The 72,089-nt window shown below is 42.0% G+C and overlaps 1 protein-coding gene and 1 pseudogene across 2 annotated transcripts; both read right to left on the bottom strand.

Moving 5' to 3' along the window:
• Positions 1–17,712: 17,712 nt before the first annotated feature.
• On the bottom strand, positions 17,713–22,127 carry LOC146644947 (uncharacterized; the record flags this gene model as incomplete). Its single annotated transcript, XM_085394248.1, has 2 exons — positions 21,830–22,127; positions 17,713–17,955 (listed from the first exon to the last, which is right to left on the bottom strand). Coding segments are annotated over exons 1-2 (417 nt in total), but the record flags the coding sequence as incomplete, so codon positions are not given.
• A 26,382-nt stretch (positions 22,128–48,509) lies between these two features.
• LOC146644946 (uncharacterized) lies at positions 48,510–59,822 on the bottom strand (annotated as a pseudogene). The gene is made up of 2 exons (XR_014909057.1): positions 59,282–59,822; positions 48,510–51,226 (listed from the first exon to the last, which is right to left on the bottom strand). The product of XR_014909057.1 is annotated as an uncharacterized LOC146644946 (transcript).
• Positions 59,823–72,089: the final 12,267 nt, after the last annotated feature.

Genomic DNA, 72,089 nt, shown 5'->3' with positions numbered 1-72,089 from the left:
CTTCTCTCACCCTCTCTCTAGCACTTTTTTTCCGCTTCACTCCGGATGCGAGCCTTGTGCTTTGCGCTGGGCAGAAATGTGTTTTGGAGTTTGGACGTGCTTTTTGGAGTTTGCATGTGTTTTGTCTCTAGGGGCCACCACATATATTTATATATAAACACATAAATAAAACCACTTTTTTTTTACATTAGTAATTCCTTTTGTGCATAATTTTATATTATTGTTAATAATAAATTAATTAAAGTAACAAAACAACCTGAAGAGTCGGTTCAGTAAAAAGAGCGGGAATTCCCATCACTATTTTCTATATTTTGAGTAGAGATTGTGTAAGCTAGCAATAATGCTAGCACAGCACATTTTTCAAGCCTAACGTGGTTAGCATTCTGTAGTTGAGTTAATCCTGTGAACTAGAAGAAAGACACTATTCTTAGTGTGTTTTTCACAAAATTAAGCATATTTCAGTTAAAGCTGCATTTCCTATGTAACTGTATCCTGATCATTTTGCTGTAAGGCCAATTGTTCATTAACAATGTTTGCCCATTACATGATCAGCTGAGTACATTTCCCAATAACCCTTAATCAAAGGTTGTCTTTAACTGATTAGTTAGTTAAAATAGCATTGAAAAGTGAATGTTATTGTTAATGTAAACTCTTATTAATATTCAGAGAAACTATTTCATTAGTAAAAGGAAACTTAGCTGAATTAACATATCATCAGCATGGCACAAGTCTTATGGTGTAATCAGAGTGTATTTACTGAACCAAAGACTCTTGTATTTGCACATCAATAAATCTTTTGTGTTCTATAATTTGAATTTAGATCATCATCTTTTTTTTAAAAAAAAAACATCAATCCTATACATTACACTTTAAATAAATAATTTATCATCTTTTCAGTAAGGAATTATACAAAATATCCTGATCGCTTCTAAAGATGTTCCATACACATTCATATACTTGAAATTGTGCATAAACCACCACAGTGAAAACCCACTTTATTACCAAACTGTGCTGCAATCCTCTTAGTGAAATAACAATAATGCCTTTATGACCATCTCTTGATTAAAAAAAACAATCCTTTACTTTACAATTTAAAGTAATAATGTATCATCTTTGCAGTAAGGAATTATACAAAATCTCCTGATCATTTCTGAAGAAGTTCCATACACATTCATATACTTGAAATTGTGTGTACACTTTTAAACCTTTTTTTTTTTACAACACAGTGAAAACCCTTTGAGTCTTTTTTCATGAAGAATGAAGAGCCAACATTTGAGCCTGTTAGCCTTTTTGACCTAAGCATAAATAGAGCAGAAAGTGGGGAAAAAGAGGACTGAAGTGAAACCGTAATATCACAGTAACTCCCGCCTCCCCCAGGCTGAGCCACATGGTCTCTGCTTAATAGCCCCCCCATATTTTTTTTTTGACAGCTGGGAGTGACACAGAGATACAAGGCCAACTTAACCCACTTTAACCATACAATATATAATATAATGATAATTGTTCTGACCCTAGACAATTCCTCTCATCAAATTATAGAAACTGCAGCACTGAGCTTGGCCATTTTTCCTTATTAACCTACAGATATCAAAAACATTAATTTTACATTGTATCCCACAATGAAAGCGAGAGGCTACTTTGTATAGCAACAATCCTGAACCTTTCTCTTGGTAAGCTCACCTGTTTTTGTCACTTTTAGCTGTTGTTAGACACTTTTAGCTTCTGTGAGCGATTGCTAGTGAAACTGTCTTTGGATATATGGATCTAATGTTGTGTTGATTTAGACACTTAAGAAAAAAGTCTTGTATGATGTGAAAATGTAATCAAAATCAGGGATAGTATAATTTTTAAGACGATCAAACCCAACATTAGCTGACATAATGTTAGCTCATAACAAGCTTCAGTTATTTAGCCACCTCATTGTCAGATGTCTAAAGATGTGAGGGTCACACATCTAATCTGCTGACAATGATTAATTGTGACAATGTTTTGAGAAAACACGCATGTTTGCGCATGTTTTCTTGTGTTAGAGATGATTTTCAATTAGATTCCTTTGCTTAATTTTGGAATGGGAGAGGGATAATGTACAAACTTTCATTGCTTTCAGTTCATTGCTGTTCTAACAATGAATTTGAAATGAAATGAGTGAAATTAGACTGAAGAACATCCAAGGCAATCTCACCTAATTTCTAATGAACCTGCCAGGAATTTTACCAGAACATAACCTAAATTCTAAGAGGCTGTAAGAAGACTTAACTTTCGGAATTCGGTTATTCTTGGTAAAGGTTTTCAAGGCAAACAGAGAGAGCTGCAAAAGAGAGATCTCAGATAGAGATAAGTGAGGAAAAGCTACTGCGTGGGTTTAAAAAAAAAAAAGCATATTCATTGAAAATATTTAGGATTATAGTAATACTTTTGACTAAAGCAGCTAATTAAACTACAAGATCATCAGTCCTGTTTGATCTGAAAGCTTTTCACATAATTATCACTACTGTTACAAATGCAGTCATTGCTTCCATTTCTAAGGGATTTGTATTACTTGTTATAATATTTGTAGATATGATTGCTAATATTGATTTGAAAGTTTCTGATTGCTACCCGTTGACCCACTGTTATTTAAAGGCTGCCACACAAGAACTATTAAGCTATGCATGTAATCTAATTTTCACTCATTTGAAGAAAATGAGCTTGCCCTTTGAGCCTTCATAATTCTCAATAAAAAGAAGAACAAAGGTGCATAGAAAACAAAAAGAATGGCAAAAAAAAAACACACTGTGGTTTCGATGTTGATTAGCAATAGAATTTTTTTTCCAGATTTGCACAAGGTTGAAATCACAAGTAATCACAAATAATGAAAATAGATAAAGGTTCACAGGTTGTACTAGAATGAGACTGTTGTATTAAAAAGCAGCACGAGTCCTGGAAAAGAAAAGCACATCATTTGTCAGTTCTAACGTTTACTTATTCAGACAGTAAAAAAAAATAAAAATCTAGCCTTTACCAGATTTTAAATAGTAAATCCAACTTGATATGAACAACATCTGATGGAAACAGAAACAGTATGTGGAAAACTTAGTGCACCTCATGATTTAATAGCTTGGTTTTCTGTAGAACTTCCTTTGGCATCAATAACTAGAATTAACAACTTTCTTTATGACATTAGTCTCGCACATCATTGGGGAATTTTGGCTGACTCTTCTTTACAATATTGCTTGATTTCATTGGGTTTGTAACTGTTTCTGTTACGATCCAACCACAGCATTTTGATGGGATGAGGTGTGGACTATTACTGGGCCATTGTCCCAACTTGATTTTTCTTTTCAGGCTTTCTGTTGTAGATTTGCTGCTGTGCTTGAGATCATTGCACTGTAGCACGATCCACTTTTGGACAAGCTTAAACTGTTGCATAGATGGCCTTTCATTTGACACTAGTACCCTTTGATATACAGGGGCAGTCAACTCAATGACTGCAAGCTGCCCGGGTCCTGTGGCTGCAAAACCAGCCCAAATCATCACCCCTCCTTCATAGTTGATACAGTGTGTGGTGTTTTTTTTATATGCTGTATTTGCTTTTCACCAAACATGGCACTGTGTATTATTCCAGATATTGCCACTTTGGTTTCATCTGTCCAAAGCACAGAGGCAATTTTACAGAGGCCAAGGCATGCTGCCATGTTCTGTTTAGAGAGAATAGGCTTTCTCATGGCGATGTTTCCAAACAAGCTATACTTGTTCAGTCTTTTTCTAATTACACTGGCATGATCTTTAATGTGCAAGCTGAGGCCTGCGCAACAACAATTACTTCTCAAAGATCACTGCTGATGGGTTTTCTACATTGCATTAAGGTGTTAGCATTACCTGGCTGCTAATTAACCTTTTAATTTCTGTGGAAGCAGTAAGGGCGTACTTACTTTTCGCGCCCTGCTTCTGCATTTCAACTTATTTCTTGTTAAATAAATAATATCATGATATGTTGATGATTGTTGTGAGGTACATTCAACAAATGTGAAGTGCACATTGTATATGTCTTGCATATACACTGTGTGTCTCTTCACTTGAGTCACTGTTATTAACTCTTTCGACAGAAGCATTGCAGGAGAGTATTGCATTGGGGAACCTGTGTATCCAAGCGCTATATGCTTTTAAAAAGTTAAGATTCTTCTGCCCCAATGACTGAATTGTCCATCTCCTTGCATATGATTCAGTCAAACTAGCTGTCCTCCCAGCACATTCCCCGTGCTCCCAATGCTAACTGTGGCTCATTAAACCCCTCCCCACAAATGCCCCCTACAAACAACAAACACACACATTTTGGAAAGAAATTGAGGTTGGTGTGTCAGTGCGCCTGTGGTGAAGAGCCTTGTACCAAGGGAGTAATTGAGATAGCCTGTGAAAAGGAGAGTGAAGCTTAGACAGCCATCCACACAAGTTCCTGGCTGCCGTCCAATTATACCCAGCAGCCTCCACTACCTCCTGAACTCCAATTATAGCAGGCAAAGCTCGGCTGGTCAGAGAACCTGTCACCCCTCCCTCTCTCCCTCCCACAACTACCAGCAAGAAATAGCAAAGTCAAAGAGAATATGTGGTGTCCTCTGATGCCTGTGTGTGCTTGTGTGTGTGTGTGTGTGCGTGCGTGCGTGCGTGTGTGTGTGCGTGTGAGAGAGAGAGAGAGAGAGAGAGAGAGAGAGAGAGAGAGAGAGAGAGAGAGAATATAGTCCCTGATGAATCTTATGCCAATCTATTCAGATGCTCCAACTGTCCAGAATAGTTAAGTTGGGACAGGATTAAGTAAGCATGTTTACTTTATTTTCAATAGGTTGCAATGAAATCTAGAGCCATGAAAGCACTATTCTTGAATGTTTATATGTTACACTTCAACTCATTAGAGCAAGGGTGCTGTGGAAGCTGATACTGCACCCATTCACAATCATCACCACCAACACCCACACCCACACTCTGTGTGCATAAAATAACTAAATGTGAATGTCAGCTTTAAAGTAACTGTGAATGGTCTCCTTTGTGTTGCAAGCAATGTAAATGTCCACAATGTATAGTCACTCATTTAATTTATAATCTGAAATTTAAATTAAGACCACATATATCCGCACTCAAAAGTTTCTGACACAATCGTTGAACAAAAATTCAGAATTTTAAATTCACTAGCTGGGCCCGTGTTCTCATTTTATGTTTGACAGTGTTTTAGTAGGTAAGGGTGAATGCTTGGGCATGAATTTAGCTGCGATTTGGGGAAGGCCTCGAGGGGACTGGCAACGGTTCCCAGGTCTGGCAAGTCCTTATGTACTAAACAGAAGTGAAGAAGTTAAAGAATCGAAAAGGGGAGGAAGGGGGCATGTAAACGAGAATCACAGCTTACAGAACTGGGAGAACCTATATAGATGAGAGCCGGAAGGAGAGTGTTTGGAGGCGTGGTCCTGCTCCTGAAATTCCGATACATAATCTCCAAGAGAATCATAAAAGTTCCTTTGAGACCTACAACATATGAGATAGCCCCACATTGTACAGCAAAACCCAAAAATATATTGCACAGGTTAACTGTAGCAATAACAACCCACGTCACGATTTTCTCACATAAATCAAGGCTCAAATGCAAATTGCTATATGCAGAGCCTTGGGAATTTTGGAGGATGTTAAATCATGTCATTAGCATTTACTACTTTCTAAAAGTTGCTTTATTGCTTAGTTGTTCTTCTTTGCCGACAAGGTTTATTGTTCTATTACCTCCCTCACTTCCTTCCTTCCCTGATTTCTGTTTTCCTGTATTGAACAAGAACTCTTTGTCATGGCCTGAGGAGTCTTTGGAGATTGCCATCTTTATCAAAGGTATCTGATCGTTTGCTGTACACTGTAGTGTTATTGTGTGGTTGTGTGCCTTCTTGTTCTAACTTTCCATTGTGGGTTTCATTTGTCCTTTGGGACTCATAACCAATCCCAACATTTTGATGGATGCATTCATTTCCCAGTTTCCGCTCACCCCTAAAGCAATACTTGCTCTCTCTTTGTACCATACCCTGCCGTCGACACAAACTGCACCGTTTGTGCATTAGTCAGATATTATTCAAAACAGGTTGTAGTAATGATTCCAATCTGGAATGAACTAGCTTGGCCTGAATTTGGCCATGTGAGAGTTTCATGAGGCTGTGACTCTGATCATTACTTTTAAGTATATGGTTTTTAAAGTAGCAGTCAAAATCCCTACTGAACTGAGACCATTTAATGTTATTGTCTATCTAAGCACCACTTTGGGGTACTTTTGAACTCCTTATTTCTATGTGTGTGGCACCAAATGAAAATGTTTATGACTTCCTGTATGATTCTACAAATGTGAACAGCACTTACAGTTTTGCAGTTCAAATATGAACGGGCTAACAATGTGTTGAGCACTTTAGGCAGCTCCATTGCCTTGTGCATTTAGCGCCGTGCCTGTATTGCCCCATTTAGTCTAAAGTACCAAGGACTTTGGATAACTTTTAACTTCCATCATCTTTCGACCACACTGAGTAGCTCAGATTGTCCTAAAGGCCTATGTAGGTGTGAAATCCAACTCATAGCAGCATATAAATACCAAGATAGTTTTGTCATTATGTGGCATAAACAGCAAAAGCCAGGTCATGTGGGGCAACACTTCAGTTGTATTCCAGAAAATGTAACATTTGTGATCATTTGTGAAAGACTTACTTTTGTATGTTTTTATTAAATCTCATTTTCGTCTCATTATTGATAAATTAGCACTTGATGATGGAACTCAAGGGTTTTTTTGAAACTGGATTGATCACAATAGCTATGTAAAGTCATTTATTTAGTAATGCCACACTCTTAAACTACAGCAACAGATGGAACAAATCATTCATTGTGTGTCCTTTCTTCTTAACCTGTGGCAATCTGCCTGTGAAAGTCAAACGCCTTTTATCCTGGTCCAGCTTTTCAACATGTGCTTAACATCAAATTCACAAATGATTTCTTTATAATTACTTTTAAAGCCTAACCCAGCTTAGCTCCAGCATATATGAGTGAACTACTGATGCTCTCAAGTAATCAGAATAAAGCAGTCTTTCTACTGGTCAGGTCACATTGTGTTAATAAAGATTTTTATTAAAAGAGATTAACAGTTTTAATTGATTGATCAATCCAGATATTTTGATCTTTGCTGTTATTCTTTTGATAGCCCCGTTTTTTGACATGTAGTATACTGCACTACACATATGTAACAATGTAGAACTGATTTAACCTGGTTTCATGTATAAATAATAGTCTGCTGAGCTTTTCTCTTATGTTGACATAATAATAATGTGCTTTGAGCAGAAATAAACACAGTAATAGCTTCAGAAACAAGCTGTAAAAGATGTTCCCGATTTCCATTAAAAACAGAATGACCGGTACAGCTGCTGAGGCTGACAGATGTCTTAGCCTTTATTATATTGCTGTATTTACAGCAGTGCTCAGCAGTGGGGGTACACTGCTGAATCAACATCTGTTTACTGTCAAAATATTTGCTGGGAAGCTTTTGTGGGTACTTGGAGGTGAGGTGAAGTTATGAAGTTATATCTACAAATCAGGTTATAGTGCAGCGTTTTCAGGAAATGTCACCACAGTGCCTGTTGTTTCTGGTCTTTGCAGACCCAGCTTCCCTGCTAGACATCCCAGCAGGAGCCTAAGTGCCTAGTTTGCCAACTGGCATATTCCTGCTCACAGCCTGGACTGCAGCCTAATTATGCATCTTAGGTTCTTTGTTTTTGTCAGAGTGACTGAGTAAATTTCTCTCTCGCTTCCCATTTTCATTTGCTTTTTGCTGATCGAGACTGACTGGCCAACTGGCGAGATTCCGGATTCATTGGTCTGATGGCATATGCATATAGATGATTTTCTCTTTCCACCCACAAAGTGACCTTTCCAACATGTATACAGGAAATGCAGTACCTCTCTTTCCTGCATGCAAGTTATCCAAGTTGCAGCTTGAAATCTGCATTATAGTAGGACTTGTTCCTTATTTATCTGTACATATAGCACAGAAATGCCGAGATGATCCACCTCATGTCCAACTTTCTTAGAAACTTGTCTAAACTTTACAAAACTCCTGTCTAAACTTTACCAAAGACATCTCGCTGTTGGGCCATTTCTCACAATTCCACTTGTATGGCTCTAATATCAGTATAACATTACTAAGGAGAGTCTGTAGTGTCATCCAGGGTGTTTGTTTTCTGTAAAGTCAGGACTTGCTTACTGTGACCTTTTACCATGCCCTTATGCTATCCATCTTCTCCCATTAATGTGTCGGAGTTCTAGTGTCAACATAGGTCATTCTTCTCCAATAAATGGGGACAGTTTATGTGTCTGAATTAGCACTATCTGATACTGTCTGCAAGTTAGATCACCAAGTTTGGAGTGAAACTATTTAGACTGTTTGGCTATTGGTGCAATTCTTTACATATATATGGATAAATGACTTTGCTGATAGAATTGCCTTATAGAAATTATGTATAACTAAATAGTTTTACCACTTACACAAAAGCATTGTGTTGACAAACACAGCTTTCGCTGGAGTTTTCAAAGCAAGTGAACTGATGAATTCACATTCTGTTTTTGTGTGCTAAAAGATCCCCTTTCTCTTGAAAGAAAACATCCTTTTAATTATTTGGTGGCGCAATAAAAATTCTAGAGGGCAGACTGACTCGTTTGGGGTCAATCCATAAATGAATATGTAAATACATTTGCAACAGAAAATAAAAAAATGTTCATGATCATATATTTTTTAATGGTCTACCAGTTAAAGTAAAAGAAAAAGAGTTAAAACAGTGAAACATCAGGTTTTAATAAGACATATTAAGCTTTCCTTTGCAAAAATCTAACTTTGTTATGAGAAAAAAAATAGACACAAATGTAACTAAAAGATTACAACTGTTATTAAAGCAAAGACCAAAAAAAATAACAAATTCAGCTCTTTAAAACAGGGGTCATCATTAACACATATTTTAAATGAAAGATTTTGCTTTCAGTGAGATTATTCATTTTTAGTAAATCAATAAATGAATTTCCCGAATAATCCCACATTGCTGAAATGACATAATATAATGGTCTACTGCATTCACTCACTGGTTCCACACAGCGTTCTTCCAGTAGTCTTGATGGTGCTATATAGCAGCGGTCCCCAACATTTTTTGCGCCACAGACCGGTTTGTGCCCAACAATATTTTCACGGACCGGCCTTTAAGGTGTCGCGGATAAATACAACAAAATAAAACTAGTACCGGTACCGAAAAAAAGAAGATTTATTCATAACACACGTGAAAAGACCCAGGAAAACAGAGTTAACGAAAAAAACGATAACAAAATAACGCTGAAAACCGATAAAAACCCTGAAAACCATACATTTCACAACCGAGTCTCAACTCTCGCGGCCCGGTACCAAATGACTCACGGGTCCGTGGCACGGAGCACACCTCGCTATTACAGAAAGGAGCTGGGTAGTAGGGGTGCAACGATACACAAAATTCACGGTTCGGTTCGGTTCGATACTTTGGTGTCACGGTTCGATATTTTTTCGATACAAAAAAATGTTCATGCCTTTTTAATTTGTCATTTATTAAAATTATAAATATATATTTTAACTCAAAAGTACAGTTTTTAAATTTAACCCTAACCCTTGTGCGCGTTTTTTATTTTGACAGCGAATGCGCACCTGCAGACCACTTATGTGCAGCCCTGGTTATTTAGCTCGTCATATTGCAGCCACAGAAATTCTTTTGTCCATGAAACCATAAAGCTGCACTTTCTTTTTGCCTTATAGTCTCATTTGTCATAACTTCTCCGTTTTGTGGTAAGCTTTTCTTTGGCTGTCACTTCTTCACCCTGACCTGTCTTATTTGGCTCAGCAGAACTGAAATGCTTTTACACACTCACTCACATAAGCTCAGCGATTCTCTGCGCGATCAACCTCTCACATGTTTAAGCTTGCTGCGGGAGATGTCACTTGTCATGTTTGCATAGTAAGCTAACGATTAATAAGACGATGTCAGAGGAATTGGTGCACAAATTATCATCACTCACAGATCAGTGCTGTCGCTCTCTATACACAGTTCGCACGATTGCAAAGTGAAAGCAAAAAAACAAGCGCAAATTCAAACGCGATTTCAATATGTCACATATTGACAGTGGCTCACCGATGCCAATGACATAATTACCCAGCTACATTTCTGAAAGAATGCAAAAGCACTGACATATATTTTTCCTACAATAGCCCGACGGGCAGGGCAGAGAGATTTTTGTAGCCCGACTGGAAAGATCGCTAGCTCCAGGACGTCGGGCTAGCGATTTTGCAAGCCCTGTATCTGATTGAGGAATCACTCATCTTTGGAAAAGAGAGTTTATTACAGAGAAATGTCTCTTTCCAAAATAAAAGCTATACTATCCGCTTCTTCTGGGCTATATTCTCAGCAGCATAAGGAGAATCACGTGCTAACAGCTGTCTAAATGACTCGGCTAAAGTTAGTAGCATGCTTGTTGTTTTTGTCTTTGCACTAGGATGATGTCGGCGTAAATGTGCAGTCATATTCGTTGTGTTCCCACTAGTGCTTTCAGGTTAATCTCGTTGAAATGACCTTAACGCCACAACACGGCAAATCTCCGTTAACGAGCTACCGCCGATCGCCCCGTGCATGGGGCTAGACGGCCAACACCATTAACGAGCTAACTGCGCTAACACACTAGTTCACACCAATGTAATTAAGCATTGCATGGCACATCCAACATACTGTTTTACTTTAGTCCATGACTCGCTTACCTTCAGGGTCATACGTCACATGAAAACCAAAATAATTCCAAACGCCAGATCTGAATGAGGGTGGGGGAGGTCCATCTTGCAAGGAGAGCTTAACTTCTGTCTCGCTAGCTTGCCCTACGCTCTTCCTCCTGACTATGCTGTCTGTGTTGAGCGCTCAGTGGATCTGCGCTCGACAGTGCAGCCTAGGCGGAGTAGTCGAACACAGATTCACTGAGCGCTCAACACAGACAGCATCGTCAGAAGGAAAGTTGATAAAATAAATTACAAATGTTGTATTGTTCGATACATATGCGTACCGAACCGAAAGCACTGTATCGAACGGTTCAATATCGATACGAATATCGTTGCACCCCTACTAGGTAGAGTTCAGCAGCCACAACACTATAAACTGCATCTTTAATTGCAACAAAAATATAATTCACTATAAACACAATGGCTTAAAATACCCAAAGGAAAAGGATTTGTTTTTTCAGCCAGTTATGGTAGAGTGGGCTCATATCAGATCAGACTATGTGGTGATCAATTGGCAGCTCACCCCCTTCCTCTCTTCCACTGGGTGTCCAAGACCAGAGCGTTCTCACTCCCGAGGCGTAACATGTCGACGTTTTGTCACGTCCCGCGGCGTTCCTGAGGAACGCGAAAGGAGACCTTCGGCGTTCTTATGGTACGCGGCGGGTTATGGCTGGAATCCAGTGCAATGACGCTCCCGCGGGAGTAGACGTTCCAGCCCTGTATTCCAGCCCTAAACCTAACCTTATCCCTAGCCCTGACCATAACCTTATTCCTGACCTTAACCAGGACTTTAATGATGTTAAATAGCGTGTTTCTAAGCGATTTGAAGAAAAAGAGCGAACATGTGTAGGTTCAGTCCAGACGGTTCTCATATTTCCTCTTTTTCCGAGGTCGTCATTTAGGAACGTGGTGGGTAGCCGAAAACGTAATATGGTGACGATTTGTCACCTAGCGTAAAATGTTACGCTTTGGGAGTGAGAACGGGTTGCCAAGACATACAACTGCAGCTGATCATTGACCTTTTGCCTAAGGGGCTCTGGTACCAAATGCACTTATCGATCTTCTGCTCAGACATCGCTATGGACAATCCATGACCAGCATGTCCATGTGCAATGACAAAATCAACAACAACTCTGGCTCAGTTGAAGTGGGCAGTTCCTCCCAATCAACAACTATTTTATTCCCCACATGAGCCTTAAAGTCTCTGAGAAGAATTATGGAATTCTCATTCGGCATCATTTCAAACATTCCACCATAAAGAAGGTTTGGTATTTTCTGCAGTAACTCTATGCATAAGCACAGATAGTGGTCACAGCTGTCACAGCCTTAGCTTCTTCGAGTTACACAAAGGTGACCCTTTCACTCTGGGGAAAACTTCAAAATGACCCTGATGAAGGCCACAAGCCATGACACGTTGGTCACCTAATAAAGTTGTTCCCTAATACTTTAAGTGTCACTGGAATCTTTGCATCATTAAAACTTCAAAAGCACAGTTACTCACCCAGGGCTTTGTGTCAAGCATATCTAGTAGCTCTCATGATGGGATGCACTACAAAGGGAATCCAGCACCTCTGCAGGATATGGTTCCAGAACCTTTGCTAATCAGTGAGATGAGTCCAACTGTGTCTAGCTGGTACCACTAAACCTTCCACACAAGCTCTGCTTTCTTCCCTACCAGAAAGGCGCTATTCCATCTTCCAAAAACCAGTTTGAGATGCACGAGGTTGGCAGCACCCATGCTTTTTGGCACAGCACTCAGCTGAAATACCTGTCACTAAGGAAGGTGGGCCCACAGAGCAATGGAACCATGTTATTAACTCAGGGTGTTCCCAGTCAAGCAGCTGGCTCAAGGCCAAAGCTATCGAGGAGGGGGTCCAGGTTATCTGCTTCCCTGTGAGTTACTATAGCTTCTATTTGTCTGAGCCATTTAGATTTTTTTGAATCACTCTTCATCTGGCTCCTCTCTTGGAACCAGTTTGACTCGGGGACATTTAATGGACGGTAATTCTTATGAGGGTATCGTTTTCTAGTCAAAATAAGGTTGTAATAGGCATTAGGGATTTTCTGCTTGAGACATACTTAAGTTTACCACTATGCTCTCTGATCTGTCACTGCTGGGCAAGTCAGAGTGCACTCTTTAAGTACATGTGTTTGAACTGGTACTGATCCAGGTGACTAGCACAATCCTACCACAAGGCAGACAGCTGATCTGAGTGTTTCAGTGGCAATTTAGATTGAGGGTCCTGGAAATAAAGCTGTGAGGCTTGACAACTAATCGAATGGTTGAGCCTACTTTACTTGATCTTTTGAATCAATATCAGACTTTACCTGCTTTAACAAACAGGCCTGTAGTCTCTGATGTTACTTTTTTGTACTATTTGTTTTATATTTCATGACATATTTCTTTATTTTATATTTTTCTGTTGTATATCATACTGAATCATAGATCATATGACTGAATAGAAATATGGAGTATACTGAAGGTATGTTATTCTTCAATTTGGCATTTCACATTTTCAAAATAAGTAACTTAAATACTGTATTGTTTAGTGATTGAATTAACCAATAAAATATAATTTACATTAAACATTAAACCTACAAGTATTGCTTTTTGAATTGAAGCAAAAGTTCACTTTTTTTAAACACAGTACCTGCTTTACTAATTAAACAAATGCAAAAAAAATACAGCTTGGACAATAAATAATTTCTAGCAATATAAAGAGTGACTTTTTTTCTTGATAATGTGGATTCCTTAGAGATAGCCGTCACACAGAACTAGAGACCTCTGGTTTTATTTGAATTCCTCGCATCATTGTCAAATGATTGCTGGACGTTGTCGGCAGTCTGTGTGAAACTGCTGGCAGATTACAGCAGTTGTTTAGCACTTAAATGGAGGACGGTGACTTGTCTGCAAAAACTTTCTAACTAGTTGTCGAGTGATAGAGAAAATTGTAACAATGGCAACACAAAACAGAAACAGAGACAGTTTGTGTTCAAAGTAAAAGTTGTGCATTTTAAAACAGGTTCGCTGCAACAGTGAGACAGCTTTCACTTTGCAGGTGAACTTTCACTATCGATGCTCTACTTTGGACTTTTTCAGGTTTTACTGCCACAGCTAAGAATAAGCACATATGTGCAAATGGGGCACATCAAACCTTTATCTAGTGAAGAATAAACTTGAAGAATTTAAAATCTATTCAAGTTCTAGAAATTCAGATTTTTTTCCATGTGTGTCTTGTAAAAAAAAAAAAAAAAAAAGACTGAAAAATAAATTGAGTTTTCCTTTAACGCAGATTTAAACAGCAAAGTTTTATTTTGGTCATCAGTCCTTTTCTTGTTTCTTAGCCAGTGATGCAGCTGAGATTATATCATAGGATCTGTCATATACATGCCGAAACAGAAGAAGAACTGGCTGGTGTAACCCTAGCATGCCAGATGGCTGAACAATACTTAAAGCAAAGATAAGGTTGAGTGAAAATCTACTTTGTAATCTGAGTTTACGGTGACATTGTGATTTAGGGCAATGCATCAGATTGTGAGGCAGCACTTCTTCACCATTAGCTGAAGGTAAAGGTCAGGATCTAACAGCAAGGCAATTTATTTTTGCAAATACCAAGTCATAATAGGTTTTTTTTTCCCCCTCTCACCGCTGTGCTTAATATAACTGTGTGAGAAGCCTGTGTCATGATCAAATTTAAAGAGTACCTCAAGTACACTTTTAAACAGTTTAACAGGTAATGAAAAATATATCCTAGTAGGTATTTGTGGCCCATCTTGCGGTAAAACCGATACCTTTTGCATATATTCTGAAAATATACAGATGTGAAGTCAATATCAAATCCAGTGGATGGGAAACTAAAAAGATTGGCTTTTGGGGTCGGGGCCTCTACAAGTTTTACTCAGTTCTCTTTGTTTCCTTTCAAGGATGACATTGCAGAAAGTGCAATTTGTGGCACTTAACTTCATTAAAATCTGAGCAGGAAGATGTCCCAGCCCAGTCAGCTGGATGATTTACAGGTCTGTAAAAGTTGTTATTCCTCTAATAGACACTCTGTTCTTTGAACAAAAAAATAAATAAAGAAAAAAAAATCAAAATCAAAAAGAATATTAACATTGGTTTACCATCTTTTTAAAATACATTTTTAAAATGATCTGTAGGATCAAACATAGGTCAAAAAGATTTAAAACCAAATAATCAAAATGTGGGAGACTTTCAGCTTTAATTTAAAGTGTTTAACAAAACTATTCCAGACTTGCAGTAATCTTTACAGATATTCCCCCATTCTCACACGTTTTAAAGTAATCGGACAATTGATTGACAAGGAGTTTCAATGCCAAGAGAGGCCAGTTCCAAATATTGAACAAAGGTGCATTTGTTAGCTGTTTACTGGAAGTCAATAAGAGATCCAACAAGATGATGAGGCAAGTGAAGAAGCCCATCATTAGACTTAAACCCTAAAAAACCCCAAAAACAAACAAACACTTTTTAACTGCCATGGTCTCCCAGTCCTCCTGTGCTTCCTAGCCATTTTCAAACGGTCTCTCTTTTTCTCTTGTTGTTCTTTCTCTCCCACTCCTCTGTCTTTGTGAGTGTGTGAGTATGTTTTGTGATTTAACCTCCCCCTTGTGTTTTTCGGGGGCAGGACTTTTCCTGGGTTCTGTCCTTCACCTCTGCATACTTGGAGGTAATAACCTCACCTGCAAACTCTTCTTATCAGCTGTCACCACTTAAGGTTATGGAACCCTGCCAGTCATTGCTGGATCATTGAGCTAACAAGTGTTAAGCTACGTTCACACTGCAGGTCTTAATGCTCAATTCCGATTTTTTGATCAAATCCGATTTTTTTGTCTGCTTGTTCACACTACAAATAAAATGCGACAGCAAACGTGCTCTAGTGTGAACGCTCAAAGCGGCTCGCATGCGCAAAAGAAGACGTCACACACAACGCGCTCTGTTTAGACCCAGAGCAAACAGTATTGTTTGACTGATGGCCCTTAATATAAAGACTTCGGATTTTACGTTTCCCAATTTTTGCTTTAAGTTATTTTGTTATTTACATAATAATGTAAATAACCTAATAATGATCCTTATTGCTGTTTTAGAGAGGAGCGGTGCTTCAAAGGATAGTTGCAGATTTCTGTCAGAATCTGCAGATTATACAGTACAAATAACATGTTCACGTTGTCTTCCCAACAGTTTCACTGACATCCACACTGGATGGCCAGGAAGCGTTCACGATGTCTTCTCCGACGCTGATAATTAGCGTCTGTCTTGTGTCAGTGACGTAAAAGACGGATTTAATGCGACATGACCATTCAAACAGCAGTCGCTTTCTAAAACATCGGATATGTATCGGATTCAGTACCACATACAAAAGTGACCCAGATCGGATTTGAAAATATCGGATTTGTACCGTTCACACTGTCATACCATGATCGGATATGGGTCGCATAGGGTCAAAAAAATCGGATTTGATGCGCTTTCGCCTGCAGTGTGAACGTAGCCTTAGTAAAGTTGGCTGCCTTGCTTGAAAGTTTTCTCTGCTTTTCCCCTGTGAGTTTCTTACCTCGTTGTTTCCTCTGTGCAGAAACTCTAGAGATTGGAGTAAGAGAGAAATTGTCTGAGAGAGAAATTCTATGATGCAAGGAAGTGTGAAACTGCCTGTTTATTTGGACCCTGGACTTTAACCAGAAACCTTTTCCCCAAGCTCTTTTGAATCTTCTTGTTGTAAATAAACTTGTTAAAGTTTTCCCCAAAGTCTCCCATTTCAGTCCTCCCTGAACTGTGGTCATGACATTAACAGAGCAACAACAAGAACTTCAGTAGATCCTTAGTAAATTAGTTCATCTATAAAAGGGGTGGAAAACATACCACATCAACGGTCATGGTGGAGGCACACATGTTTTGCTGTCAGTGAATTCTTACTACAAATGTTATTTCAACTTAAAATCTATTTCTAATGAATTCACATACTATGAACATCTGTTTTTTAGAATGTAAGGTGAGAAGAACTGAGGGAATTTTTGAAAACCTGACTCTGTTTGCTGTTGCCTACATTGTAGATCGATAACTTGGTGTTACTCTAAAAAATGAATATAAAGAGGGGAACTTAATATCAGTTACATGGAGAAGGGAATAAATTAGGAACAAGTTACAATGATTCCTATTCTGAGCTTCGGTAGCTTGAATATACAGATCAGATCAGCGGGGCTGTGCTGTCTGCTGTTAATAAATTTACAAAACTAAATTCAACAAAACATAACCCAATATTACGTGTGCTATCATAACTCATTTCCAACTGAGTGAATGTAATCAGCATCATCGGCTTAAATGTAAACAGATGTCTGCTGTGTTTGATAAAGCTTAACACTGACCATGTGTCAGGCTCAGGAGGGACTCGGAGTCAGACCGTCACTAAAGTTCACGTTTTATTTACACACACAGACACCAGGTGCGAATATATACAGGTGAGGGGGCACAGGAAGAGGGTCTCCGGGAAGCACAGGCACGGGAAGAAGAGGGCTATGTACAAAATCCACTGAAGCTCAGGTAGCTCGGACTCCGGCTTTAGCTCACCAACGGCGGTCCTCAGGCTGGCGAGAATCCTGGCACAGAGAGGAAAGGCAGGTAAGTAGTGGCACGACAGAAACTCAGAAAAAGGTTCAGATAGGTGATGACAATGACGAGTGTTACACAATAATCCAGCGAGGAAGCACTCTCAGCAGCCGCCTTAAGAAGTGAGTGAGATGATTGCTTGCAGGTGTCCGAGCCAGGGGCTGGAGCCGTCATGACTCCGCCCCGGTAGAGCGCAGTGCAGGGGAGAGAGAGAGATGCAGCACAACAAAAACACTTGTAGCCATACAGAGTCAGCCGAGAAGGCACAGGGTCATGACAGTACCCCCCCCTCAACGGGATGCCGCCGGTGAAACTCGCGGAGCAGACCAGGAGCCAGAACCGCCGACCGGGGCACCCAGGAACGTTCCTCTGGCCCGTAGCCCTCCCAGTCCACCAGGTACTGGACGCCCCGCCCCCGCCGCCGAGAGTCCATAATGCGGGTGATGTTAAACACTTCCTGCCCATCCACGAGCCGGGCGGGCGGAGGGGGCCCGGAAGGAGGGCACAACGGGCTGGAGAGCACGGGCTTGACCTGGGAGACATGGAAAACATTATGGATACGCATATTGCGAGGCAGCTTCAGACGGACGGATACCGGATTGACCAGGGCCTCAATCTCGAACGGACCGATGAAAGCCGGGGAAAGTTTCTTCGACTCTGCACGAAGGGGAACAAAGCGTGAGGAGAGCCATACCTGTTGCCCAACTGTATAGGCAGGCGCAGGGATCCGGTGGCGGTCAGCGCTCTCTTTATTGCGCTCCGCCATCCGCAGCAGAGTGGCTCGGGTGGACCGCCAGGCCCGGCGGCACCTGCGGAAATGATGTTGTACCGATGGGACGGCATGCTCACCCTCCACGGCCGGGAACAGGGGTGGTTGGTAGCCCAATGAGGCTTCGAACGGCGACAGTCCAGTGGCTGAAGAGGTCAGGCAGTTGTGGGCGTACTCAATCCAGGGGAGCTGCTCGCTCCAAGTGGCCTGGTTGAGAGAGACGACACAGCGGAGTGCCGCTTCGAGCTCTTGGTTGGTACGCTCGGCCTGTCCATTGCTCTGAGGGTGGAAGCCCGAAGAGAGACTGACTGCGGCGCCGATCTGCATGCAGAACTCCTTCCAAACCCGAGAGGTAAATTGGGGTCCCCGGTCGGAAACGATGTCCATCGGAATGCCATGAAGCCGGAAGACTTGGGTGGTGAGCAGCTGGGCGGTCTCCAGGGCTGTAGGGAGCTTGGGGAGGGCGATGAAATGAGCCGACGTAGAAAAACGGTCAACAATAGTGAGGATGGTGGTGTTACCGGATGACGGTGGGAGCCCCGTAACGAAGTCCAGCGCTATGTGAGACCATGGCCGTCCTGGCGTGGGGAGTGGTTGAAGAAGCCCGGCGGGTGGTCGGTTGGGACGTTTGTTCCGGGCACACGTGGTGCACGCCATAACGTACTCCCTGGCGTCCTTGTCCAAGGTGGGCCACCAGAAAAACCGCTGGAGGAAGGTGATGGTGCGGCGGGCTCCTGGATGACAGGTGAACCGGGCAGTGTGGCCCCAGTGGAGTACCTGAGGTCGGACAGCAGCAGGGACAAACAACCGACCAGGGGGGCCCGTCCCCGGGTCGGGGTCAGTATCCTGGGCCTCGCGCACGAGAGCTTCGATCTCCCATGTGACAGCTCCAATAACACAGGTAGCTGGAAGAATCGGTTCTGGATCGGAGTCTCCTTCCGTACTGGAAAACTGACGGGAGAGTGCATCGGGCTTCACGTTGCGCGACCCTGGTCTGTAAGTGATGGTGAAATTGAATCTTGTGAAGAAGAGGGCCCACCTGGCTTGTCGTGAATTTAGGCGTTTGGCGGACTGGATGTACTCAAGGTTCTTATGGTCGGTCCACACGATGAACGGGTGTTCCGCGCCCTCAAGCCAGTGCCTCCACTCCTCCAGGGCCAGTTTGACCGCTAGCAGCTCCCGATCACCGATGCCGTAGTTCTGTTCTGCGGGTGAGAGACGACGAGAAAAGAATGCACAGGGATGGAGCGTACCTTCAAATCGTTGAGACAGAACTGCTCCCACTCCAGAGTCCGAAGCATCCACCTCCACCACGAACGGTTGCCTGAGGTTGGGCTGACGGAGGATGGGGGCGGTAGTGAACTTCTCCTTTAGTAGGGAAAAGGCCTCCTGAGCAGAGAGGTCCCACTGAAAAGGAACTTTGGGAGAGGTAAGCGCAGTGAGAGGTGAGGCGATCTTACTGTAGTCCTTTATGAAGCGTCGGTGGAAGTTGGCGAATCCTAGGAACCGTCGGAGTTGCTGGCGGTTCGGCGGTTGAGGCCAGTCCACCACGGCCCGGACCTTCTCGGGGTCAGGTTTGAGATCCCCCTGAGAGATGATATAGCCAAGGAAGGCCACCGTGTCAACGTGAAATTCACATTTCTCCGTTTTCACGAACAACCGGTTCTCCAGGAGGCGCTGCAGGACCTGCCTCACGTGACTCTCGTGCTCCGCCTGGGACTTAGAGAAAATGAGAATATCATCAAGGTACACAAAAGCACATCGATTAATAAAATCCCTCAGAACATCGTTAACAAGGGCCTGGAAGACCGCGGGCGCATTGGTTAAGCCAAAGGGCATGACAAGATACTCATAGTGTCCGATATGAGTGTTGAAAGCGGTCTTCCACTCATCTCCCTCCCGGATCCTCACCAGGTGGTAAGCGTTTCGCAGGTCCAGTTTGCTGAACACCGTGGCCCCCTGGAGTAGTTCGAAAGCAGAATTAAGGAGGGGAAGAGGGTACTTGTTCTTTACTGTGATCTTGTTGAGGCCGCGGTAATCAATACATGGCCGGAGCGTCTTGTCTTTCTTTGCAACAAAGAAGAAACCTGCCCCCACGGGGGAGGATGACGGGCGAATTAACCCAGCAGCCAGAGCGTCGTTGACGTATCTCTCCATGGTTTCCCTTTCGGGCTGTGTGAGGCTGTAGAGGCGGCCAGAGGGGAGAGGCGCCCCAGGGAGAAGATCAATGGCACAGTCATAGGGCCGGTGTGGTGGAAGCGAGCCCGCCTCATCCTTACTAAAAACTGCTGCGAGGTCATGATAGACGGAAGGAACCGAAGACAGCTCTGGTGACTTTGAAGGCTTCCCGGGGGGGGGGGGGAGAGGGAGCAGATGGCGTGGCGGCCCGAAGGCAGGTCATGTGGCAGCCCACACCCCACCCCATAACTTGCTCCTTCCTCCAGTCGATGTGTGGGTTGTGTTGTGAAAGCCATGGATAACCTAGTACAAGCGGGGTTACTGGAGCCTTAAACACACAGAAACAAACGTTCTCAACGTGGTTACCGGAGAGAGTGAGTGTGACAGGTAGGGTGACGTGCGTTATGTCAGGCAACCGGTGACCAGACAGGGCGGACACGCGGAGAGGATGAGGCAGTGGTCGTGTGCCAATGCTGAGCTTGGAGACTAGCGACGCATCAATGAAATTCTGTTCTGCACCAGAGTCAATTAACACAGAGAGGGAATGGGACAACGACCGGAGGGTGAGTTTAGCAGGCAGCAAGAGACGGGGAAGAGGCTTGTTGCTGGACAGGTCGCCCACCAGTACCCTCTCAATTACTGGCGGGCGCCTCCTTTTGCCAGCGCCGGGCAGGCAGAGATGTAATGCCCCTTGCGACCGCAATACAGACACTCACCCGCGGAAAACCGGCGTTGTCGCTCCGCAGGGGTGAGTCGAGAACGTCCCAGCTGCATGGGTACCTCCTCCTCAGTTCCAAAAGCTCTAGCCTCCCGTGCGTCGGGTTGGGGCTCCCGAAAAGCCAGGGGCTCGCGAAACTGCTGTCTTCGTGAGCTCTGGCGCGCCCGCAGGCGATCATCCACCTGAATACACAGGGACATCAAAGCATTTAGAGAAGCAGGAAGCTCCCGCATCATTATCTCATCCTTGAGCTCTTCGCGGATATTATTTAACAGAGTGGTCTTCAGGGCCTCAGGTCCCCATTTGGTCTGTGCAGCTAGAGTCCAGAAATCAACAGAAAAGTCAGCCATGCTTCGCCTACCTTGCTTCAGATTAATCACGATAGCCAGCTGCCTCCGTACTAGAGCCTTTATCAAACACCGACTTGAAGCGTGACAGGAAGTCGTCATAAGACATTCCGGGGCAAGCCTGCAGCTGGGCCTGGGCCCAGGCCAGGGCTCGATCACGTAGTAGCTGGGTGACGTAAGCGATCTTAACCCCGTCAGAAACAAACACATGGGGCAGTAATTGAAAGTGCATAGAACACTGCAACAAAAATCCCGCACATTTTCCCATCTCCCCAGAAAAAGCCTCAGGTGAAGGCAAAAGCTTATCCAGCGAAACCGCGGAGGCTACTGACGCTACCGCGCTAGCAGCCTGGGTAGCTGTGGCTGTTGTAGTGACGGCAGGAGCGTGCGTTACCTGGGGAGGGGCCGCGGGAGGCTGGTCCTCGGCCAGCGGAATCCGTTGGGCGAAGGCCTGCGTTAGAGACGCCACGTCTCCGCTGAGCTTCACCAGCATTTGTTCGTGTCGGTGCAGAAGCTCCTCCAGAGACATGGGGGCTGTCGCTGCCGAGGCTGGGCCTGCTGAGTCCATAGCGGTGGCTGGATTATTCTGTCAGGCTCAGGAGGGACTCGGAGGCAGACCGTCACTTAAGTTCGTGATTTATTTACACACACAGACACCAGGTGCGAACATATACGGGTGAGGGGGCACAGGAAGAGGGTCTCTGGGGAACACAGGCACGGGAAGAAGAGGGCTAGGTACAAAATCCACTGAAGCTCAGGTAGCTCGGACTCCGGCTTTAGCTCACCAACGGCGGTCCTCAGGCTGGCGAGAATTCTGGCACAGAGAGGAAAGGCAGGTAAGTAGTGGCACGACAGAAACTCGAAAAACGGCTCAGATAGGTGATGACACTGACGAGTGTTACACAATAATCCAGCGAGGAAGCACTCTCAGCAGCCGCCTTAAGAAGTGGGTGAGATGATTGCTTGCAGGTGTCCGAGCCAGGGGCTGGGGCCGTCACGACTCCGCCCCGGTAGAGCGCAGTGCGCGGGAGGGGAGAGAGAGAGATGCAGCACAACAAAAACACTTGTAGCCATACAGAGTCAGCCGAGAAGGCACAGGGTCATGACACCATGAACATCATAGCCACTCTGCACCAGTCCAACATAGTTCATCACTGAGAGCTTCAGTGATAGTTTTAAACTTCCACTCTATCAAATCTCACTGATGAGTCCTTATCTTTAAAAATAATCTCTTTTCTTAACTTGTTCTGCCTTTTTTTTTTCATATCTTAAGGGAGGAAACAACACTGGTGATGTCAGTGAGTTCTAGTTTTTGACCAATTACTTTTGAGCATCTGAAAATGGTTGACTATTTATGAAAATAGTTGAAATTCCTTGATAGTTAATACAATACTTTTGTTAAACCCCATGAATTAAACCTTAAAGTCTGCTCTTTAATGGCATATTGATTGTCTGGTTTAAAACCACTGTGGTGATGCACATGGGATGCCAAAAAGTGGCATCCCATTCCATGGGAAATAGTTCCAGCACTTTTTCACAGGACTCCAGTCTTGCTTTAACTCTAGAATAAAAGCAAAATTACATTTGGCACTGTGGGGAAATATGGACTACTGTAGGTCAGTATTTGTAAGGCAGTTTTATCCACATAAAGTTAAACAGACCCCCCGTATATAAGCTTCCACAAAAGGAATCTAAATTAGGAAGGGGAGACAATATCCAACCAGCGGGAAGAAAAGTTTCTAAAATAGTTCAGTAAAGCCTCAAAAGTTGGATAAAAGATTGATAAAATTGCAAGGGGATGAGACATGTACTGGAGCCAAGCTGTGATCATCTGTATCAAGAATCCCTTTAGTAAACCTACAGTATTTAACCCAAAAGAAAAAAGAAAAGCATCAGCCGCTCTGACAGCTCACGGTATTAGGAGAAGCAATCACTGTGTAGTTATAAAACTCTTTCATTTTTACAAGACAAATGACACAGAGGAACCTGTTACCTTCTTAGTGAGAACAAGTGAAAGAACTCTTCATAGCTAAAAAAGTCTCTTGGCAGAATACAAACTGGCAGGAAATAAAGCTGGAGGCAAAATGACAATACAGTAGTCAATGAAATATCTTCAGATAATACACTAATTTATTTTCTTATTTAGTCATCAACAAACTAACATTTTGTCACAGTCTCGTCATCACATGCTTAATAGCAATGCACACCAGTTCTGCTGCCAACGGCATTCCAAGCATATGTAAACTTCTCATTCCTCAACATTAGCCTGCTTCCGCTTTGATCACAAACTCTGACAGGTCTGTGGCAGACAGCCGCCATCTTTTTATAAACAAATGAGTCATGCGGCTTGGTCTCTCATCACCAGAGCCTTGCCTTAAGGCTGAATTAAGGCAATAAAAACTTCAGGGTGGGGTTGTGAATGAGGGTCGGGGAGCTGTTGTTTGTATTTGTTTCACAATGACAAATTATATCATGTGACAATAATTCACAAAAGCACTGCTACAAAATGTTGGCAGAAAACAAAAATATCTCAGGATATTATTTAGGATACTGAAGTGGGGATGTTATACAAATAGGAAACTTATCACAATGCTTCTACAATCAGTTTGTGTAATGCGTTTTCTTGGGTAGCATAATCATCCCGGAGTGCCTGAGTTACATTACAATAAAAAAAAACATGGCTCCCTGCATATAGATGGCATTAAGGGCTTTAGAGACAAGTACCCAGCTCCTCTGTCCCCTAAACAGGTGGCTCCTTACAGTATTAACTGTCAAACGTTGGTTGGTTGGCTTTTAGTTTTAAATAGTTTTCTCCACAAAAAGTCCAGAATCCTTGTCTAAAAGGGCCGTTGCACCACAGGTCATCAGAGATCAATCAACAATCAATTAAAACAATCACACAAATAGAACATTTACATTAGTTAGCAAGAGCGCTATTTCTTGACATGATTTCAAACTGACTCCTCCATAGTGACTAGCTGGCAGTAAGAGATGAGCAAAAGTTTGGTAGTGCAAACTAGGGCTGCCCTATGGATCTGTCAAGCCAGCCCTCTAAAACATAAATATGTCGTAGCCCGCTTAAACTATAACTTTTTTTTTTAAAGATACTGCTGCAACCTCAAAGACTTGACTATTCAGAGCGCATAGCAAAATATGTCCACTCATCCAATGAAATATTTTGTCTTTTGAGATTTGCTGTCTTGAGTCACATGTGAAGATGACAGCACTGCCAGGCATATTCCCTTCTTGCTTCTTTTTTTCCATCCTTCTTCCCTTTGTCTTTTTCGATTCTTGCGTTTCTTCATTACCCAATCCCATTGCCTCTGTCTTCTCTCCTCCTTGCCACTGACCCTCAAAGACAGAGTGCCCTGTTTTGTCTGTCTACCATTGTCCACCAGCACAAGAATACCAATGACCGTCAGCTTAAAGCAATCAATTCCTTCGAGGTAGATCCACTGTTTGCCTGACATCAGCCTCCCTGATTATTGTCTCAGAAAGCCAGCTGATCGATAGCAGCCACCACCTCACCTCCACCACAAAAAGCTGGCATCACACTTAAAGCTCCATTTTCTAAAATGCTCCAACAGTCATCAACAGCAGTTTGAAACCAGAGTTTCATAAAATCCTGAAATCTTCCTTCAGAACTATGTCAATCGGTTATGTTGTGAATAGAGTTGTTAGAAGAGGGATTATTTGTACTCCATTGAATAAAATAACTTAACAGTCGCAAAAGACCTCAGTGCGGTCCCAAAAAAAAAAAGAAATTTCTAACTTTCTTGGCAGATGAGCAATATTGGCAGTGCTACAACAGGGATGCAGTGAGCAAATGGGGGCATTAAGATTCTGCCAATGTTCTGCAAATCTTCACTGATGTGCTGGGTTACTGAGGGTGACGTTAAACCACTGAGCAGTAATAGTCTTCAATGGAACTACAATAAAATAATATGATTTTAAAACTTAAAGAAATATTTTTTCCTTCGTTCTGCCAAGAGGTAATATGACTGATTATTTTTCTTCATGCTTCTCCTATGCTTCAAAACATATACTCTACTACCAATGTTCTACAGTGCGTACCTTTTTTATGGTTTGCTCATGTGCTTGTTTTTTCTGGCGTGACATGTAATCTCTTAACTTGCATTTATGACTATAACAATTTTCAGAAGTACATAACCCATGATTTCCATGATAGAGTCATTCCTGTTTCTAATGCAGTGCTGCCTGCGGACCTGACTATTTCAGTCCTGCAGTATTGGATCGCAGCCTTTACAGGGATTTCTGTGGATAATCTGAATGTTTGAATTCCCAATGCAGTTTGAAATTTAGAAATATTACGATTACTACTATTATTAAATTGTTGAAATGTTTGCCTGCGCAGTCTTTCACAGGATTACAAACTCATACCCATGTTTACATCTTTTCTTCTAAAACTCATCATCCTCAGCACCACTTCAGCTCAGCGGGTGAACAATGACCACAGGCCGAAGAGCAGCGGCCAGGGTTCGAGTCTGACCTGTGCCCCTCTGCTGCATGTCATCTCTCTCTCTCTCTTCCCACTTTCTGGTGTACCTTCACTATGCAATAAATGTTAGTCTGCAACCATAACATAAGGATTTTTCAAAAACACATAATTACGAAATACTCTGTGTTTTTTACAAAAGTTGACCTTCATTTCACACAAAGTGTAAATTTATTTATGTGGTTATGTGTGATGTCCATAGGCAAACTTGTGTTTGCCTGTTTGTTTATGTGTGCAGGAGCGTGAAGGGGAGCAGCATGGCCTACAAGGCTCATTGTGTATCAACTGGTGACATGTGACTAGGTGAGAGAGCATTCACCAAATCCATGTTTTAACAGAAGCATGGAGCTGCCCTGAGAACACAGAGCACGAAAAACCCTGCAGACCAGCCTTGTCTAAACATTTCTCACTTTGTAACCATCCAAGCTAAATACCCTCCACTGAGCATTGCTGAATAATTGTGTTTGCCCTGCGTGAAGCCTGCCAGGAGAGCAAAACATTTATAATGAGTCCAGCAGAGCAACATCACACCTCTGAGCTGCAGCAAACCCTAGTCATGTCGTTTGTAACAGCAGAACAGCTAAGACTTGTTCAACTTTATAGAAGTGTCAGTGCCCGAGGAGACAGTCCATGTTGATGTACTGTTTGAGAGGCCAATGTATGTTTGGCCTCTCAAACAGACAACCAACTTACACGTAAGTTGGTTGTCTGTTTAAATTTTATACACAAAGACTCTGTCAGAGGATTTAGTTTTGGCGCTTGCTGGCTTACAGACAGACAGGACAGAAGCATATGTTCAATTAGACAACAACTACACTGAGTGTTTTTTGGAAAATATTTAGTGTTCTAAACTATTAAGTGACAATGATGTATTGCACGCAAACAATGTGATAACAGGATTATACAGTATTACAAAGTACTTTTCATCACAGCTAAACATTTCTGCAAACACTGCTGCTGTGTTTTAGAAACATTTCAGCATGCATTATGAAAACCTGTTTTTGTTGTGTTAAGCACAGTGAGGATTTCATTAATGACCTTTCAACCAACTGGATAGTTGACCTGAATGAATGAATATCTTATATTAACACTGCATGAAATTACCGTGTGCAGCGGGACAGAGTCACACATAGTGTTAAATCCACCAAAAATTATTACCTGGCTCGCTTGTCCTTGATTAGCTTCCTCTATAGCTCATTTTTGCCAATCAAGCAGCTGTTTTAACCAGCTGCGAGAAAAGCCAAGCAGCAATCTTCTGAGCTGAAAAATGAAGGCAATACTGAAAGTGCCAAAAACTGAGCTCCATTGAATGACCACCTGAGGCTGGCTCCAAACCTCTATCTTGATAAAATCACATAAAAAAAAAAAGCCTTTCAGCATTTCAGCGAAAAATATTTTTACAGCCCTATACGAAAAAAAAAAAAATCCTCAGGTCTATGTATGAAGTTCTAGGAATCTAGCCAAAACATCCAATAAAGGAAACTGGTTAAAATTGAGATGATTTCCCTTGTAAGGTAGTTTTCTTGTCCATCTCCGGACTATATTAAACTTGGCTGTTTTTTTTCACCAAATGTGAAAATCAGTTAAAAATAATAATAATTATATTACCCACAATTTTTTATGGCTCATCTTCAAACTTCACAACAGTTTACTATGCATTTAGGGACATGAGTACCTAGGTTGGTGAAGCAACTGACCTTGATCTTCATTATTAGCACCCAAGGTCAAAGTTCAACTTGAAAATAAATTTCAAGAAACCATATTGAGTAGTATAATATAAAGGGCACAGAGAGAGTTGTACAACACACCTACGATGTCACGATGATGCCATCACAAACTTTTGTCCTGTCTTCCTCTGTTCACCCCTAACTGGTTGTGGCAGATGGTCGCTCATCCCTCAGCCTGGTTCTGCCAGAGGTTCTGCCAGAGGTTTCTTCCTGTTAAAAGTGAGTTTTTCTTTTACACTGTTGCCAAGTTCTTGCTCATCTGATTACCAGGGTTGTTTCTGTATTATTGTAGGGTCTTTACATTTCAATATGAAACACCTTCAGGTGACTGTTGTTATGCTATATAAATAAAACTGAACCTAGCAAAAGACAACAAAGCCTAGTCGGGGAAAAAGGGGGGGAAACAGGGTATAAGAGAGACTTTGATGAAGCGTGAAGTAAGAATGAGTGAAATGAGCACTGAAAGACAGGAAAAAACCTGCAGTCTGGTAACCAACCACACCTGACATTCATTAGAATAACCATGGTTATTTATACATCTCAGTTTCAACTAACTGCTTTAATTGTCTGGAAGGTTTCTAAAGATGAACCACCTTCAGTACAAGAAGGATATCTATGTCCTAAGACCTAAGATGTGAGATGCATATCTGTACTGAAGTATATTGTATGTTGCATTATTTCTTTTAAAACATGGACCCCTAACCAATGTTCCCTCTAATTTTTTCATGTGTCTGAGCGAACACACAAACTCCCTGAGCGGTCCCTTCGACCACTGTGAGCAACAGCAGATGTGTGCACTGTGGTCACGCCAGCATCGAATCCATCCGAGTTACATGGTTTATTAAAATTGTCATGGTCCTGGGTCCCCTGACCCAGCGTTTTTAGTTCCTTGTGATGTTTGTAATATTGTACTTGTGTGAGTTATTCTATGGTTTCTAGTTTCGATCCCTTGCCCTTCATGTTTCTCTGTGTCCCCTCTGTTCTGTGTAGTCTGTCTCTGCATGTTTGAGTTCCCCTCTGTGTCTCTCGGTTCTTAGAGTCCTCTGCCTTATGGTTTATGTCTCTGTGTTTCTTAGTTGCTGTCTCCACTGTGTCAAGTTTGCGTCTCTGTATGATACTTCCTGTTTTAGTTTGATGGTCCGTGTCTTATGTGAATGTGTCCTGCTTTGCTTGTCTCGTCAGTCCTGATTTCTCCCAGCTGTGCCCTCCTTCTGTGTCTCATTCCCCTCGTTACTTCCCAGTGTATTTAAACTAGGGCTGGGTATCGTCACTGATTTCTAGAATCGATTCGATTCCGATTCACAAGGTCCCGAATCGATTCGATCCACGATTCGATTTAATTCGATTTAATTCGATTTAATTCGATTCGATTCGATTTAAATCTGGGAAATTTTGACAGTCAGAAATATTATAATTCAGATCAGTACATTTACATATTTTTGTATCAATAAAAAGGAAGCTGACACTCGCAAGACTTTATCAAAGGTGTGAGCGTCACAGCAGATGCTTTTGTGTCAAAGTAGCTGAAGATAAAACACAGAAAAACATGAAGGTGATTTTCCTGGCCTGGGATTTTATAAAAATATTCTGCAGTACATCAAAAACGAAAGAAAACCATTAATCAACATATGAACATTACCTCTGAAGTTACAGCGGTTTTATTAGAGACACGGTTAAGCGTTTTGCATTTTGAATAATTTTAAAAAGTTTAAATTTATTCAGTATTGAACAGCAGAAATGAGGTTTTCTTTTCGGAAGAATGTAAAAGGGAAAAAAACAGCGGCTGACAGCGCTGTAAACAACAGTAGACTTGTGTAACAAGCAAGCGAATAATGAAGAAAGGGAAACTGTTCTTGAAGTACAGAGAGAGAGAGAGAGAGAGAGAGAGAGAGGGAGAGAGAGAGAGCTGTGCATCGCGGTGGAAGCAAAACAGTAAAAGTCAGAGTGAATTCATGACGATGTTTATGTGAAGCGTTTGGATCTTCTTCTGCTGCTGGTTCGGTCAATATTGTTTGGAGAGAGATCAAACTAACAGCTTTAGAATCGGCTCATAAAGGGCGTGAACACAAAGCACGGACCCTCCGACAGATCAGAATCAGCGAGCTGTCGGCTTTCAGCCCCGACCGTGAGAAAGGCGACATCTCACTGATTCTGATCCGCGGGTCGCGCTGTGTGTTTAAGTCTATGTGCAGAATCCGTGTACCTGCTCTCATTTACTGTCTTAACTGTTTGGTGGTTCTTGAAATTTTGTGAGATGTCACCAGAGATTCTGGCATTTTGGGCAAAATAAATTTATATTAAAAAAATCGATTCAGGATTTTAATGAATCGATTTTACGTTATCCAAGCCAGAATCGATTTTAATCGATGAATCGATTATAAAAACCCACCCCTAATTTAAACCCTGTGTTTCTCTGAGTCAGTGTTGCGTCGTCCCTCATGCTGTGTGGATCTCTCTGTGTCTCTCTGTGAGTGCTTAGTTTGTTGTTCCCAGTTTAGTTTGTCTGTTTTTTCCCTACCAGCAAATAAAGCTGTGTTTTGAGTTCACCTCCCCGAGTCTGTGAGTCCTGCATTTTGGGTCCAACTCCTGCCTGCCGCACAGCGATTCATGACAAAAATAATCAAATTACAGCATTTACATTAATGTTAGACTACTTTTAATTAACTGCTTTAGCCCACTTACAATGAAAATTGAAAAAAAAAGTCTTGTTCATGACCTGTGTAGTATTTTAACACTATTGGAAGTAAAAATAACTTTAACTCCAATTTTGAAAACAAAACTTCTTTTTTCTTTTTATAAAGCTCTGACTTGTATTATGAGTCTGTGGTCTGGGAGAGAGTCCTGTAACTCTGTCTGCAAAAAACAGTATATAATGACCAATGTTGGACAATTAATTACATAGTTACTTCTTCAAAAAAGTAACTGAGTTATGCAAACAACAAAGTTTTTCGCAGCTGTTTACCTAAAAATGCTGCCAAGGCGGGTTTTTTTGTTTTGTTTTTTTTAAACAAACATTTCAAACTATTTACAGAACAATCAGTTGTTCTGCACAAATTATTTGCGCCAAAATAATTTCTGTCCACTATGATAAAGGAGAACAACAGGAGATGTATCACTCCTGTAACACCTGTAACATTCAGCAGTCGCCTCATGGTTCTGACACACACAACAAAACTATTGACTACACTACACACTAACTACATAAGATTTGTGCTACACATCGCAAATCTCTCACATCTCAAAACACCGCCATCACTCCTAAAACTTCCCCCTTCCTAAACAACTAAATGCCATGTTGCCATATCATTTTTGGATTAGTCAGCATGGTACATTTTTCCACCAATAGGAAAGGCTGGGTTTTTTTGGTTTTGTTTTTGCTCACAGGCGGAGAGTGTTTTCGAGCGTTTTCCTTACAAAACGCCGTTGTTAACGTTTCTTCCCGCAGTAAATATGATCAATGATAGTATTCAGGAAGAAAACCAAACATTGCAAATATTTTTATCATAACTCTGGTTTACACACTTTTTCCGTCAGTTGTTCCGTCTGTCCTGCTCACATCTCCAATGGTTGTACAAGTTGTCATTAACGTGGCTTCACTCCACATCAGCCACGCTGCTTTGCTAGCTAAAACACCGGTGTCGGCACATAAGGACTGTGTCCCAATTCAGGGTCTGCACGCTTGAAGTACGCATTTTAAGTGCGATTACGTCACCGCCACGTGACGACGGCTGTCCCAATTTGAAGTGTACTTCAAATGCATACTCCAAATGCACCGTTGATTTCCCCAAATATCAAGCGTGGTCCGGTGCACGCTTCGTGGTCCCATATACCCCACAATTCATAGTGCGGCGGTGGGTGTGGATAATTTTGCCGCAAAATACGGCAGAAGGGAGCGGCCGAACAGTGAACTGTCAAAAGTAAGTACTGAATATGATGTCACTTATTTATGTGCGAATGTTTAATAACGAAGACCATTAAAAATTTGCTGTTGGCCACATGTCGGCAAAGTTATGTGACATTAGTGATGTTTGTACTTTCAGTGTTAACTTGGTTTTAAAGCCTCTATCTATATATATATATATATATATATATATATATATATATATATATATATATATATATATATATATATATATATATATATATATATATATATATATATAGCCTCAGATACTCAACTAATCAAAGTGATGTCATGACAAAAATGAATGACCAACAAAACATTTTTTCTCCTTCATTTATGTCACACAATGCTGTATGAGACGTTTCTCGCGGTTAGTATCATGGTTGCTAGGCAACCTGAACAGCGCGACGCAGGCTAGACCGTCCCATTTCACAAGCCTCTCACTTCCGCACTTCTCGTACTTATAGTACCGGTATGCACCGTACGTAGTGCGCGTAGTGCGCGTACTTCAAGCGTGCATACCCTGAATTGGGACACAGCCAAGGACACTGTCGTAGCCTGTCAACGATTAGCTGCGTATATACGAATGTGAATCGCATTATTGGCTGGACTATGGGACAAGGTGGCATTGTTCTAATCCCATACGGGAGCAGCCAGTCACTTACTGACTAACACTGCAAAACAGAATTGTTAAAGTATTAATTTTAATTTCAATTTGGGTTAGATTTTTTTTTGTGCGCAACGCAGATTTTCTGTGCGCAGACCTGTGCCAGCAATGCGCAATTGCGCACGCGTGCAGTTTAGAGGGAACATTACCCCCAATCCTGACTTCATCTACTGGATCTTGCTGATGATATAGCATGTTAAGTACATGTTCCAGAAAGGATCTAATAAAAGATATATGACCATTAGAGATAGAGATAATGCTAGCTGCAGTCCTTTGGCACCTGCATGAGAGGTGGTGTGATACATCTGTTACAGTGATCCTAAAAGGGCAGAACAAGTTGTGCAGATGCTTTTATCTATGTTTGGACTGCTGTAGTCTTTCCATTAATGTGATGTTATTCAAGTCAGCCTAAAACAGCATTGAAACAGTTATCGAAATGTTTCTAGATCTGGTACTCCATCCAAGACTGCAGTGTGCCAGTTTTCTTTGAAGAGCCGAATATTCCTGTCTTTTCAGATATGTGGAAAGGCACGGTTCTCTGTGCATTGTGGCATATATTATTGCAGAAGACAGCAGAAGACTTGGAATTGTTCGGAGATAACAAGATGTCATCTCCTGTAGTGGCTGACATGCTTTTATGCCACGTGGGGACAAAGGGATGCCATTAAGCTTGTTATCTGACAAAACAAAACCCTGTGTGAAATTAGGTTGCATAGAAATAGTAAAGGCACTTGGATAAGAAATCAGTGGTCCTCCGATGGTATTTTCCTCTCAAACTCATATTATTAGCTTTAAATTAGGTTTAATGCTTTCAGTGCAAGACATAAAGAACCCTGTTTCTCCCTACGCAAAAGGAGTGGAGCTCAGAGCAGACAGGATATTTACTGCTTTCATTTTGTTTCGAGACAGCAGCTTATTGCTTATTGTGTTCCATTATTACTGCCTCCAACTGGGGCTAATTTATTTAGATTAAACAGCACTGTTGTTTCTCTAATGCCTTTTGAAAAGACTGGGAAAAAATATCACATTGTCTGTGGTTGGTTGATGAACAAAATATTACCGAGAGATAGTTTTATGAAGCAGCAGAAACCAAGCATTACCAAGTTGATTCCAAAACTGAAGAAAAAGGTCTGTAACAATTATATCTGCGAGGTATTTAGCAGAATAATTTGGCGTCATCAACAAGCACAGTTTTTCATCATTACAAAACAACATGCATCACTAATAATCTTAATGGTACTTATCCATTCACCAATATAGGATATTTTTTAAGGGGTTGCTACATGACACAGCTTGGATGGTGTCTAAGTAGAACCCAAGGCCTGGCACACATAATACATCTTTCAAAATCTTTACAAGGATTATCACATATGTAGAAACATCATTTGAATTTAATATAAAACATCTTTAAAAGGTCCATATGATTTGTTATTTTGAGATATTTCCCAAGCTTTCTCCAGTATTGATTAGCCTCACATTCCTCTGTGTCTTGTCTCTGTCTTAGTTGCCACTTCCTGTTTTACTTTGTTAATGTATCTCTCTTGTGCTGTGTATCAAGTTTGGTTTCCTGTCTTGTCTTTTTCCCTGATTGTTTTCATCTGTGCCTCATTTTTCCCAGCTGTGTTCACAAACCGTCATTACCCAGTTTTTTATTTAAATAGCCTGCCTTATTTTTTTCCTTTTGCCTTGTGGACTTCATCAACAACCTCTGTTAAAAGTGTGTTTTGTGTTAAAATTTGCCTACCTTTGGAGTCTGTGTTTGGATCCTTAAACTGCATTCCCATTTTTTTTGTTTTAGCACAAATCCCGAGTCATTACTAGCTGTCAGAGCCCAAAAGAAATATTTTTTGAGATGCTTTGTTTTTTTTTCCTTTTTTCCAGTTTTGTTTTTCTTCCTGCTTTCATGCTCCTATCGCTGGTTTATTGTCTTTGATTAGTGTTATGTAAATCTGAAATAAAATAAAAAAACAATCTACAGAAATAAGCTGTCTTGGTGAGATTTTAGTTTCGCGTTGCAAAAGGGTCAAAAAACAATACAGAGTACAGCAGTAGTCTGCGTAGTATTTGACAGAGAATAATAACCACATTATCATTCAAAGGAGCAAGTTATCTACTGGCCATGGTCATAGAAAAGTCTAAATGTTCAACTTATTCAGACAGGGTTAGCTTAAAATGAAGGATTATACAAAGGCAAATCATAAAACTGTGAAGCCTTTCCATCTACCCATAAGAACAGAGTAACAAAATACTTCCATCACATTGGCAAATGTGTCATATGTGAAGTATAGACTTCATAATCTAGCTTCACCCTTCACCATTTAGAGATTATTTGTACTGCCTTAGCTACGTTTTTTTCAGACAGAAACAGTAGTTTTTTTTCATCTAGTTCCTTTTGCTTCTTCTTGATTTTTTTGTGCCCTTAGCCTTTTTCTCATCTAATGTACCTTCCATCTGTAATTTTTGCAGATAATTTTTTTAATCATTTTTTTATTGTATTGTATTGTTTTTCCTTCATTCTGCTCATCTGTATCGGTTGCTTTAAACAAATGTATATCGAGCTCTAGCTAGCATTTTGGGGTTTGAGTTCATTCAGTTGGTCATGTCAAAGATTTCTGGATTTTAACCAAGTCCAAAATAGGGACACAACTTAGGCTATGTTCACACAGCAGGTCTTGATGCTCAATTCCGATTTTTTGATCAAATCCGATTTTTTTGTCTGCTTGTTCACACTACAAATAAAATGCGACAGCAAACGCGCTCCAGTGTGAACGCTCAAAGCGGCTCGCATGTGCAAAAGAAGACGCCACACACAACGCGCTCTGTTTAGACCCAGAGCAAACAGTATTGTTTGACTGATGGCCCTTAATATAAAGACTTCGGACTTTACGTTTCCCAATTTTTGCTTAAAGTTATTTTGTTATTTACATAATAATGTAAATAACCTAATAATGATTCTTATTGCTGTTTTAGAGAGGAGCGGTGCTTCAAAGGATAGTTGCAGATTTCTGTCAAAATCTGCAGATTATACAGTACAAATAACATGTTCACGTTGTCTTCCCAATAGTTTCACTAACATCTACACTGGATGGCCTGGAAGCGTTCACGATGTCTTCGCAGGCGCTTCTCCGGCGCTGATAATTAGCGTCTGTCTTGTGTCAGTGGCGTAAAAGACGGATTTAATGCGACATGACCGTTCAAACAGCAGTCGCTTTCTAAAACATCGGATATGTATCGGATTCAGTACCACATACGAAAGTGACTCGGATCGGATTTGAAAATATCTGATTTGTGCCGTTCACACTGTCATACCATGATCGGATATGGGTTGCATAGGGTCAAAAAAATCGGATTTGATGTGCTTTCACCTGCAGTGTGAACGTAGCCTTTGTCAACCTGGCTTGGAAAAGAAAAAATACACTATGTATGACATCATTAAGCAATTCTAAGGAAAGAAAATGTAAACAGATGATGAAAATCAAAGTGCTGTATTTTTACAGCTGCACACAGCTGAGTTAGAAAAACATCATGCAGGTGAGAGAACCACTGTAGAACCAGCTATGTAGAACCAAAATTTCGACATAGCTAGACTTCTACCCAGTGCAACATTGGCTTATATCATAGGACTTAGATAAAACAATCACCTGTTTGTTACTGACCAAAAAAGGTTGAGTCATTATCATGTCATCTGAATCATGCATAGCAATGCTGCCAATGTGGTTATATGTCCAGCACTGGTGTCACCCTTTAACAGTGTCTTACATTAAACATGTGGAGATGACAGTGCATGCTTAGCATCCTGAAAGATTCCTTATGAAAAAATTCCTTATGATCTTGAAAGTGTGTGCTTGCCTTTAGGAATGCAAACTGACTCCACAAGGCCTCATAAAGCTCCTCTAAAAGTTAGAGGATAGATTTTCATTCTTTGAACCCAGATTGATATCTCCTTCCTCACGCTGAAACTCCTGACCAAGAATCTCGAGGTTAAAACATAAACAGTGTGAGTAGAAATTCAACACAACACACACCTCAACCTGACTCTTTCACCTCAGAGGGCCTCAGCTTTCCTCACTCAGTTTTGAATTTTGCGTGCTGTGTGGCTGCATTACTTACCGGGAGGAATGAATCAATCTGCATTTTGGGGTAACTCTTCTGTCGAAAATAAGCCATCTATTTGCTGTTTGCATTGTCAGCTTCATTGTATTATTTGAAGTACTTCACTGTGGGTGAAGTGCACTGAATTTTACTCTGTCGGAATAAATAAAAACTATGTGTTTCAGATACAACTGGATAAACAACAAACAGAGACTTTTTCTAGGACTTCTTTCCTATCTGTTTTTCTTTCCTTGAGTCTGTAACTGTCTGTGTCTAAACATAAAAAACAGCACTTGAAAATAATCCCTTAGACCCAGGAGCAGCACACACAGCACAGAAGGGGTTTTTTGATTTTATGCCATGAATAGGTAATGGCAGGGATGCATTTCACAAGTCCTCCCACTAAAATCCTATCAGTTGTTTCTTCATGAAATGACCCATATAAGAATGCCTGAAATGATATGAGTGTTTCAACTTTACAAAAGCAAAACAAAGTCTGTACTAGTAGTTTGCTCCGTCATGCATAAAGGTTGTGAAAGAGATCATGGTCTGGCTTAAAAAAGAACACCCTTTTAAGAAGTCAAAATAACATTTTAGACTTGTTCATATGGACACTAGAGGCCAATTAACGTAGTAACAACTTGCACAAATTCCTTATGGGTTCATTTTCTAGGAGAGGACTCCTAGAAAAACTCCAAGCAGAACTCATTCTGCCAGTGTCAGGCTTGGTCACTTTACACAGAATACTTGAAAGGAGGCGGTATTAATCTTTTCAGCATCTTAAACATGGGGAAACTCTGCTACATGCGCAGAACAGGGCTTTAATCTAGATCTCCTCACTGCAGATGATCATTCTGTGGTGATGACGACTGTGGCTTCGAAACGTTACACATCACTGGATAACACAATTAAGGGCATTTACTAACCATCAGAGGAACTGTCTTAATCTAGAAGCCCCTAAAATAATATAACTACAAACTTTCTGGGTATATTATGTACCCAGAAAGAATGTACTCACAACACACACCACACACATTAATCTTCTACTGTAGCAGTTAATGTTAGCATATTTCCATCCATCCATCCATCCATTCGCTTCCGCTTATCCTTTTTCAGGGTCGCGGGGGGCACTGGAGCCTATCCCAGCTGTCATAGGGCGAAAGGCAGGGTACACCCTGGACAGGTCGCCAGTCTGTCGCAGGGCCAACACACAGAGACAGACAACCGTTCGCATTCACATTCACACCTAGTGGCAATTTGGATTATTCAATTAACCTATCCCCACAAGCTGCATGTCTTTGGACGGTGGGAGGAAGCTGGAGTACCCAGAGGGAACCCACGCAAACACGGGGAGAACATGCAAACTCCACACAGAAAGACCCCAGCCTGAACTCAGGACCTTCTTGGCAACAGTGCTAACCACCGTGCCACCGTGCTAGCATATTTAAAATACGTACATTGACACTTAAACTCTAGCCTAAGACCTACTAAACCCTAACAGACTTAAGTGACATCACATGATAACCAACTGGACCAGCTACCTGCAATGAATATTGTCAGAATCCTGCTTTGCAAAGAGTGAGGCTGTTTTTGTCAAAAAAGCATCATAAAGTAAAAACTAAATGGTTAATTACTAAGTAAACTCTGTGCTCAATATAATATTTACTTGCCTTCTCCTTATTTGATGTCAGCATATTTCTTCCTTTAACACTGAGCTCCCTTCAACAGTTGTTTCTTTTGCTGTTTTTTTTTCTTCTTTTTTGGAGAAATGTGAGGTTACAGAAAGTGTGAAAAAGGAGGGCTCAGAATGATTGTGAGGAAACCCCGATGCTCCTTTGTCCATGAATATGTAGCTTACTCACCGTGATCACTTCTCTTGCCTTTTGTCCTCTTACCCTCCTCACCCCAGCCAGTCACAGCAGATGGCTGCCCCTCCTTGAGCCTGGTTATGAAGGATGTTTTTTACTGCTGAAAGGGAGTTTTTCCTTCCCACTGTTGCCAAGTGCTTGCTCAAAGAGGTTGTTTGATTGTTGGGTATCTTTCTAATATTATGGGGTCTTTACCTTACAACATAAAGTGCTTTAAGGCGACTGCTGGTGCTATATAAATAAAATGTAATTTAATTTAATTGCTTCATTTGACTTTGTGTTTCTCTGACTATGTCACATTAGCAGCTGTAGCTGATTTTCTGTGTTTCTGTCACTGAATGGGATTTGTCATGAAAAATATTTGATCAAAAACAACAACAAGACATTTTACTAAGTAAGCATTATTAATATTATGTTTCTATTTAGCTGAAATGCCTTGCTTTGGTTTTATTATTTCTGTTTGTTGACTGATCACAATATTGCAGTTGTTATTGAATTACTTTCCTTTTGGTTGGGAAATTTAAAAAAAAAAAAGAGTTTTTGAAAATTAAAATCTTTTGTACTATTTTTAACCTGAGCATAAGCTATTTAAATAAGCTCATAACGACACTGTTCAGTGCAATAATCTAACTAATATAACTAAACAAAAAAACCTAATAAGATTTAACGTTGGTCATCTTCTTTTTACACTATAAGGCAATTTCAGTTCCCTTATAAGATTTTGTGCAAAGGCATGCACAGTGAAAGGAGTCCATCAAGGCAACACTATGTTGGTATTGTATGTCCACTTTCTTGCTTTAGGTGTTTCCAGGGGCAAAATTACTGCCCATGCAACCTTGCAAAAGTCAGAACCAAAAAACATCTTAAGCTACAGTTTGTTTTCACTTTTTAATTCACTTTTATTGCTGTGAAAAATTTCACAAACTGAATCTTCTACCAATGGCTTGAGCTGTGTGTGGCCGCAATGAGGGTGTTGTTGCTTACTTCCCGTTTTGCCGTCTCTGAGGACCACCACATACTGTCCCTAATTAAGGCATCTGAGCATGCTAGGTCAATGTTTCCAAAAGGACAGGCAACACAAGATAGGCTTCTCCAGAGTGTTTTTTTTTTTCTTTAACACCCTGTTTCACATTCATGCAGCTCTGAATATTTGCACCTAAACGCTTCCTGGTAAGAAGTCTTACTTGTAATTGGCAGCCGGTGAGGTAAGTGCCTCACAAACACATCTGTGATAGCTATTAGGCTAAAGTGTGTCTACAGTATACAGCAGGGCTGATGGCTAATAACTGTGACCTTAGAGTTGCAGCAGTGATTCCTACAGGCTTCCTATCATGCATGATGTATAGCACGCTATCTATATATTTAACAACTTACTGATATTTCCTCATCATAGTTATACCACATCCCAACAAATTTTGTTTGTAAACATTGTTTATAAATTAAAAAAATAAACCAGCATATACCACCACTGTGACATCACTGGATCTCACTTGTAGTACATATACAAAGAAACAATATCACAAAATGAAAAAAGCGTAGGAGAGAAAAGAGGTGAAGCAATATCATACCAGTGCCAGGCCTCAGGCACTTAATATTGGTGGGTGAATTTGGTTGCCAGGGCAACAGAGCATCTAGCATTGCACAAGTGCTTAAATACATTTTTTATGAGACTGTATAAAATGGGGAAAGAAGAGGTGAATGGAGAGCAGTGGTGACACGGGGATCTTGTATAACGGCAAGCACACCATGACAAGTGGAGCAGCAGGTGGGCACGCAGGTCTCCATATCTCTAAACTTTGGACAGTCTCCATGGCACTGTGTTACTCTTATCAATTATATCAGGATCATGACATAATCCAGGAAAAATAAATATCCCAAAGGCAATGTAAGCAGGCGGTAATCACAGAAAATTCCCCATGTAAATAGCACGTGGAAAAAAAATGAGCTTTTATGTCGTGTTTGTCTGATATACTCATTGGTATGCGTGCTGAAAGTGTAAAAGGGAATGGCTCCTGTGTTGACTTATGGAATTCAGCACAACTATTTTATTCTGAATCTCAAATTATTTACCTGCTTCAAAAGCACAGTGGCTGAAACTGAAATCTTGCATTTGGTCAGCCATCAGTATGTGTGTATCACTGTTGAAGATAATGCCTGGTAATAAAGGTTGTGCAGCATGTCAAAGAGGAAACACGGGCAACAATTTGACATCAAAGAGAGCAGCTCCAGCAGTTTGCAGCAGGTTGGGAGAACTAGGATGAAGGATCACAGCAGCACAGACAAAACAAAGAGAAAGCTGCAGGCCTCTCGCACTTCTAATCTATCAAATTTCCAATTTGACTTGCTCTTTTACCGAGTCCCCCCCCCCAAAAAAAAAAAAAAAAACCAAAAAAAAACAGATGTCGGGTTCAAGGCCCTGTGGCGAGATATTTTTGGTTCATATGGTCATCATGCAGAAATACCAGATATGATCCCAAAAATGGCATCGCTTGGCAAGAGCTTTGTTGGACTGCCTTCCCCTTTCCCTCTTAAATCCATCTCAGATCACCTCCAGTATCAGAAGCACTCAGCTAGCAAGTTGCAATAGGGGTGTGAAGATGTTTCCCAGTGGCAAAGATAAAGCTACTAATCCTTTTGCTCACAAAAGATACCAAATAGCTACTTGATGCTGGAGGATAAATATTGTATACCGTATCTAGAGTAAGTGATCTACTTCAGGCTGGCTGAGGCCATATGGTGTTCCACAGGGCCCATACTTCACTTTCACAATTCAGGAAGAGGTGCCCAGGGCTAGGATAAGTAGCTAGAAGGCTCTCAAGTGTTTTTGTGCTCTGTGGATGGATTGTAATCACTTTGAGCAGCTTGTCCTAATATCTGCACCAAACCAGCTGCTGTCCTATGTTTTCAGATCCCACCTCTGTCCTGCTTCTTTTCCTCCTGTTCTGATTTATGGTCCCAGAGGCAATGAGAATGACATGGTCTATGCATTACACAATGATTTTTCTTCCCTTTCTGTACCTCTTGTATGTTGCTCTCCTTCTTCAGTCTTTACATCTCTTCCCATTGGGATTCACACTGGTCACTGTGTTTAATATATTTGGAATTATTAGGCTAACCGCAGAATCATATATTATCCTTCTGCAATGCAATTATTACTGATATCTTGTTTTACCATTGCACAGTCGTGCTCAAATAAACATTTTAGGTCACTTTCTCACATGTGGTTCAGTTCACTTTTTCTTGGCAGTTTTATATTTACACACACACACACACACACACACACACACACACACACACACACACACACACACACACACACACACACACACACACACACACACACACACACACACACACATTTGTAGCTAACATTAATGAAAACACAGCCAAAGCTTGCATAATTTAATGTTTAAAACTGATCAAAAAAGCAATTCACATGTTGCAGATTCAGCTATAAAAGTCTCAAAGGTATCATTTTTTTGTTCTTTTTCAGTTGTTTTAGGCCAATATGGAGTTCTGAAATACTGTATTAGATTACTGTAATAGATTTTGGCACGTGCAGTGTGATGCCTGAAGGGAGACAGAATCTCAGACAACAAATACATCAGACCTAGGAGAGGTAAGTGTCAGACAAGCTTTTGAAAAAGTTTAGATCCACTGATTTATTGCTCAGTCTCTGGCCTTGCACTAGTTTCAAAACAACATTTATCTTAAAGCAGGCTCAGGCATACAGTACGTCAAAATCTGCCACAAAGACATCATAGTGATAAACACACATTTTCAAGCCACTCTAGAGATGATTAACTGCAGCAAAGATAACAGCTGAAGATTCATTGAGAAATTTAAGACTTGGGCAAAAAAAGGGCACTAATCTTGGCAGACTATGAAGCCAAGAACTACTGTAACCATGAAGAGAGAATGCTGTAGCACATTACCCTAGTTTCAGACTAGTTTTGTAGTTTTTGGTGTAAATAAGGTGGCGTAAAGAGAAAACTGCCTTTGAGGAACTGCAGGAAAGGAGACTACACTGAATCGTATCAGATTGTCCAATCAAGGTTTGCTTACTTTGTCAAAAGATTGAGCCAGCTATTTATTGATAATTTGTTTTCACTTAAGTAATGTGGTTTTACTGGCCACAGATAATGCTTTTAAGTTTTAAAAAATAAGAATTTAAAAATTGCAAATATTATGAGATGTGTAAGCATACATTGCCAGATTAGGAGAAAGGATTAGAAGAAAGAAAGGATAAGGCTGATGTTGAGGCTCTGAGACAGCTCACCCACATCCTTTAACCAAGACCACCAGCCCAAAATGCAGGGAGTAGTTGTCTGCTGGAGTAGGATGGTGTGTGCAGGTGCAGCTGTTTGTGAAGCATATGTGGTGCACTATATTACTGATGTTTATTCTGAGAAGCAGGTGTAAGTTATGTAGAACGAATTGCATATACAGTTTGACAGCTAGTGTCTGACTGCTTTATATTGGGGTGGCTGTAGCTCAGGTGGCAGAGCAGATCAGCCACTAACTAGAAGGTCGGTGGTTCGATCCCAGGCTGTTCCAGTCTGCATGCCAAATATCCTTGGGCAAGATACTAACATGTTGCTCTCCGATACATCCATCGGAGTGTGTATGAATGTTAGATGCTTAGAGTGCTAGAAGTGCTTTTATGAATGGGTGTGATTTGGTGAATGAATTAGTTGTATAAAGTGCTTTGAGTGCTCAGAAAGACTAGATGTGATGGACCGAGCAGTGAAGGAAACTTAGGCACAGGTTAAAGTCCAAAAAATAATTTTTTATTTAACCCAAAAAACATAATTGGTTAACTCATGCAAAAAGAATCAAAATCTTGGGCCCATAAAAGAGGTCAAACTAACAAAACTCTACTCAAAGTTGACAACACAACCAATAACTCAAACAAACTGACCTAACTTAACGAGACAAAGGGGAAACTTAAATAGTGGCTGATCAGCCCACAAAAACAGGAGAAGGGGTAAAACACACAAAACCTAACTAAACCAAACATAATGAACTCCAATTCCCCCCCATGGTCCTGAGTTATGGCGTGAACCAATTTGTAGCCTTCCTTTAAAGCTCGCTCCGCTCCTTTTCCACCTCTTGGCTCCTTAATCAAGGGACTGGAACAGCTGCAACTAAGGTAACTCAGAAAACAAAAGATTAATCATACATAACAGTGTAAACTAAAATGTGCGCACTTATTTTAGAATGCAGTGTTATGTGGATATGTGAATTAACTAAACCAAAACCAGTTATTTATTGTCCTGTAAATAAATTCCTATATTTAAAGAAAGAAATGTGAATGCAAGGTTACTTATAAGCCTCTACACTAACATGGTGATATTACCACTGTGTGGCTGTAAGTGCAGCCATCACACTAGAAAAGCGCTATATAAGAACCAGTCCATTTACCATTTATTCAAATCAGATTTCCAAACTAAGTATATACTTACTCCCTCCATGGGAATTAATAGGCTAAGTAGCAGCCAGGTACTTAAATAAAGTTGATTAACTGATTGCAAGCGCAATCACCTCTATAAAAGCACAGGTTTTGGACATTTTGGAAGAATCAGTCGGTTTGCCACAATTTTCCCAGGTGTGGACATTCCAGCAACTTCATTCCCAGGTCTGACTACATTATGCAATCATTAGAGAAACTGCAAACAACCCAGCCCCATCACAGACTCTACAGGGCTAACGTAGGATGAAAATGTTCAAGTCCATAACGGTACATTTATAACGCAAATTCAAAGAACGTCAAGAAGCTGTCTAAAATATAAATAAAAACAGAACGCTGTCACTCTACAGTCTTATAAACCCACATTGTATTCTCAGTAGAATATAAAGAACATATTAAATGTTTAAACTGGGAAAATTTATCATTTAAAGAAAAACATTAACTCAGTTTGACTCAACCAACAAATCATTAAAACTTGAGACGGGACTCAAACCTTTCAAAAGTTCAACCTCATCAGTCCAATGACTAATTTTCACCATGTATTAACTGCTTTCTGGCCAAAAACAGTTGCCTAATTTATACACTTAAGTTAAACTTAACTACATAAATTATTTTTTGTCATTTAAAAATAAAAATTGAAATGCAATTGGAAATAAATGGACAAATCCCATATGATGTTAGATCCATATTACATTATAAATCTAGTTATAACATTTTAGTTTAGTGTCTTTTAAGTACAAAGTAATGCAATTAAAAAGATTAAATGACCTGTGGTGCTTAGCTTTGCGTCCTCATGCTCATGCCCACATACCTGTCTAATCTCCGCTGCACTATCCAGTAAAGAAAAATATGCTCCAAAATTATTACATGAAAACCCCTGTTGAAAAACTATTGAATAGTGACTACTGAACACCTTTTGCATGAGCCAAAAACTCAAATTCCTGCAGTTAAAAATATGCTTTGCCCCCTGCACTTTTGTGACCCACCCTCAAACCAAATTCTCAAATCCTACCTCATTCCACCAGTATGCGCCAAGCCAGTTGGGCACCAGCAGTGAAGGGTATGTGTCATTGTATCCATATCATATACCCCTCCCCACTCCCTACCCCCCACCAGTCCTGTGGATCTGTGTAGCATTGGTGATGAAAAATGACAAAACTGTCCAATTAGTAACCCATCTGTCTTCATGACATCATAGTCAGTTCTCTTGGTGGGTTTTCAGATCCACTGTGAATACAAAATAGCTTAATAATACTTCTGCTCAAAGAAAACAAAAGTAGAATGCTGTACAACTTGATATTATTTCTAAAAAACAAAAACTTTGCAGTGTGCAGATTTCTCTATAAACACAGTGTAGTGATAGGTCATTCACATTTCTAAGGCCCAGTTTTTGCAATATAACCACAGACATGTCAGTTACTGCTCTGTCAAGTAAAGTGCCGATTTTTTTTCTCCATCTCCTCCAAAAGGAAGATGGGATGACAACTTTGGCTGCACGTGGCTATTCCCAAGCACTGGTCGCTAAGATACATCTACTGTTCTCTCTCCAGCCACTTGTTTTGCTTTCACTCAAGATGAAAGAAAAAAACCCTCTTTAATACATTCCCAGATGTCACAAGTACATTTCAGCTGAAAATGTCTGTCTACCTTGCAGGCAACTGCTTGGCTGAAATTCAAAGAGCAATGCATGATTAGAATAATAATCACCCCGCACTGGATATTTGTGACACCCTCTAGCCTCAGTGATGTATAAGCTATCAAATCAGAAAGATGACAGATGTTATGTAAATTAACACATCCGACCCCCAAAAAAGTCAAAGTCCACCATACAGATATGATTTGTTGTCAGATGGGACAGCAGGATTGTCTTTTTAATGAACTACCACAAAGGAAACCCTGCTGTCATTTGACAAAATAGTGTCCACTCTGAATCCCTCTGTGACACTGACTTAATTGAGAATTGTGTGAGATAAATCAAAGGATAAGTTTTATACCATACCTAGACCTGGAGTTTTGAGTGTTAACAGTAATGCTGCATAAAGACAGATTACCGTATAAAAACTAAACTATTTTGTCTCTTTTAATACTGCAGGGTCAGAGAAAGAAATGTGAGCCAGACTTCTATCAAAATACCTCGTAATAGCACCCTAAAATCATGTGGAAAAAAAACCTTAAAGGTGCACGAGGCAAGATTTTTGTAGAAAAAGAAATACAACCTCATCTTTCAGAATTTTATGGAGACCAACAGACACGCTCAGCCTCACTTGTTAAGAGCTCACATCTGCTGAGGGAATTAAAACTTGTTCAAAAGCATCTGATAAGTACTTCATTCAGAAAAGGGAGGACTCACTGCCCCTTACAACAGGGTCTCCATTAGCTTAAAGGGTAAAAAAAACGATAATCATACATAATAATTCTACACACATACAGATGTAAGCGAGTATCTGCAAGTATATACAAATACACATAAATATTCATGTAAACGCACATATATGCATATTTACACATGTATACAAATACAGAGTAAATTTGGGTATAATAGGCATTATACATGAAGAAATATTTTAAAGTTAAATGGAGTTTCAGAACCATGCCAGTACAATGGCTACAGTATGGTAATGCTGCCAATAAGCAATATAGTAGTAATATTAACAACAATGCTAGCAGTGGGTGTGATATACATGTATCTCATTTATTAACAATATATGAGGATATCACATTTGTGTACTGATAATCAGGCAACTTCACCAGATAATTTATTGATGACTGAGTGAGTAGACATTTTTTCACATTTTTACAATAGGGCAATAAGAGTAAGTACTGTACGCCTAGTTATTCAGAAAATAAAAAGGTAAATAAATGTATAAATAATAAATAATAAGCACCAATTTCTTTTTCTTGTCAGGAAACCTCATGATGGCATTGTTGTCTCGCAGTTACTGTGAATAAATACAGACATAGTAATGAGGAAGTTTGATTACATTAGCTTCCCAGCACATTAACATAATGGCACAGTCTCATTAGTGCAGAGCAGTGTTTTATTTGATAGATAGGTTTTGAGTTGGGCTAGATAGACGGAGGGTTTGGATGAAGACAGCTCAACAAATGAAGATGTACCTGACGCTTCCTGATGATGAGGAATCATTTTTGTACCATTCATTTGTCAGATTACTTCAAAGCAGAATGAGAGCATAAGAATGATGAAGTTAGGCGATATGAGCCCTGAATGGCACAGGAGAGACTGACTGATGAGCGACTCTTGAGATACCTCAACTGCCTTCAACCTATTTTGATAAATGAGCAACTGCTTTCCAACTAGAAATGCTAAAGCCAGAAGCTAGAAGTGACATGCTTTCTTTCTTCGATTAAACTGCGTAAATACGACACTCTAAATTTCGTTAAAAGAAAACTACCTGTCCTGAGGTGCTGACTTCTGGTATCTGCTACATGTTTCCAGTGACTTTCAGCAGGCGTGTCACTGTGTGCGAACCCAAGCGTTTCAGAGTTGTCGAGTCGTGGTCAGTTAATGTGTTTTAACCTTTTCAATTACATCAGCTTGTACTAAACAAAGACTTTGACGGTGTAAGCCGATTTTCTTCTTCGCTTCAATCCTAATTGAGTCTCATCGAGCTGCCGATTGGATCTTGATAGGTCCCGTCGTCAGCTGATTGCATGCCAGCTGTAATTTCTTTTTTAATCTAATTAAATCAATTGGGAATGTTAAAGAGATTTATTGCTACTAAGTCTCTTTAGCAATTCCACCAAGTATGGGTATTTATTCATCATAATCTGGACCTTTAAGTAAATTAATATGGTACAATAACATGGCGTTTAATTACCAAAAATGGCTTACATGTAATTATTTCTGCTTTATTGTGAATCTACAAAGATTGTTGTTTTTTTCCCAGGCCTTAAATTAAATCCTATGTACTTTCTTTCTTTTTTATTAATATTGCAGAACAAATGGTTGCTCAGAGCTCAAAAGTGGATCGAGTATAATAGATTTCTAAACAGTCGTAAAATTGTATTATCTATTGTTTGTACTGTGCCGACTAGCCCTAAAATGGAGTTTAAATTGGCAGGCTAACTCACAGAGGTTGACGATGCCCTGAAACGCAAAAACAATCACTTCATTTGTCACACTTAAATTCCTGTGGAGTGATATTTCCAGATCCCAAGACATACAGTCTGTACATCAGAAACTCATTACACGCTTATTACCAGGCAATTAAGCAGCATTGTGCATGCGAGCCAGTTCCAGAGATATCTGACACTACTTGTTATGCTGAATAATAAGCTAAAAAACGGCAATGTTGTCCCTAAATATACAGGTAGCCGTGTTTATAATATTGTGCCCCACACTTTAATATGTTCTGTGAATTGTCGAGCTCAGTGGGCTGCCGCTAGACTGCAATATTAGCTTTCTGAGTTACACCAAAATTAAACTTTGATTTAAAGTGAGATAGCCAGACACTGGCTGCTATCTTCTTATGAATATGTTGCCATTTGTTTTAGTTCACTTTCTATTGGAAGCTCTCAAAATGAAAGTGTTCTAAATGCAATCCTTTCACACATTCATAACATGGATTCTGTATATTATTACCAATGTAAAAGTAATATTCATTTATATTCAAACAAATACAAATATTTTTATTGGGATCCCAGGTGCAACAATATGCTTAAAAAGAGAAACAAAGAAAACTACATTTCTTAGCTTATGTTTAGCCCTAGTATGTGGTCAGAACTGGTGGCTCTTAAAACCTCTGGTGTACAAAGTAGTAGTTTCTGAACACTGGCCTCTGTACTGAGTGCCTGTCTGAGACTTTGTTGTAATGAGCCCAGGGAGGTTTAAAACAGCATATTCAGTCTCTCTATGGTATTTTCTGCCCAGCCTGTTCATCCACTAATCCCTCTTTTGCAGATTCCCATGGTAAGGTAAACTGAGGGAACAGTGCAGTGGTTGCAGTTTACCCGTTGTTGGGGGAAAACTCTGCAAAAGACCCAGGAGAAATAAAGACACAATGAGACAAAGTTACTTTCTTTATCAAACGTGTACACGGGTGAGCTGCGAAGAACAACTCACGCCATGCACAGTGGCTTGGTAATTTTTATAGGAAAGACAGTGAGAACAGGATAAGAAAATAATAAACAGATAAAATAAAACAACTCCATATATGGTGCTAGTCTCGTCAGCAGACAGCTAGGGAAGATAAAACAATCTAAAACAATATGTCCCAGAAACAAGATGTCTTTGCTGGGAAAGTCTAAAGGATAATTCTAAACTAATCTAAACATAGACAAAGGGCATCTTTGTACATTTAAAAGAAGGTAAAGAAACATAGAATCATTTTTCCTGTAACATATTCCCTCCTGTTTTAACTTATTTTAAATGTATACAACAATTGTCAGGGAAGGTTATTTATTAACTATCCTTAGCAGCTTTTAATTTTCAAAATGTCGGCAAAGCAGAAATGTAAATCATGTGGTCTAAAGAATAAAACAAATAAAAGAACAAAGAAAAGCATAGTAAATGAAATAACAAGAGAAAATAATAAAACTAAAACTACAAAAAATAAAATGATAGAAAGAAAAAGAATATAAACCTTATGTTGTACCTGCATAAACTACTAATGTGTTAATCAGTGCATGATCACTTGACAAGTCATTTTTAATCACCACTTCATTTATTAGCAGCTATTACAGGTTCTCCTCTAGCAGAATTGCAACGGGATGCTGTTCTTCTTGAGGCACGGCAACATAAGCAGTCATTGTAGTTGTTATCATCTTTGAAATCATTACTCTTAGACATGGCAACACACACAACACTAATACGAGCAGTGCTATCATGATGAGACCTAGAAGGACAAACGGCTTTGCTACAGCAGCCAGCCATGAACCGCCGAACAGCCAGTCCAGCCAGCCTTGTGCTGTAGCTGCTCCAGGTGTGTGGTCAGTGACATATTTTTGCAGAGCGGTCAAATTCTGCAAAGCTTCATAAATGTCTCCTCCAGTTTCGTATCCATCAGGGATAAAAGTGCAACATGTCTCCCCGATCAGCTTGCAAACTCCTCCTTGTGATGCTGTTAGCAGGTCTAGTGTCAGTCTGTTCTGCAGCACCATCGTTCTGATGGCCTGCTGTTCTCCTGCTAAGGCGGTTCCCAGGGTCTTAGTCAAGTTGATGTGTCGTAGCAGAGCATATCGGTTGATCTCCACATGATCCCGCTACCTCGGCAACTCCAATGCCGGGGATCAAGCTCTGTAAGAATTTCACTCCTCCCCAGATGCGAAACTCTCCCGGCACTCCAGTGTCCACTGTAATGCCGAAAGAATTGGGTGAGGCGATGTCCACTTCACGTCTCTGTCGGCTGCTTGGGTGATGTGCAACACTTTGCATGAAGAAGACGTGATCTGATAATTGCACCAGGGCGCACAGACCCCCCCCAACCTTCAGGGAGTGACAGATAAGCCTTATTGCCACATAGGAAGTACCAGTCAGCCAAGACTCTGGTTCCTCTACTGCTGGGTGCCGTCCGTGCACATCCTGTCTGGTACTGAGTCTTTGTTTGTAGTGGCATTCGGTAGCTGTAGTCGGAGCGACAGTTCAGGCTCATCAGCGTCGTGTTACTGGCACAGGTTTCGTTGATTGAACAGGCCATACACTTCCTCTCGTTCCTCGGTGGACAGAAAGTGTATATGTACTTACATAGGTGAGTAGGCAGCTCCCCCACTGCCCGCGATCCGTTGTTCATCACACATACTGGCAGTTGTGATGCGTTCAGTTTGTTCAGTAGAATTACATCAGGCAGTGGGTCTGAGACTTGGGGCCAGGTCAGTAGGTAGGTCTGTCCGGAACAGTTCACATTTGTGAGTGACGATGACCTCCAGGTTGCTTTAGCTGGGATACTGTAGTTGGCCTTGGACCAAAGAGTACCGTAGCCTGGGTGTGTTGCCAGGCCCAACAGGCACCAACTGTGATCTTCAGGTATGCTGTATGGCCACAGGCCAGACGTCTGTGAGGATAGGGGCATATGGGTACATGCATAGCAGTCAGTTTTATTATTCAAGTGAGCTGTAGTGTTCATAAACTGCCACCAGAAGTTAGTGGCGTAGCCATGGGGAAACTTGGTGTACTTTCCTTTGTCATACAGTGTCTGCCGTTTCTTCAGATAGCGTGACTTGTTGTCCCTCACGGAAGCAAAGATGAGGAGCCCGGCCAGGGTCAGGGCCGCTGCAGTTATTAGGAGCCACCACCTCATGACAACAGGACACACCCTCCTGTCGTGAGTAGACCCCCCGGCCAGAAAGGCTGTTCCATCCACCGGGCGAGATCACAACAATTGGGTGAGCCTGTGTCGGCTGAGTTTAGATGGCTTCACTTACTCGCCTGCAGTGACTCTGATGGATCCAGGATGGTCGTTCCGCAATTTTGCAAGCGGTGGGCGTGGTGAGGAGAACCTGATGTGGTCCCTCCCACCTGGGTGCGCTCCAGTTTTTCCTTTGGAGCACCTTTATCAGAACCCAGTCACCGGGCTGTAATCTGCAAGACACTGGAGAAACATCATCAGGTTGTTGATTATGTACAATGATCTCCTTGTTTTCTAACAGCTTAGACATCCATTCTGCTAATGTGTTTTCTCTGATTGATTTGTCTATTGGTTGACTGGTGATGGGCAGTGGGAACGGCCTACCATGAATGATTTCAAATGGAGTTAGTTTATGGGAGCCTTGTGTTAAGCGCATCCACATTTTCACTAAACCCAAACATTCAGGCCACGGCCTTCCTGTTTCTGCCATGCATTTCCTGAGCCTTTGTTTTATAGTGCCGTTAGTTCTCTCTACAAGGCCTGCGCTCTGAGGATGATACGCACAGTGGTGTTTTATGCTGAAACCGAGCGCTTCAGAGACCTTAGTGATGACATCATTTACAAAATGAGTGCCGTTGTCTGATCGTATCAAAGCTGGAATGCCATATGTGGGTATGAAGTGATTGCACAGGCATTTTGCTACTGAAATTGCATCTGCCTTTTTCACTGGATAGATTTCCGGCCACTTTGAGAACACATCTATAACCACTAGGGCGTATTTCGACCCTTGACATTCGCTTAGCTTTATAGTGTAGAAATGAGAGTTGACAATACAGGTCATTCCCCCCGATGACAAATGCGTACAGCCATGAGTCACTAATGCCGCCATTTTGTGGAGGAATTTTGGCAACACTGGCTTGCCATAACACATCATTAAGTCGTTTGTCAGAACTGCACCGTGTTTTAGCCATTTTGCCTGCTCTGCTGTGCTTGCTGCTTTTGTTCATTTTTCAACACATCCAGTGGAATCTGATGTGTGTTTACTGCCATCAATGTGATGTTTGTCTTTTGTGCCGCTTATTTTGCTGCTCTGTCAGCAAAATTGTTGCCTGTAGTAATGAAAGAGTCAGTAGGCTTTGTAAGAGGTTGGCATGCTGAACCGGTTTTCCAGTTGGTGTAATCATTCCTCTGTTATGCCAAATTTTTTGCAAAATGATGTACAGCAGAGAAAACATACTGGCTGTCTGTATGTATATTTATTAGTTTGTCTTTGTGTATTTCACTTTCGCGTATCACAGCTATCAGCTCAGCGCTCTGTGCAGAACATGAAGAAGAGAGTGGTTTTGCTTCTATTATTTTACTATCTGTGGTTACTGCGTAACCTACACAATTTCGGCCTGTGCTGTAAGGTCAAATAAGTTCTTAAGTGGCTGCCTCAAAACTGTTTTGCATTATTTCTCTGTGGCCTACTCCTACAATCTCGTGTGAAGTGACCTTCCTCTCCACGGTTCTAGCAGGCGTTGTCTCTATGTTATCTGCTGTTTCTGCGTGGCTGTCTGCAGCCTTGGTGTTTATGACTTTGCTCGCCTCTCTGTTCCTGATAGCCACCTGCGGATTAGTGTTTTAGTCTGTTGTCAACACGTCAGCCTTATTTTTAAGTTACAGAATGCTTCTTCTTTTTTTTCTTGGTTTGGGAGAATAGATGCAACACTACATTTTCACTTAAGGCAATTTTAAATAATTTCTAGTTTTTCAAACAATTCATGGATCTCACACATTTCAAACTTTCAAGTTAGGGTTGTTTCCCATTTATTTATTTTTATATATTTTTATATATATATATATATATATATATATATATATATATATATATATAGAGAGAGAGAGCTGGATAGCGTAGTGGTTAGACTACACGCCTTTGGAACAGAGGATCGCAAGTTCGATTCCTGCCTGGGGCGTCTGTATCCAGTAAGGGTCCTAAGGCTAGACCCCCTATGCTAAGCAAGCCTACCGCAGACATGAGCGAGACAGATAAATATGAAGGCATGCCGGCTCGGACGTCGCCCGGATCAACAAGGTCCGCGTCAGGTGTTGAGGAACCAGGGCACCCTGACGAAAAGTGGGCTACTGGAACAAGAAGGCATCGGTGGGCAAGGGACGAAAACAGGGCGTTGTTGGAATGCTACTACGCAAGTAACCCCGGCGGAAGGGGCTACATGAATAGGATGAGGGACCTATGGATTCTTCGATACCCAACATCCACAATGACGGCGAAACAACTAGTAGCTCAGTGTTCCAACATTCGAAAGAAGGGACTGCTCTCACAGCTAGAGATTGACGAGGTACAACACAAATGCTACGGCAAGGAGGAGTCAGGACGCCAGGTCAGGGGGGAGATATCATCACCCCCACCCGAGATTGGGTACATAGCCCCAAGTGTGATAGGAGAAGGATCGTTGAGTGCGAGAGGAACTGACCTGAAAAATAGGATCATGGCCAAGCTTGAAACCTGGATCCCCCGTAGCCGGTTACCAAGATTACGTGAAGTACCCTCAGAAGGTCTGCTAGATGATGTTAATGCAGCACTACGGGCAATACCTACAACCACGATTACCGACACTAACAAGCTGATCTACAATACGGCAGCAGTGATCAGTGAGATGCTTGGCTACAAGTTGAACAGCCACAAGGGGCAGTACCCTCCATGGAGAAGGAGGCTAGAGGGCAAGATCAAAGTAGCACGGAGAGAGGTTAGCCAACTAACGGAGTTGCAGAAAGGTGCGACGAATAAGGTGCCTAAGAAATACAGCAAGCTGTCCATACCTGAGGCCTTGGAAACTGCCAAGCCTTGGCCAGCCGCTTGAGGAGGTACACCAGAGAGATAGAAGGCAGGAGAATAAACCAGCTGTTCTCCACAGAACCAGCAAAGGTGTACTCTCAGTGGCAAGGGAACAATAAGAGAACAGCACCACCAAGGCTGGAGACGGAGCAATACTGGAAGAGCATATGGGAGAAGGATGCAACCCATAACGGCAATGCTCAGTGGCTAGAGGATCTGAGGGCAGACCACAGCGACCTCCCTGAACAGGGTCCAGTAACCATCACAGTGGCAGATATCCAAGAAAGGGTCTCCAGTATGAAGAGTTGGACAGCACCAGGGCCCGACATGGTTCACGCCTACTGGCTGAAGAAGCTAACTGCACTCCACGAGCGTCTGGCAGCACAAATGAACCAGCTGCTAGTTAACGAGAGACACCCGGAATGGCTAACTGAAGGCCGGACGGTCCTGATCCCCAAGGACCCCAAGAAGGGACCGGTCCCCTCCAACTACCGACCAATAACCTGCCTCAGTACTACATGGAAGCTCCTGTCAGGCATCATATCGGCTAAGATGAACAGGCACATGGGTCAATACATGAGCGGGACACAGAAAGGAATTGGCAAGAATACCAGAGGCGCAAAACACCAGCTACTGGTAGACAGAACAATCAGCCGAGACTGCAAGACCAGACTGACCAACCTGTGCACTGCCTGGATTGATTACAAGAAGGCCTATGACTCAATGCCCCACAGCTGGATACTGGAATGCCTAGAATTGTACAAGATCAATGGGACCCTAAGAGCCTTCATCAGGAACTCAATGGGGATGTGGCGTACAACACTAGAGGCCAACTCCAAGCCCATAGCACAAGTCACCATCAAGTGCGGGATCTACCAAGGAGATGCTCTGTCCCCACTGCTGTTCTGCATAGGCCTGAACCCCCTCAGTGAGATCATTAACAAGACTGGCTACGGATACCGACTACGGAACGGAGCAGTTGTCAGCCACCTCCTGTACATGGATGACATCAAGCTGTATGCCAAGAGTGAACGAGACATCGATTCACTGATCCACACTACCAGGCTATACAGCAATGACATTGGAATGTCGTTCGGACTGGAGAAGTGTAGTCGGATGGTAACAAAGAGAGGGAAGGTAGTCAGAACTGAGGGGATTGAACTACCAGAAGGCAACATTGCAGACATAGAGGACAGTTACAAGTACTTGGGGATCCCGCAGGCGAATGGGAACCATGAAGAGGCCGCTAGAAAAGCTGCAACCTCCAAGTACCTGCAGAGGGTCAGGCAAGTCCTGAGGAGTCAGCTGAATGGTAAGAACAAGATCCGGGCCATCAACACGTACGCCCTGCCCGTGATCAGGTACCCTGCTGGGGTAATAGGCTGGCCAAAGGAGGAGATAGAAGCCACTGACATAAAGACAAGAAAGCTCCTTACCATGCATGGAGGGTTTCACCCCAAGTCCAGCACCCTGAGGCTGTACGCTAAGCGGAAGGAAGGGGGCCGGGGACTGGTGAGTGTCAGCACCACAGTCCAGGATGAGACAACGAACATCCAAGAATACATTGGGAAGATGGCCCCAACTGACCGAGTGCTCAGTGAATACCTCAGGCAGCAGAAACCCAAGAAAGAGGAGGGAGACGAGGAACCATCATGGAAGGACAGAGCCCTGCACGGTATGTACCACCGGCAGATAGAGGAGGTGGCTGATATCCAGAAATCCTACCAGTGGCTGGACAAAGCTGGACTGAAAGACAGCACAGAGGCACTAATCATGGCAGCACAAGAACAAGCTCTGAGCACAAGATCCATAGAGGCTGGGGTCTATCACACCAGGCAAGACCCCAGGTGCAGGCTGTGTAAAGATGCCCCAGAGACAATCCAGCACATAACAACAGGGTGCAAGATGCTAGCAGGCAAGGCATACATGGAACGCCATAACCAAGTGGCCGGCATAGTGTACAGGAACATCTGTGCCGAGTATAACCTGGAAGTCCCGAGGTCAAAATGGGAGATGCCCCCAAGGGTGGTGGAGAATGACCGAGCTAAGATCCTGTGGGACTTCCAGATACAGACGGACAAAATGGTGGTGGCTAACCAACCGGACATAGTGGTGGTAGACAAACAGAAGACGACGGCCGTAGTGATCGATGTAGCGGTTCCGAATGACAGCAATATCAGGAAGAAGGAACACGAGAAGCTGGAGAAATACCAAGGGCTCAGAGAAGAGCTCGAGAGGATGTGGAGGGTGAAGGTAACGGTGGTCCCCGTGGTAATCGGAGCACTAGGTGCGGTGACTCCCAAGCTAGGCGAGTGGCTCCAGCAGATCCCGGGAATAACATCGGAGATCTCTGTCCAGAAGAGCGCAGTCCTGGGAACAGCTAAGATACTGCGCAGGACCCTCAAGCTCCCAGGCCTCTGGTAGAGGACCCGAGCTTGAAGGATAAACCGCCCGCAGGGGCGTGCTGGGTGTTTTTTTTATATATATATATATATATATATATATATATATATATATATATATATATATATATGTGTGTGTGTGTGTGTATGTATGTATATATGTATGTATATATATATGTGTGTGTATGTATATATATATATATATATACATACACACACATATATATACATACATATATACATACACACACACACATACATATATATATATATATATATGTGTGTGTATGTATATATATATATATATATATATATATATATATATATATATATATATATATATATATATTAACTTTGCATTGCTCACAGCTCATAGCTCACAGCTCTAAACCTAGGCATTTTTCAATCATATGCCTAATCACTATGTGTCACTGTGATTCTCAAGTATTGTCACAAGTTCGTTTAAATTCGTTTCCAAAACCAACAAAATAATCAAACAAAAACAAAAAACATAAACGTGTCAGGACACAAAAGAAAAAGAAAAATGCTGCCACCCGAACAAGGCAGAAGTCTGCATATGTTGGCTTTTAATAGCATGCAGCTTGTAACATGGTAGACTAATGTGCCTGTGTTAATTCAGCTCCATATTATTGTGTGAAGTTGCACTGGGTTGGGAGTGGTTTTGTGGTTGTCACATTTTTGGTGAGCCAATGGCTGGAATGGGGTTGGACTAATTAGAGGCAGGTGTACTTGATTGCACTGATACACTGGTCTACATATAGCCCACACTACAAACACTGCTGTGTTGTTTTGTCTCTCTGTGCAGGCCAGGGCCTATTATATGCCACAGCCTAAAGGCAGCAGAGTTCCAGAGGCTTGAGTGACCACTGACTATATGCTTGCAGGGTGGTGGGTCTCCAAGGACAACTTCTAACCCTGTTAAAGGCAACATGTGGGGTGCAACTTGGCCGTGTGGCATAGCTGGCTCTGGCCTTGGGACTGTGTATTTTTATACAATTCATAAGTGGGACACTGGACTGTTTTATCTTTTATCTCTTGATATATTTTTCGTCAATAAATTATCTTTTAGAATTTTATTGACTGTCATCTTTTTGCCCACGACTGAGACGGTTGGTCAGACCTAGAGTCTTTCTTTGGGTGTGTTACAGCAGCTTCTGCTCTAAAAGAAACAAAAAAGAAAAAGAAAAGAAAATGTGGAACATGCTCATCAGCTTAGCAGTGTCTACATATTTAATTCAGCTTCTCAATCCTGTAGTTTTAGCTGTTGTCTACAGGGTTTTGCTTATTGGTTGTTATTATAGGTGTGCTCTATATCTCAGCAATGTGTCATTCTAGGATGATAGGTTTCAAGCTGGTCAAGTGCCTCTATGCACTTCATTAGTTTAGTTATTCTCTGTATTGTCTTCATCTCACATGTCATTACACTGAGTTTCAGCAAACCTTAAGCTTGATGCAGACTACTGCTTAACAATTATCCACCTCACATCATAACCGATTAAGGTGCCTCTTCATATTAATATTATGTCATTGTTAATATTATCCTCTTTGTCTTATATGACAGCAATAGCATATTATAATATTTTATCAGTGTGTACCATTATATTACTACTGAGCCAATTTGATAGTTAGGATCATCTTATTCAGCAAACAGATAATTTTGAATTCATCCAATCTGCGGTCACATTTGTTCTCTCTGTTGCATGGCGGACCAGGCAGTTCTATTATAATATATTATTTATATTTTATTTTGTATCCATCAAGGGCTTCAGATGACCTGCAGAATCATCCTTTTCCCAGGGTGGAGACAGTTACCTTTTCACACACTGTCCTTGGCTGAACAGTGACACAGCCTTAATATACTTTATTTATGTTATTAAAATATTTTCGTGTGAATTATTTGCTTTATATTCATTTTATACATTGTGGGCATGGTCATCATGCCAACTGTGTTTCATTGATAATATCACTTTACAGGTTGTTATCCTTGCTATTATTAATTTCAAATACTCTAAAGATAATTTCTACTGTAATTTTCCCTTTGTTTATCTTTATTTCGTACTTTTTATATTTATATCTACTCAGTGGGGTCTGTTTTCAACCCTTTTAAACTACCTCAAACTACTTTGATCTCTAGTTTTCACTTAATAAGGGATTATTATGTTCTTCCTGATATGGGTGTTGCTGCACATGCGGCTGCAGGAATGAGTGATGGTTTACTAAAAGGATTGTGGACACTGCACAGTGTCTCGTCTTCTGGTTTTACTAAACTGGCAGTTGGATTCTGTTCTTCTGACTGTTTATATTTTGTTTTCTTAAATCTCTCTGTTTTTGTCCGGCGTCTGGACTTTTCTTTTCTCACCACTGCTCGTCAGCAGGAATGAGTTTTAATTTCACTTGCTTGATTACCCATCTTATTTATGTATTTACTTATTTTTGTTTAAGTAATATATACACGATACAGCTGCTATCACCTTCGCTGGTATTAGAGACGAGAGTGGTTGCTCACACGCCCTTCTACTTTCGGACTATTTCCAAAAGCGGTGTGAACTTTACGAGACGGAACTCGACCGTTCTCTCAACTCACCAGCACGTCAGTGAATAGCAGTAAAAGAAAAACACAGTAGGAGCAGCTCAGTCTCTTATTGGACCGTGAAAATTCAGCTTGCTCCGTTAATTAAAACAATACACACACACACACACACACACACACACACACACACACACACATTCACATTCACACCTATTCGCGCGATCGGAACCCTTATCATAAGGGGAGCTGCCAGTCTTTCTGTAGACGAGCTACTTATTCCCTAGACCCTGTCTAGACCCAGCTGGGGGAGCTACCCAGAGCTCCAAACCTAACCCACAGAAGTGGGGAGCTTCCAGTCGACGAGCTCCAAGCTACCAGCCGACGAGCTACTTTAAACCCACAGAGGTGGGGAGCTTCCAGTCGCGACGAGCTACTTTCGCTATTTTAAATTCCCTGAATTTAAAATACGCTTTTACGCAAGATTGTGTCAGTGTGTCTGTATCTACCTGGTCAGTGTCGCCGGGTCTGGTCCACCTCGATCGGGCCCCACCACCGTGGGTCGCTTTCTAAGACGTTGGCCAAGACCCGAATTTAACGCTCTTGGTCTTTTTCCACACACCTGGTGTGTGGGCTGTCGACAGGCGAACAACGTGGACTGGTCACGGAGATGGGACACGATTAGGGTTGCCAACCGTCCCTTAAAAAACGGAATCGTCCCGTATTTCGAAACAAAAGTACACGTCCCGTATTGAGCTAATAAGGGACGCACTTTGTCCTGTAATACAGTGAGAATCAAAAGTAGTCTATAAATGTTAATGGAATTAACGCTTTGTTTGAAAACATAATTCCCAGCCCCTCTCCTGATTTGTGACCAATGAGCTGACAGCACACTTATGACAATTCGAGTATGACAATTCAGATTACCGCTCATCTCATTGGTCGAGGAAAGGTCGCTTACGGAGAAAATACCGGAAGACAACAGATGACCACAACAAGAAGCATGGCCAACAGGGAAACAAACGCCGACACTGCGGTGCAAGTCTCGGACGACAGTAAACCTAAAGCTGGGCAGACACTGTGCGATTTTTTTCAGTCGCGTTATTCAGCTCCTGCTCAAACTGCACGATTGACTCGCAGGGGTTAAAAGTTGGTACACGATGCAGGTCTCACACTATACGGCCCGATGCTCTGATGCGACCTGAGTACTCACACTGTGCCTCCATAACATGAAGGTTATAACAGAAAATCTGTCGCGCTCTCCCTCTGTCTTTCACTCACACAGACACACCACCACCACCATCAACTTTGCTAAATTGCTAATGAAAAACATTGATCAGGCAGCTGTGATTGAGCAGCAGTGTAGATCCAACTATTTTCACGGTTGTTGTGTCGTGATAATTTCTGAGGCCACATCGAAAAGGCTCGGATGAGCTTTCCAAAGTTCTACAAGTTGTGCCTCCATCGCTTGTGTCCAGATCACACGCTGCACAGCCGTGCTGCTCCGTCTTTTTCGCTGACATTTGTGTTTGCGCGTGCGCAGTGTGACAAACTGCGGTGACACCCTCACGACCAGCTCCCGATCATCAATCGCTTGGTCGTGAGGTGTTAATCGCGTCTCGTTACCCCACGTATACTACACGACGCACGATGAAGGCCAAAATCGGGCCGATCGCCAAATCGGTCGCACGACTCAAAAATCGGTTCAAAATGGGCCAAAAATCGCACAGTGTAAGCCCAGCATTACACTCACACAGACACACACACCACCACCATCAACTTTGCTAAATTGCTAATGAAAAACATTGATCAGGCAGCTGTGATTGAGCAGCAGTGTAAATCCCACTATTTTCACGGTTGTTGTGGTCGTGATAATTTTGTGATGCCACATCGAAAAGGCTCGGATGAGCTTTGAAAAGTTCTACAAGTTGTGCCTCCATCGCTTGTGTCCAGATCACACGCTGCACAGCCGTGCTGCTCCATCTTTTACACCAACGTTTACGTGTTTGCGCGCGAGCAGTGTGAGCGGCTGTGATGAGACCCTCACGAGCGATTGATGATCGGGAGCTGGTCGTGAGGTGTTAATCGCTTCTCGTTACCCCACGTATACTACACGACGCACGATGAAGATCACTCAAAAATCGGCTCAAAATGGGCCAAAAATCGCACAGTGTGAGCCCAGCGTTAGAGCAGCAATGTTTGTTCCCCTCAGAGAAAGGGAAGAATGGGAAAAGGAAAACACCTGGCTGGAAAAAGTTAATATGGGCATGTGCAGTGAATATCAGCGCTATGTGGCCAGAAGTGTGATAATATAATTTATTTTGTGTAATAAACAACTGCAAGGATAGATGATTACAACAAATAGATGACTAATACATAAAAGTAATACATAGGTGAATAATGATGATGAGTTAAGATGCGTAATCATGGGAACAAGCGGGTTTACAAACAGGAGCAGCTGATTAGCATTAGAAAAGCTGAAATAATACCTCAGCTGAAGCCAATTGTACTAAATGCACTAAATGTGCACTGTTACAAGAATGTTTTTCTTTCTATTGTTTTCTATTATTTTAAGTTAAGCAGGACAGAGTTCTTTTAAAGAAAGATTTACTTATATTCTCAAAAGTTAAGCATGACAGGCTTCTGTTTAAGAAGGAGACCTGTTTTATCGTGTTAATGTTGTCATTTTGAGCTAAAAATAAATGGCTAAATGATCATTTGTTTCACATGTGTTCATATCACAAAGAATAAACATCTACTTAAATCAAATTCAAGTCAAATGGTTAAAAAAATAATTTCACACACAAAAAAAGAGCTAGAAAATTCACCACACTGGGAAGGGTGAAGACAACTGGGTCGCCCGGCCCTGGCCACGAGGTGTCCCTTATTTATTTTTCAGGGAGTTGGCAACCCTAGACACGATGGAGGTGCTCCGGCTCCGAAGGACCAAGAAATGTTGGGGGAAAACTCTGCAAAAGACCCAGGAGAAATAAAGACACAATGAGACAAAGTTACTTTCTTTATCAAACGTGTACACGGGTGAGCTGCGAAGAACAACTCACGCCATGCACAGTGGCTTGGTAATTTTTATAGGAAAGACAGTGAGAACAGGATAAGAAAATAATAAACAGATAAAATAAAACAACTCCATATATGGTGCTAGTCTCGTCAGCAGACAGCTAGGGAAGATAAAACAATCTAAAACAATATGTCCCAGAAACAAGATGTCTTTGCTGGGAAAGTCTAAAGGATAATTCTAAACTAATCTAAACATAGACAAAGGGCATCTTTGTACATTTAAAAGAAGGTAAAGAAACATAGAATCATTTTTCCTGTAACACCCGTGAATGTTGGTGACCACTTTGGATATAATTTATTGTACTTCATCTCATGAAACAGGTGACTTCACAATTTTTAGATGTATTATATGGGGAAAAAATGGCAAACCAGTTGTGACAACCATGACTTTCTTCTTTGTCAAGTATCACTTTTTTTGATTTACTAACCAGATGGCTTGTCTGCATTTGCTTTGTGTTATTGTACTTTTTGTTTAATATTATTTAGTTACCATTGCTTTTTTGGGCCTCAGCATATTATAGAGCACATAACTCTAGCCAATTTACAAGCAAAAGATGACTACAACACTTCTATTTCAAGTGTTCTACTTCAAAGTACAACAGACTGCAAGTATACAAATATGTCTTAATACAACAAGCAAATGTTTTATTGCAATAATTATATTTGTTTGGATATGCACATAGAAACTGGGAGAGTCAACCTCACCCCAAAATTTCTCTGTTAGTCCTTTAGTTCAGTAAATATTTAACGTTTTTATAATATTGTTCTAGTGTCACGACACCCTCATTCTGACAGAATTAAATTACACTATATATAATTAAATACCCCTCAAAAGGTACTGGGTGGATTTGGTTTTAATTTAGTTCAGGCATTCATTTCCTTCTAGAAATTAGTTATAATAATTTTGGGAGTCTCTTAATGTTTTATCTAATGTCATCATCAGGTTAAATAACTCACTCTGACTACTAATTTGGTAAGCACATAGCAGTATTAGAGCAATTCTCAAAGCACATTACCTCATTTCCTAAATCAACTGTTGATTTAGGAAATGCTGCCCATATTTTTAACAATGCGGTGTAACTTTGATGATTTATGAATGAATCGTGTGTTTTATGAGTATACTTAACTAATTCAGGCCTTTGCCTTTGATGCAAGAGCATTGGGACAGTGACTACATTACATAACTTCCACTCAATGTATTCAAACGTTTACAGAGTTGCAGTGTATGTGGAGGTTTCTTCACACTTCAGAAAATCTGTGCCCCCTGTGAAGCCGGAACTTTAGGCACACACGTTTCTGATCTCCTCCTTGACAAATCACTTTGATGGTGACTCGCTTGTCTGTTTGCATTCTGAGCAACTGTCCTGAATTTTGTACAAGTCAATTTTGCTGGCTTGTATGCATGTGGTACTTTCAAATTGTCTCATTTCCTCCCTCGGACTGTCAGGGGAGAGAATGCAAAATGTCATGGTTTTAAAAAATTATACCTCAGGAAGTGGCATGATGACTTTGTACCTGTCAGTCAGGCTTACACTGATCTATATTCAAATGTTCATTGGTACTCTTCTTTGTGCTTTGCTTCATTTTTGTCATATGGTTACCATAGAAACAACACAAGGAGAAATTTTGCAGTGATGGCTCTGTTGGTACCTGTGAGAAAAGTTTAGTTTTCTTAATCCTATCCTTGCAACGGATGCAGTATTATTAGAGCCCACTACTCATAACACATATGGGGGTCAGTTCAGTAAAAACAAATCACACTACTTGTAACTTCAAGGCACACAAACACACAAAAAATGTGCAAATGTGTCCTATTTGTCACGTTTACAAAGCTACACATGACGTGTATGCACATGCAGGGGTTTATTTCCACTTCCATGTTTAGTCATTTCATCTGTTGCATATAATGCTGCTAATTTGCAGGTTTTTGACAGTGAACGGAACACCAATAAGGAAGCAAAATTTCAAGGCGAAAAACTCACTGGAGAAGTGGAAAAATGAAAATAGGTGCTATTTGGTTGTTTCAGGTCTGGAAACGTTACAAAATAGAGGCTATCAACTCTCTCTGATACAGTATTTGTGAATGGTAAATAGCGCATTTTGTGTGTGAAAAACACAATCTAAAATGTTGAGGAGAAATACAAGTGAGTGTGTTTTTATGAAAAATTCTGTATATTTGTCAATTCTAAAAAACAAATTTCATGTGGGAAAAGGCCTTTTTTTTTACCCATACATCCAACCCCCAGTGCTTTCAAACATGAAATAAAGCATTGCCTTGCATGGCAAAATAAATAATTGTAAATAATCATGTAAAATATTAGAGAAATGTATAATTCAGGCAAAAATCATTTGCCAGAATAGCACATAACAGATTCAATACCTCCACTGATTAGCTTGATTACAGTACAAGAACAAATTGGAATGATGTTCCAATTTTTTGTAATTTGTTCAATGTTTAATGAAGTTTGACATTAACCCAAACACACCATTAGCTTTGTGCTGACCTCTTTATAATTCAAACTAATTATTTGTGACCTTTAACTTTACAATTTCGGTTGTTTCTGTCATCAAAATAAACAACGCACACCTCTAAACAGCATCCCGTGCAAATTTATGCTGCTTTACTTATTCCAGTGTGCATCAAGAGATGCTTTTAGGATAACTAAAGTAGAGTAGTTTGTTGTGCTGACTGCCAAATGTATTCTGAATGAATTATTAAGCTGTTTTTTGTTTTTTCTGCACAGAAAAACAATCACAAAATACAAGTTTAAGAAAATCTTCCAAGAAATGATTGCACATTACTTGAAGGTTAACACTAGCACATTAATTTAAGACATCACGATAATTACCAGGAATGCATATTTTTCTTTTCATATTTTTCTGACAGCTTTTACACACTTGGACTGGCAAATAGAGGCAAAATCTGCTGCACCATTTTCATAGCACAGAGACTGCATGTTTTCAGTAATACCAGCAGCAGATGGTGCAAGGACTGAATTCAAGCTAGCCAGTAGCAGACTCGAGCTTTGAAGTGTTCTTCAAAACAAACATATGAGCAATAGAGGATGGTGGCACAATGTAATTCTGGCAGACATATGTGAGGTTTTGGGGAAATGTGTGTATGACTCAGTTTTTTAGAAACAGTGTTGATTTGGCAGGAAAAGGGTGACCTGCACTCTTAGGTCTCCAATTTATATGCTTAATGTTATTAAAAATCTTAAGCAATGAGGCTTTGCCGTGGGTGAGAACCTTTCACATTAATCTCGCATACTTACTTAATTGTAAATGTATGTAAAATAAGGCCTTGGTTGTCTCTTTTTTTCCCTCCTATACATTTTACTGTTCACATGATTCTTACAAATGCTGTATGGCAAACTTGCTGAGACCTTATTCCAGCTGTTGGCCTCTCTGGTCATCAGGCCTTTTAACTTTCACATGCTAATATTTTAAATTTACAGGAAACCACAGTTTTAAAGGGCCTAAACTTTGGAAGAGGCTTCTTCAGCTCATCAGATCAGTTAATATGTAGTTTGTATTAAGCGACTGCTCAATCTTTCACACTTTATTTTTGGCTCTAGTTCACACATTTACACCCAGTTAGTGGTGTTAACGTGGGTCTCCTCCCAAGAGGCAAAGACACAAAGGAAAAACACCCACCCATTATTATATTTGTTTGCATGCTTAGCAACTTTTGCTAGGCATTTACTTTAAATGCCGCCTGGTGTGCTGTGACATTATTTTGAAGAATCAACTATAAAAACGTTTTTTTAAATCCTGGGATTAAAAAATTATACCTAACCAATGTAACGTCCAGTGAAGGGAATAACGGAGTTACAAGTAACGGCGTTACTAACAGAGTTACTTTTTTTTAGAAACGAGTAATCTAACTAATTACTATTCCTATTGTCTGTCCGCAGACGATCACTTTTTGGCGCAACACCTGGAGCTAAGGGGGCAAAACACATGCATTCTGCTGACCATTCATTCTGGGAGAGGGCGGGTCAAGTTTCCTCCCTCCAATCAGATCCCAGTTGAAAACTTTTCAAAATGAATGTCACGGACCCGGTTCCGGGGACTCGGGGTTCGTGAACAGTGTGGACCTTTATTGTTATTAGTGTATTGGATGTATGTTTGCTGCACTGTGCTCTTGTGTTCCATGCTGGTGTGTGTACGTGTGTGTGTGGCTGGAGGATGAAGGACAGCCACCTGCAGGCCTGATGGGTGTGGCCCTGCCAGCTGCTGGTCACGCCTAGCTTCCCACACACCTGCTTCTGATCAGGATCGTCGGGGGAGCTACTTAACAGAGCGATGGAGCTTCCTCCGGCGCAGGATCGTTGAGTTAGACTCCATGTCAGTGTTTATAGTGCTGGTCCGTGTATGCCTGCTGGAGTTGGTGCCATAACGGCTGTGTCTGTTTTTCCTCAGGAGAGTGGAACACAGGACTGCAAGACACACGGGGTGTGTGTGAAGGCACAGGGGCAGAGAGCACGGGATACCAGAACTTGGGAGAAGACACGTCACGGGAGTCGAGGGAGCACTTTTGGAGATTTAATGTGTGGTGTACATTTACCTCACTGTAAATAAACCCACTGTTCATTCCACTAAGTCCAGCGTTTGGGTCCTTTCTCCAACATCCCCCACGGTCTGCCCCCCAGACCGTGACAATGAAGTTACATAATACATTACGAAAGTGTAGAGCTGCCACCCAGGCAAAAGAAAAATAGAGCTTTATCACGTTATAACGTGTAAAGTTTATTGTTCTAACAAATATAAATAACAAATAAATATTATATTGTACAAACGTGATAATTATATTGTAGGAACGTGATAATTATGTATATTGTAATAATGTCATATTATATTGTTCAAACGTGAAAGGTATATTATACTAACATGATAATATATTGCTAGAACAATAAACTTTTCACGTTATAACGTGATAAAGCTCTATTTTTCTTTTGCCTGGGTGGCAGCTCTACGCTTCCATAATACATAGTTTAACCAAATAATGTAAGTTTTAATTCATGTGTTTTAGATAAAGATGAAAAATATTGTTAGGTGACGGCTGTGTGCGGACAGGGATAGGACCCAAGATGCAGACTCCAGAGAGAAACTTAAACCAAAACAGCTTTAATGCTGAACTCAAACATAACATAACTGGAAAAAGGTCAAAAATAAACTAACACCGGCGGATTGACAAAAACACACAGCAAAATAAACGGTAGATCGCGACACGGACACAGAGAAACACAGGGCTTAAATACACAGAAGGAGCAATCAGGGAATGAATAACAGGAGGGAAACACAGCTGGGGCAAATCAGAACTGACGAGACAAAAGGAAGCGTAAACTGAACACACTGAGATAAGACCGAGACCTTCAAAGTAAAACAGGAAACACATAACACAGACTCACATGCAGGCACTACAGAGGGAACAGAGACGTGGGACCAGGGCAGACACAAACACTGACTGAACACGGGGATATAGGAACTAAGGATACACAGAGACGCGAACTAGACAAGGGGATACAGGTGATAGGGGAGACAGAGCAACTAAAGAAGACAGAAATAAACCATAAGACAGAACTCAAAGAAACCAAAGACTAAAAAGTATAAATAATATAATAAACTCAAATACCCTGGGTCAACGACCCAGGCATCCTAACAAACCAAAACACCAAAACAAAAAAAAAACCAACCAGGGCGGGCGGCGGGGGAAACAGGATGGAGGGCTCGAAACAAAACCAAACAAGGAGCCAGAAACAAAAAAAAAAGAACAAACAATGGAGCCCGGAAAGCAACAGAACAAAAAACAGGCTCACGACAGGCGCAGGCGGCCAGGAAAAACAGTTCACAAAAAGTTCAGGGGGCCGACCCGGAGGCTGACAGCACAATAGTCCAAACCCGGGCAGTTCAGGGGGGCGGCCCGGAGGCTGACGGCCCAAGAGCCCAGAAAACAGTTCAGGGGGCCGGGCAGGCAGGAGACACCGGCGGCAGCGGAGCAGGTCAGGAGGCCGGCCGAGCGGGAGGCACTGGTGGCGGCGTAGTTCAGGGGGCCGTCCATGACGGCGGCGTAGTTCAGAGGGCTGTCCATGACGGCAACGACGTCCAGTCATCGGCCGGACAGGACGTGCAGGCCGGACAGGACGTGCAGGACGAGCAGGACGAGCAGGCCGGACAAGATGTGCAGGAACAGACAGCATGGAGACCTCAGGAGCAGACGAAGCTGAAACCTCGGAGGCTGGACCAGGCGGAGCTGCAGAGGCTGGGGCCGGACCAGGCGGAGCTGCAGAGGCTGGGGCCGGACCAGGCGGTGGAGCCGGTGGTGGCTGAACGGCCTCGCCAGAACCATCAGCAGACACTGGGACGTGCTGGCTGGGTCCTCCCGGACCCCCACCTGACGAGACAGGTGGCTGAACGGGCCCCTCGGACCCTCCAGCAGGAAGAGACAGCTGAAGCGGTTCCTCAGACCCTCCAGCGGAGGCAAAAGGCTGGACGGGCCCCTCGGACCCTCCAGCGGAGGCAAAAGGCTGGACGGGCCCCTCGGACCCTCCAGCAGGAACAGGCGGTGGAGCAAATGACTGAGGTGAGAACTGAGCAGGTGACTGAGCTGACAGGTGAGCTAATGTTTGAGCTATGGAGAGAAGTTTAAGTTGTATTGACTGTTGTAACGATGGTAGTAATGGTGGGTGAGGTGGTGGATGAGCACTAAGCTGAGCTATGCCTTCCGAGCCTACGGAAAACTGCTGGACGGGCTCACCTGAGCCTCCAGCGAGGACAGAAACCGGTGCAGGGGTCTGCTGGGCAGTAGCCGCTCCCACCCGCGGAATAGGCACGGGCGCAGAGGCTAGCGGAGCCTCAGCCGGCCTGGAAACTGGAGCAGGGACAAACTGGGCCCTAGCCCCCCTCACCCGAGGAACTGATACAGGTGCAGGAGACGGCTGCACCGCAGCTGCCCTGGGTGGAGGAACACCGGAAGGCAAAGGAGCAGGCTCACTGAAAACTGGTTCATCAAAAATAGGTGACGACCCTTTCCCAACAGTCCGTACAGTCTTAGGTTTAGCAGTGTTCACAGTCTCAGAAAAAACAGACTCGGCAAACTTGGGTTTTAGCTTGTTCCCACTCCAACGAGCAGACCTCGAACTAAAAATCCCAGACGAATGCTTATTGTGATGAACTAGCGCGGGACGATTCAAACCAAAACTGGCCTCCCAATCCAAATCCTCGTCGAGAAAAGAAATCCCAAAAGTGTCTGACGTGAGTTCATAGTCTTTACCGTTTAACGGCTCAGGTGGAGTTTGGAAAGTGTAGTCCTTTTGACTCACCACCGGAGGTTGCTCAGACGTGTCCATATGACGGCGACGTGAGCGCCGTTTCCTTTGGGCAGAGGTAGCTGGCGGTGTGAGCAACTGAGCCTCCGGTGCACAGAGCGGTGACGCTGAGGATGGAGCGTGAGCGCCTGAAGCCACACGGAGGACTCCCAACTGAAGCGGCCGCATCTTGAGTGCCAGCGGAGCAACAGGTGGAGACTTCTGACAGCTCCGGGGACCACCGAGAGCCAGCCGAGTGCCATGGAAAATGCACCTGACGTCAGGGGTGAGCCATGGCTTCCAGCGGAGTTCCTCCTCCAGCTGGGCAAAGGCTGCTCGGCGTCGCTCCTGAAGTTCAATGTCTGCTGGGTCTATAGTATGGTCGCGATCTTCTGTTAGGTGACGGCTGTGTGCGGACAGGGATAGGACTCAAGATGCAGACTCCAGAGAGAAACTTAAACCAAAACAGCTTTAATGCTGAACTCAAACATAACATAACTGGAAAAAGGTCAAAAATAAACTAACACCGGCGGATTGACAAAAACACACAGCAAAATAAACGGTAGATCGCGACACGGACACAGAGAAACACAGGGCTTAAATACACAGAAGGAGCAATCAGGGAATGAATAACAGGAGGGAAACACAGCTGGGGCAAATCAGAACTGACGAGACAAAAGGAAGCGTAAACTGAACACACTGAGATAAGACCGAGACCTTCAAAGTAAAACAGGAAACACATAACACAGACTCACATGCAGGCATTACAGAGAGAACAGAGACGTGGGACCAGGGCAGACACAAACACTGACTGAACACGGGGATATAGGAACTAAGGATACACAGAGACGCGAACTAGACAAGGGGATACAGGTGATAGGGGAGACAGAGCAACTAAAGAAGACAGAGACATAAACCATAAGACAGAACTCAAAGAAACCAAAGACTAAAAAGTATAAATAATATAATAATAGTTTAATAGTTTAATTATTTATATAGCACATTTAATTACAACAGGAGCGTTGACCAAAGTGCTGTACAAGAATACAACATACATAATAAAACAACTTAGAGTATTAATAAATAAACTCAAATACCCTGGGTCAACGACCCAGGCATCCTAACAAATATGGGTTTCTACTGGGTTTATCTGCAGCATATTACCTATTACTGTTTTGAATCCTGAGCTCTAATATGCTATATCTTGGCTACTTCCACACGTACACGTCCTCTCACACGCTCCTGCACACCAAATCTGGAACTACTGTCCATCATGTGTCGTGCTTTTTATCTACCTCGGGAATTTACATCGGTCGTTGTAAGTGCCGTTTATATTCCACCACAAGCAGACACGGTCACCGCCTTATGCGAGCTGCATGAGGCACTCACACAGCACCAGACACAACACCGGGACGCTGCGCTTATTGTGACGGGGGACTTTAATAGCGCCAACCTCAAACGCGCAGCGCCGAACTTTTATCAACACATCACCTGCCCCACCAGAGGTGAAAGGACACTGGACCACTGCTACACTACGGTCAAGGACGGCTACAAGGCACAATCCCGCCCTCCTTTTGGCAAATCTGATCACGCCACCATCTTCCTCATCCCAAAACGCAAACAAAGGCTGAAACAGGAAGTTCCGGTTCAGAGGAAGGTCGCGCGCTGGACGGATCAATCGGTGGCCGCGTTACAGGACGCACTCGATGACGCAGACTGGGGCATGTTCAGAAACAGCTCCGATGATGATGTCAACGTGTTTACGGAAGTGGTTGTGGGATTCATCGGGAAACTAGCGGATGATACCGTGGAGACAAAGACTATCACAACGTTTCCCAACCAGAAGCCGTGGGTGGATAAAACCATCCGCGACGCTCTGAGATCCCGCACCGCTGCCTACAACACGGGACTCATAACGGGGGACATGGACCCGTACAAAGCCGCGTCATATAACGTGCGGAGGGTGGTGAAAGAGGCGAAGCAGCGCTACGGGAGGAAACTAGAGTCACAACTCCAACAGAGTGACTCTAGGAGCCTGTGGCGGGGACTAAGGACAATAACGGACTATAAAGCACCAACAACTGGTATGACGAACGCGGCCGTGACTCTGGCAGACGAGCTGAACACTTTCTATGCTCGCTTCGAGGCTGCAGCTAAGGACTCCAACGATGCTAGTGTTAGCGGCGCTAACGGCTGCAGACAGGAAGATACTGCCAGCACCGGAAACGTGCTCGTCATCTCCGAGCATGAAGTAAGGAGAGCCTTCAAGAGAGTGAACACCAGGAAAGCAGCAGGACCAGACGGCATCCCAGGTCGTATCCTAAGAGACTGCGCATACCAGCTAGCTCCTGTGTTCACTGAGATATTCAACATCTCTTTATCTCAGTCGGTGATCCCCACATGCTTCAAAGAGTCCATCATTGTTCCTGTCCCGAAGAAACCCCACCCTGCTTCTCTCAATGACTATCGCCCTGTAGCCCTCACCTCAGTAGTGATGAAGTGCTTTGAACGCCTGGTCAGAGACTTCATCATTTCTTCACTACCAGACACACTGGACCCACTACAGTTCGCTTACCGTCCAAATCGTTCCAAAGACGATGCCATCTCTCATCTCCTCCACACATCACTCACTCACTTGGACACTAGAAGGGGGAATTATGTTAAAATGCTCTTCATAGACTACAGCTCTGCATTTAACACCATAATTCCCTCCACACTCACCACCAAGCTGGAGCATCTGGGACTCAGCTCATCTATGTGTCTGTGGATCTCCAACTTCCTAACTGGCAGACCACAGGCAGTAAGGATGGGCGGACATGTCTCAGCCTCCACCACTCTCAGCACTGGAGCCCCCCAGGGGTGTGTTCTGAGCCCCCTGCTGTACTCTTTGTACACGTATGACTGTGTGGCCACTACCAGCTCCACCACC

The sequence above is a fragment of the Rhamphochromis longiceps genome, linkage group LG20, assembly GCF_057381845.1.
Source record: "Rhamphochromis longiceps isolate RC_006_pf linkage group LG20, R_longiceps_female_GT1.1, whole genome shotgun sequence".
Taxonomy (NCBI): domain Eukaryota; kingdom Metazoa; phylum Chordata; class Actinopteri; order Cichliformes; family Cichlidae; genus Rhamphochromis; species Rhamphochromis longiceps.
This window is presented reverse-complemented; position numbering and strand designations above follow the sequence as displayed.